At 47.9% G+C, this 72089-nt stretch overlaps 1 protein-coding gene across 1 annotated transcript; it reads right to left on the reverse strand.

The window, feature by feature from the left end:
• Positions 1-3549: 3549 nt before the first annotated feature.
• Positions 3550-34325, reverse strand: LOC122927331 (A-kinase anchor protein 8-like). Its single transcript, XM_044279062.1, has 12 exons — positions 34251-34325; positions 27661-27793; positions 27433-27541; positions 25907-25976; positions 23499-23530; positions 21887-21941; positions 21353-21413; positions 18875-19055; positions 18705-18786; positions 9565-9695; positions 7730-7825; positions 3550-6008 (listed from the first exon to the last, which is right to left on the reverse strand). Exons 1-12 carry the CDS (start codon positions 34312-34314, stop codon positions 5652-5654), a joined length of 1371 nt encoding a protein of 456 aa, XP_044134997.1. The 5' UTR covers positions 34315-34325; the 3' UTR covers positions 3550-5651.
• Positions 34326-72089: the final 37764 nt, after the last annotated feature.

Raw genomic sequence — 72089 nt, forward strand, 5'->3', positions numbered from 1 at the left:
CCAGTGACCAAGCCCTGATTCATGGAGTTTCCCTGAATCAGAGCTTGATCACTGATGTGGAGGTCATCTCAGAGTCTGACACCCTGCCTTGGAGCCAGGGGTCACAGCATTCCTCCTGCTCCTCTTCCTTTAAACCCCAAAGAAGTCTATTAGTTGCATCTTCTACATCTTCACTGCCCCTTCTTAGTGCACAGCCTTAAAATAAACCCCCACCACACAATAGAAGAAATTCAAGAGAGTCTCCTGTTGTGGTGTGTGTGGGAGAAGTCAGCAGTTGGAATGCCATAGGAGAAAGTTCAGGGGGAGGCGGGAGACCCTGCACATAGCTGCGTTGGTGGTAGTGGCACTTGTAGCCACGGTGGTGTCGGTAGGGGGCAGTCTGGGCAAATACAGAGCAGGGAATCAAGAGGGTGGCTAAGTTGCCCATAATGACATATCACAGTCTGATGAAAGTGCGGGGGGGTGGGGGGGGGGGGTACAGACTATGATGATGATGATTGTGAGGTGGACAGGAGCTAGATCAGGGTGCTGAGGAGGACGGTGGTGGCAGCAATGGCAATATAATGCAGAAGCAATGAACCTCCCAAAAAACTGTCAAGGCCACATGTGCTTCTATTATAGTCAGCTCAGGAACTGGTGATGCCGCAGATCCTGTAGTAGCAAGGTCAAAACTTGCCAGACCTAAACCAAGCTCAGCTGCAGCTAGCTCTGTGGGAGTATCTGCTGGGTGGCATTTTTTGTTCACAGTGCCAGCAGACAAAAGCATTGTGGTGTGCAAGATCTGCAGGATTAAAATAAGCAGTGGTTGTTTAAGCACAAACATAGGCACCACGGCTCTATTGAACCACATAAAGCAGCATCACCGGTTACTGTGGGAAAACAGAATTGGTTGCCAGCTAGTGCAACAAGTGTTCTCCTTCTGCCGTTCTCCTTTGTGGCAGTGTCTTTGTCATCCTCATCATTTCTTACTGCCTCTCCCACTCAGACTACTCCTCCTCCTACTCTGCTCCATAAGGACTGTGCAAGTGAAACCAGGGCAAATCCTAGAAAGAGAGGACTGGTAAGATATAGGCAGCACATACAATAGGAACTTCTGTGTGTATAGAATTCCCACTCAGCTTTATGGGCACAGAGACTTGTCCAGTGCACCACCCCCCCCATTCAGGGAGTTTCCTGAAGACAGAGTCCAGGAAGACCTGCACAGTAAACTGAATCTTACCGCAAGACAGAAACACTGGAAGTATTAATTTTGGAGACATCTTGTCTTCACCCGGGGCATCTCTCCAACCCACGCTAGGCTCTGGAGTTTTCTGGCTTCAGAGGACAGGTACGCACATAAGGGCTCATTTATAAAGACTGGCGATTTGCACGCCAGTCTTAAATGTCTCTGTGCTGCTGGAGTAAGTGCCAAAGTTATGGGGAAGCACAGGCCTCTACATAACTTTGGTGCTTCTTCCAGCAGGATGTGCAACAAGCTTAAATCTACACCAGCTTCCTTGCTGGTGTGGATTTAAAGGGCTTCTGTCACACCACTAAAGTCATATTTTTTTTTTGGGCTAGTTACATTCCTTATAGTGCGATATATGCAAATAGAATGTCGTTACTTACTTTCATTCAGCCGTTTCTTATAAAAACAAAGTTTTATAATATGTAAATCAGGTCTCTACCAGCAAGTGGGGCGTCTACTTGCTGGTAGCCGCCGCAAAAAACCGCCCCCTCATCATGTTGATTGACAGGGCCAGCCGCGATCTCCTCCTCCGGCCGGCCCCATCAGCATTTTAAAAATCACGTGCCTCTGTTCATTCGGCGCAGGCGCTCTGAGATGAGGAGGCTCGTCTCCTCAGAACTCCCTCAGTGCGCCTGCGCCGATGACATCACCGAAAGAGAAGACGTCATCAGCGCAGGCGCACTGAGGGAGTTCTGAGGAGATGAGCCTCCTCATTTCAGAGCGCCTGCGCCGAATGAACAGAGGCGCGCGATTTTTAAAATGCTGATAGGGCCGGCCGGCCCTATCAAATCGCCAGTCTTTATAAAGTAACACCATTCTATTTGCATATATCACACTATAAGGAATGTAACTAGCCCAAAAAAAAAAAAATATGACTTTAGTGGGGTGACAGAAGCCCTTTAAGTCATTTTGTATGCTTTTTCTAGACCTGGCGGAAAAGTGGTGTGAGCAGGGAAAAGTTGTAGATTTTGTCACAAAATGTCGTATATCAGCTCATACTATAGAGGACAGTGAAGAACCTGTACTCCACTTGTGTGGCTCCAATATAGGGGCATCGAGTGGGAATCCGGAGATTAAGGATTTTGAAACACCGGCTGTGTTTATTATTGCAGCGGAGCTGTGAGACTCTAGGACCAAGAAGACACGCTCTGCTTCCTGCCTCCGTCACGTGGGACGCCACGAGGAGACGGTTGGATCACGTGGGACACCGCATAGGTCCTGGCAGGAAATACTCCCGAGACGGTACAAGACCGAGCGCGAACGACCACGGCGTAGGGTGGTAAAGTAAAAACACTCACCCTGCAGTTTTATCTGATGCATGCAGCTAGATGACTGTAGATTGATATTGATGTGGTGAACGCATGGTCTGACACAGGATGAACTGAGGATCAGAGATTGTGGACACAGTATTTACTGATTATCAGTGATTATGGGAGATTGTGAACACAGGTTGAAATCTAAAGGAGAAGGATTCCAATTGAGACGGACAAGAGTGGAGTAATATACAGTACATTAAGTGGAACAGTGCCGGATTATAAATATGGATAAACATCGTACTTATCATTGACTGCCTAGCACCATTTATGGGTATGATTATTTACTACAATATCAGAGATAGGAATATAGCTGCTTACGTTTTTAGTATATTATATAAATATATATTTATATATTTTAAGTGTATGCTGATTAACATTAAAGGGTTTTAATTTTTATAGTGGTCCGTATAGTCTTGATATTGAGTGCCCCCAACTTTTTATATATTTAGGTGTGTTGTATACAGGCTTTGGGTGAGCCAGTGGGGTGTGCACCTATTCCGTCTTGGTAGGTGAGCCGCTTACAAATTCTATTTTGATAGCTTTATGGATTAGATTAATTTCATTGAAATGAGTGAAATCTGACACTGCATGGTCTGAAATCTTATTTCTGAACATAGGCGTTCTAGACTGTGGGAAAGATTTAGGAAATGGCCTAAAAGAAGACATCTTTATGACCAATCACGGCCCAGCTTTCATGTCGTATTCTGCTCTTCAAAAATGAAAGCTGTGCTGTGATTGGTTGGTATAAACAGTTTTACTTTCAGACAGTTTTCGTAAATCAGCATATGTTCTGCTTAGTGCAGGACATGAGGCAGCGCATGACACAAGGAAACAGACTGTGCAAAAATCGGCTTATAATAGCACAGCGAATAAAATAACTACATTTTCACCAGACAACTTATTTATTTACATTTCAGACTAAAAAAAAAAAACTAAACAGAAGAAAAAAAAAAAAAAAAAAACACCAAACGAAGCAACAGAAATGGGGAAGATTTTTGAAAACTGTTACCCAGAGCAACCAATCACAGGACAGCTTTTATTCTGGTTTGCTATGCTGATTGGCTGCTATGGGCAACAGACTGCTTTGCTTTTATACAGTTTACATAAACCTACGCCGAGACATCTAAAATGTATAAGAATATGTTGAAATTACAAACATCTGAACACAAAGCCACTAGATGCCACAACCCATTCACTGTACCCGATCCGATGTTCATGGCCGTGTCATAGATCTACTGCAAGCCCCACTGATGAAACTTATGACATTTCTCCTTAAAGGCGTAGCCTGGCCGATTACATATTTAGGACTCAGAATGATAAAATAATAATAAAGTAATCCATACCCATCTTTCTGACACTTCCCAGTCTATGCTTCCTCATCAAACTCAACACAAGAGGAAATAATCAATGACATTTCCTGTGAGAGGAATCAGGAAGCAGAGACCAACAGGGGATCAATTAGGTGGGCATGACGGAGCCATTAAAGGGGTTGTCCCACAAGAAATATTCTACCAGTTTTCACACCATTTGGATCTGAGTACTTTTGACATTGCATGTAATTAAACATTTTGTATAGCCATTGAGTTATTTATTAAAATGTATCTGCATAGCACCACCTGCTGTTTGTTTCTTATTTCTTTGTCCTGCTCACTGAGATGGCCGCACATGCTCAGTTTCATCCTTCAACTGCGTCCTGAGCTGAGCTCCTGCAGAAATGACACCCCTCCCGAGCTGCAGCAGAAAAGATGCTCCCCTTGAGCTGCCAGCTTGATATAAATCTATTAGAGCAATAGGGAGATCTCTGGATCCGTGCGCGGTACAGGGCTGGTTTGAAAGAGGTTGTCAATGTGCTGTATGATGTCAGATTTTCATTTTTTACATTAGTCATAGGATAAACCCTATAACACTGGGGGAAGTGACTTCAAAGCACTTGTCCCATCTGGTTAACCCCCACTAAGGTACATAAAAGGGAGACACGAGGAGAAGACCACTCCTTATAACGATTGTCAACTTTTTACTATTGATGAACTATCTTTAGGATAGGTCAATATCAGACTGGTGGGCGTCCGACTCCCAGCACCCCTACTGATCAGCTGTTTGAAGAGAAGAAAGTGCTCGTACGAGAACAGGGGTCCCACATTTGTGTCCTGATGGGTTGGCAGGCCGAGCATGTGCCCTGCCGATCCTTTCACTACCTATGGCAATGCCGGACATAGAGTACAGCTCTTGGCGATTTCTGGCAGTCCCATAAAGAATGAGTTAAACGGCAGGGTGCACATTTGGCCAGCAGCTCCATTGGGACGGGAACATGGGGACCCCCGTTCTTGGGATAGGTGGTGGTCCAAGCAGTCCCACCTCCACTGATCAGTTAGCTATCCCCTTATCCTGTTTATACTCGGCACAATCCCTTTAATTAGATACTGTAATTCCAACATTTAAAGGGGAAGGCGAGGATTAGAAAAAAAAAAAAAAAAAAAGTACTGTATCCCATGGGCTGTGCCTACTATTCCGGCCCAGCCTCAGTCGCTTTTGGGCTGAGGTGCAATACTAACACCTGACCCATGGACAAGAGTGCATTTAAAAAAAACAAAAACACTTTTTATTAAATTCTTGACAACACTTTTACAGGAAGGTTGGAGTGTCTCCAGTTTAAAGGAATGATCGGCCACCATCAATCTTTACAATTGTGAGCAGAATTTAGAAATGGTCTCTGAGTAGAAACTAACTAATTAAAGGGATTGTCTCAAAGCTGCAACCCTCAGGTCCTATGTAAAAGTGGCACTGATGGCAGCCCCGGCATGCCCATGCATTACGCAGCTGCCCACTCATAAAATGGCTACCATGTAACGCTACATGTTCCCGGGGACAAATAAAGAGTAATGTATGGCTGAAGGCAGCCATTAGATCACAGTCGGCTTCTGTTGAAATAGACAACCCACTTAAGTGACCCCGAAATACAGGGGCATGCAGCACATCTGTACTCACTGTTGGGGGCAATGGCTGAGGGGTTCAGACATTCGTGATCTACAGTAATGGGGCATTTCTTGCTTCAGATGACATTGGTATAAACTAACATAAGAATTCACATTAAGAGATAATAAGTGACATCATGGGGCCTCCGCAGCCTCCTCTTCCTCTCCCTCCCCTTTAACTTTGCCTTCAGTTTTCACAGTCATGGATGGGCTTCTCTCGATCATGGGATCAGTTTCAATCATCTCTTGCTCACTGAGAAGAAACATCAGATCAGTGTCTGTGTTCTCATCATCGTAAACAGGAAGCTCTTCACCATATCCAACATTGGCAATGGAGTCTTCATCATTAGTATCCTCAAGAATATCGTCAACGATATCATCATCGCCATCATTATCATCGTCGTTATCATTATCGTCTTCTTCAGGGACCAGGATTTCAGGCGAGCCGCTTACCTGCGATGAACAGGTTAAGTCCTTAAAGGGATTCTGTCCCTAGGAAGACAACACAAGCAACGTAAGTTTCCAGCTATCACCTGCAGTATAACTATTAGGCTACGTCCTCGTTGGACATAAATTCAGTGTATATGTAGATTTTTTTGTCGATTTTACCGCTTGCATAAAAAAAAAAAAAAAAAAAAAGCTCAAATCTGCACCGCAGGTCAATTGCTGCGATTTTACAAATGCAATCCTGTGTAAGAAAACCTGCCGCCTATCCGCTGTGTGTGAACATCCCATTAGGGTATATGCAGGTAAGTGGCGAGTAGGTCCATTTAAGGGCTCTTTCACACCTGCGTTCTTTTCTTCCGGCATAGAGTTCCGTCGTCGGGGCTCTATGCCGGAAGAATCCTGATCAGTTTTATCCTAATGCAGTCTGAATGGAGAGAAATCCGTTCAGGATGCATCAGGATGTCTTCAGTTCCGGACCGGAGCGCTTTTTGGCCGGAGAAAATACCGCAGCATGCTGCGCTTTTTGCTCCGGCCAAAAATCCTGAAGACTTGCCGCAAGGCCGGATCCGGAATTAATGCCCATTGAAAGGCCTCTATCCGGATCCGGCCTTAAGCTAAACGTTGTTTCGGCGCATTGCCGGATCCGACGTTTAGCTTTTTCTGAATGGTTACCATGGCTGCCAAGACGCTAAAGTCCTGGCAGCCATGGTAAAGTGTAGCGGGGAGCAGCATACTTACCGTCCGTGCGGCTCCCGGGGCGCTCCAGAGTGACGTCAGGGCGCCCCACGCGCATGGATGACGTGATCGCATGGCACGTCATCCATGCGCATGGGGCGCTCCGACGTCATTCTGGAGCACCCCGGGAGCCGCGCGGACTGTAAGTATACCGCTCCCCCGCTCCTACTATGGCAACCAGGACTTTAATAGAGTCCTGGCTGACATAGTAACACTGAAAGCATTTTGAAGAGCAAGTGGAGTACACGCCGGATCCGGACAACGCAAGTGTGAAAGAGGCCTAACCTGCTCCCCCTCTTACACTGTAGGACCTAACATGCCAGTAAATTATGGATAATAGGTAGTACAATGAGTGCCGGACACTGCCCTACTTTGTACAACTACAACCCCAGCATGTACCAAGCTGCTTTAAATGTATCTCGAGCCAAGCACAATATTAGTATTTAGTTTTTCATGAACTACTGCATAGGTTTTGGCCATATTTACAGGACATCTGTCAGCAGGTTTCTACCTATGAAGCTGGCTGACCCGTTACATGTGCGCTTGGCAGCTGAAGGCATCCATGTTGGTCCTATGTTCATATGTGCCCGCATTGCTGAGAAAAATGATGTTTTATTATATGCAAATGTGCCTCTAGGAGCAACGGGGGTGTTGCCGATACACCTAGAGGATCTGATCACTCTGCAACTGCTGCATCCTCTGAACTTTGATTGACAGGGCCAGACATGATCATTGCCTGACCCTGCAAGAGCTGAGCCTCTAGGAGTAACGATAACACCCCTGTTGCTCCTAGAGGCTCATTTGCATATTATAAAACATTTTTCTCAGCAATGCAGGCACATATGAACATGGGACCAACAGATGCCTTCAGCTGCCAAGCGCACATGTAACAGGTCAGCCAGTGTCAAAGGTACAAATCTTAAAGGTGTCCTTTAACCTTCTTAGATCTTTCCACTAACCAGGCTGCACTCCAGTCTACATACAGCAACAACTCCAGGAGTATATCAGAGCTGAACACATAAATCACTTACCTTTATGTATTTAACATGCATCTGCAAAATATCTTTATCCTGCAGAAGATTCTTGGCTGTTGCGAGGCTGCTGGCCTTTACAGTTTTGAATCTCACCTGGTGATGAGACAATGTTTAGGACATAGATGAGAAAATCTGGTGGAAATGATCAGGTGTAACATTCACAGTTAAAAGGCTATGTACATCTTTGGTGGCAATTTCATTTTGAGCTAAAAAATAATTTTTTCAATTGGTCTTTATTAAAAATGATGAGCTGTTTTCCCTGCACAGCTTCGAGTTTATCTACTAGCAGAATCTGCATTTTCTCTCGGCTTCATCAGAAAGGAAGCTGATGGGTTCCTTATCTCTGACATTATACAGACACTCATTAAAGCTCTGGCCAAAGCCTGTATTACAGAGGCCGACTGAGCAAGCGATTGTCGGGAGGGAAGCGTTACCTCCCAGCAATCACCTGCTTGCTAAAGGAGGAGACCGGTGCAACTACATGCAGCAATTTCCTCCAGCCCATGGGGAGGAGCGATAGTTATGCGATCGCCTATCCCCATGTTGTCTAGTGGTCTGCTGACAGCCGATCTGCTGCTGGCAAATGATGTTTAAGCGTGCTTAACATTCGTAATTTCCCAATGACATCCAAGCATGCTCTGTGACCTGTGCAGGGGTCATTGTGCAGGGAAAGGGAGGAGGTGAGCAGTGATATCACCTATTGTAAATCTTGGATCCTGTGTAATCTATGCACAGGTTTTACTTTTCACTTTAATCTTGTCTGAGATAAGATGGCTTCGATATAAAATACTTCCACCTAATCCACAGTCTGTAAAAATATGTTTGTCGAAAACAATCATTTAATTCATGCAAAAATAATGCTTCTCTACAATGACATAACACACTCCATTTATCCATTCCACTATATGTCTGGTTATACGAGACTAGTTAAAGTGAACCAGGGGCAGCATGACATCTCGACAGGCTCCCCCTGTTACAGATGGCTAGGTTTTAGTCTCATAGGTTAAAGCATTTTAGAGAACATATAAACTTAGAGACGACCTGGGAGTGGAAAGAAGAGTCAAGGGAGAGACCTGACAAACAAGCAGAATCAGGCGGGGAAATCCTGGCCACAAGCCGCCCCCCCCCCCCCATTACTCTTCTCAGCTTGTCTTTAACCCACGCTTTTTCTGTAACGTCACAATGTTTCAGAGTGACAAATACGTGTTTGTAACCAGGGAGTCTGTTGGTATTTCATGCAGCTCCTGGGGGGGTTCAATATTAAATGACATGTCCTCAATATTGGGACGGAGGAGCTGTAATTATACTGCCGCCACTCCTATACTGACGGCGAGCAGGTACACAGTGAACAGAACCCAGCGCTCGTGTTCTCTTCAAACAGCTTATCTTTGGGGGTGTCGGACCCTGACCATTTGATATGGAAGACCTATCCTGAGGATAGGTCATCAATATCTCTAACCAAACAAGCCATTTAAATTGGGAAGGGAAATTCCTCTTCATTGTTCCAGTATCTGTAACCTTCAAAACTAATTTTTTAAACTATTTGCTCTACCACATAATAACAGATCCAGTTGCTATCGATAATGTCACATCTTCTACATGTTTGGGCTTTATTTATCAGTGGGAACAGGTTATTCCGAATATATATCTGGTAGGGTATAGTCCCATGTGGCAAATTTATTGCAGACATTTTTGCAACTGTCCTATGCATCTGAATGGAGCTTGCAGAATCCATACACGTGCTGCATAAACAGCCCAATTCTCACTTTCAGAAATTTTTGCCACAAAATTGCCACATGTACACATTTTTATGTGTTCCAGTTAGTCTGTACCTTGCGATTCTGTTTGTGGACATCTGATTTGATGTGCGTTTTCAGAAGCTCTGTGGCATCAGGGATGAAAACATCACATGCTTGACAGTATGTGGCTTGGACACGAGACAAGTACTGGTCCTGGATTACTCCTGAAAGAGAGAAGACAATACAATAAATACATATAACAATACACAGAGATAAGGGATCTGAAAACATAAAAGTGAACATCTCCCACATACACTGAATGAGTACTTTATTAGAGACCTTCATCTACAAGCAAGTTGGACCTCTTATGGCCTTCAGAACTGCAGTGATTTGTCATGGCATAAATCCCACTAGATGTTCAAATCGTTCTGTAGGAATACTGGCCCATGAGGACAGGATAGCATCTCACAGTTGTCACAAATTACATGGAAGTACCAATATGTTCTGAACAGCCCTTTCTGCTTTGTTGCAGAGGTGCTTTACAGGATAAAGATCTCAGGACTGTGAAGGACAGGGAAGTGAAACTCTCATGTTCCTGAAAGCAATCAATGACTATACAACCCTTGTGACATGGTGCACCATCCTGCTGAAAGTGCCCTGCTGCCCATACAAAGTTGAAAATGGCCCAAAGACAATACTAGAGTAAGCCCTGCTGTCCAAATGTCCATCCACATGTATCAGAGGACTCCGGGTATATCAAGAACACATTCCCTAAACCATTATTCTACATCCACCAGTCTGAACTCAAGACACCAGCCAGGAAGAGAGGATTGATTCATGCTGCTGGTAACAGGTTCAACTGACTAGGAGATGTTTTTCCACTCAGTGATCCAGGATTTGTGCTCTCTTGCCCACTAGAGCCTTGTCTTTTGGTTTCTGGTTGTCAGCTGTGATAGCCTACATGTGCTGAGAAACAATTTCTGCAGTCGGACATGTTCGTTGGAGCACTAGTGTTGTAACTGGCTGCTATTTGCTTGACTGTGCACCTTGTTTGTCAGAACCCCTCTCGACTTCTTCCTCTTACCCTTTCATCGATAAGCTGCTGACCTCCACAGGATCCCCTTTTCCTCGATCTCAGTCTTAATGGTAATCACTCAGATCGCCAATTCTCCCATTCTAATGTGGTTTCACACAAACAGGTCCATGGAAAACTTGTGCGCATGAAATCATGCCGCACTCCAGAGTCACGTGTATAATTTCCATACAAGGAACCTCCAACTGTCCAAAGGCAGGGGTCTCTAATATGCACGAGTTACAGCTAATCCAAATAAGAGGTTGGGCAGTGGTTTTCGTAACGAGAATTCCTCTTTAAACACCCTTAAATGCGTTTTCGGAGATTACTATGGTTTTTAACAGATCTGCTCATGTAGTTGCCTACATCAAGTACATCTTGCCAATGCTTTTTCCTCATTCAAATGTTTATTAAGACCAGTATAGCAGGTACAAGAATATACAATATAGGGTATCAAACAGAAACATTGTCCAATGTATGCATGTTGCAGTATAAAAATACTTGTGATCCTTGTTATGTCAATGACCTGTCAATGACCTGTCAACCAGGTCTCATGAATAGGAGCGAAGAACCTCAGAGCAAGAGGACAATGAAAGAAAAGAAACTAAGAAATAAACTATGAAAAAATAACAAATTAGTAGCTCCTAGTCTCTCCAAAGCAGAGTCTAGAGATAAAACAAAGAGAGGATGAGTCTAGAGAGGCGAACCTCTCAAGGTAAGTACCACTTTAGCTCCATAGATAACATAGCAAGATGTGGTGTGCCTCCGCCCCATCATCATAGAGGTTTGTTCCCGAGAAAAGGTCAGACACCCACAGCTCCTGAATCAGGCTTCTGATAGGAAAGGTCCATCACCATGGGGGGAATGAGGGTCCCAGATTTTAAGTGTAAGAAAGATACTCCTCCAGTCCACAACACCAGCAGCGGTCTGAGACCGAGCGGAAAAGGCGATGCAGAAGGGCCAGGACCCTATACCATCTCGTTAGGACTTTATAGTTGATTTCTTAGGCCTTACATGAGACGGATACTTTATGACAGAGAGTGAAGGCCTTATGCCATGCTGTTGTTGGGAAAGATCGATGAAGTTCTTTCTCCCAGTCTAATGTAAAAGATGGGGGTTGCAACCCCCAATAGTCTTGGACCAGACCATATATAACAGAGATCACCCTCAGAGTTCTTAGCGACACAAAGTTCCTCGAAGGGTGTCAGAGGACTGTCGAGAGCAAGGGAAGACTTGTTTGATATATAGAAAATCTTCAGCTGATGGTATTCAAAAGACATTCTGGGAGATTGCTGATGTATGAGAGCCTGGTTCCAGAATCTCTGCAAAGAGGCTCCCCCCAGCATCTCCCAAATAGGAGCTGGTTTGCTCCTACTAAATGTAAGGAAGGATGGGGAGGACAGGGCCGGAATGAAATCAAAATTACCTAGGACAGGAGTCAATGGTCCATCCCTCGTAAACAGTGGGGAGGAGGGCAGAAAGCTTGCATATTTGTGACAAGTATTTGACAGACAAATGGAAGACTGTCTGCCCGAGATGGTGTCCAAACCGAGGTGCGGATCAATGGGACAGCCGTCAGCGGGGTAGGAGAAAGGGAGAGTTCCAATTTTACCTAGAGCTTATTCCCCGCATGGTGAAACCAATCCAGAATCCTAACCATTGTAAAAGCTATAAATTAAGAAAAGTCTGGAAGACCCAACCCCCCTCCTCCTTATGAGAGTGGATCTAGCCACTCTGGGAGAGCGGAATGCCCAAATATAAGAGAACAATCTGGACTAGGGCTGCAATGATTAATCGAAGTTATCGATAATATTCGATAACAGGATTCGTTGTCAACTAATCCAGTTATCGAATAATCGTCCGATTCGTTGCTATGCGGGCGGTTTACTTTAACTTTAAATTAGCGTAGAGCGGGCGGCGGCATAACGTCACTTACTCACATGACGCACCTGCTCCGCCTGCTTCATTCATAAAGTGATTTAAAGTTAAAGTTACTGCCGGGCCGGGGCTGTTATGGGGAGAAGGATCTGTGGATAGGATGGCGCTGTTATGGGTGGGGGGATCTGTGGATGGCACATATAGCATAAGATGCTATATAGTGTCATCCACAGATCCCCCTCCTCATAACAGCGCGTCATCCACAATTTGTTTTAATATGGCCTTTGAACATAATTTTTCCAGTAAAATCAAAATATACCCCTTTTTTTGTAATTCCCCCCCCCCCCCCCGATTAATTGATGAAATTATTGACAACTAATCGATTATTCAAATAGTTAGATGCAGCCCTAATCTGGACAGTGAGAAAAAGAAGGTCTTAGGTAAACAAATATGAATGGTATAGAAAAGGTACAGTAAATGTGGAAGGACACATTTTTAAGATGTCAATCCTACCCAGCCACGAAAAGTCCCGTCTATCCCATTTAGAGAGGTTGCCTTTAAGGCAGTTGAGAAGGGGTTCATAATTCAATTTAAAAATGTTGTGAGGGGACTTCGGGATGAATACCCCTAGATACTTGAGCGCTTGCTGTTTCCAAGAGAAATCAAACTGGGAGCGTAAGGCTTGGACTGTAGAGTCGTCTAGGGTAACATTCAGTGCCATGCTCTTAGATAAGTTAATTTTGTAATTGGAATAGGAACTGAACTCTTGGAGTATCGAAATAAGTGCTGGAAGGGACTGTCGTTACTGGGAGATATAAACCAAAAGATCATCTGCGAGAGCCGAGCATTTAAGATAGAGACCTGCATGACTTCATGTTGGCGTATAACCACAAGGAGATGTTCCATCGTGAGGACATACAGGAGAGGAGATAAAGGACAGCCCTGTCTGGTACCACTGCAAATAGTAAAAAGGTCTGATAAAGATCAATTAAGGCTACTTTCACATTAGCGTTTTTAGATCTGTCATGTATCTGCAAAATCGCTTCCGTTACAATAATACAACAGCATCCGTTTTGGACCGCTTCTGAGAGAACATGACCGATCTCAGAAACGGAAAGAGAAAACGCTAGTGTGAAAGTAGCCTAACCCGTATCCGAGCTCGGGGAGAGTGATACAATGTCTGTATTCTACTGAGCATATTCTGCCCCATCCCAAGTTGTTTCAGGGTGGCCCACAGGAAACCCCAGTCCACCCGGTCAAAACCTTCTCGGCATATAGAGACAGTAACATAAGAGGTTTGCGCCAGTTTTTGGCATGGTGGATAACTGAGAACGTTTTCAATGTATTCTCACGAGCCTCCCTGCCCAGAACGAAACCCACCTGATCCGGGTGGACCAAGGAACCCAGGAGACACCCCAAACGGCATGCCAGGACTTTGGCATATATCTTAGCATCGACATTGATAAGGTATATTGGTATATAACTGGAGCATAGTTGAGGATCCTTTCCCTCCTTGGGAATCGCTACCACGTGGACATGTAGGAAGGAAGGGAGGAAATTCTGAGTGGTTGAAACACTTAAAAGGTGTCTAGCATAACGGGTGGCAGTTCAGGCTGCATCATTTTGTAAAACCTGGCCGTATAGCCATCTGGGTCTGGGCTATTACCTCCCAGAAGAGAAAAAAAGGAGATTTTTGTATAACTTACCAGTTAAATCTCTTTCTCGCTCTTCCTTGGGGGACACAGACCTTGGGTATAGCTCAGCTCCCTAGGAGGCGTGACACTAAGTAAAACTGTTAAGCCCCTCCTCCATCAGCTATACCCTCAGCCTGGAGATAGAGGCTACCAGTTGCGTGTCCAAGTAGTGAAAGGATAACAACCAATAACGGAAACAACCAGCCAGCAACCCAACGGGGCGCCAGACCATAACCCTGTAACCAAACACAGAAGGGTGGGTGCTGTGTCCCCCAAGGAAGAGCGAGAAAGAGATTTAACTGGTAAGTTATACAAAAATCTCCTTTTCTCGCCCATTTTCCTTGGGGGACACAGACCTTGGGACGTTCAAGAGCAGTCCAAGAAGGGAGGGACCACAAACCCAAGGCGGAACACCACCAGAGCATCAGGAAACCGCTGCCTGCAAAACCAGGCGGCCCAACGCAGCATCCGCTGATGCATGCGTATGCACCCTATAGAACTTTGTGAAAGTGTGCAGAGAGGACCAAGTGGCTGCTTTGCACAACTGTTCAGCCGAGGCCCGATGCCTCTGCGCCCAGGAAGCTCCGCCTTCCTTCTTGGGAACCACAAAGAGGTTCGAGTAGAACCCCCTGAACCTTTCCGTCGGAGGCACGGGGGCGACGACACCCTTGTCCATTAGAGAGTGAATGGCCGCGAAGAAGGCGGCCACTCGTACGGGATCTCGCGGAGGACGGGATCGGAAGAAACGGTCTGGCGGAATGGACGCAAATTCGATTTTCTATCCGCAAGATACAATCTCGAGCGCCCATGCGTCTGAGATGTGGGCCCGCCATACGTTCCTGAATAGGAGAAGGCGGCCCCCCACCCGGGTGGGTGGGGGCGCACCTTCAGGCAGAGGGCTGCTGGCCTGTGGGAGCCCGTGCAGGCTGGGACTTGCGCCAGGTAGGTTGCGTCCGAAAAAAAACGGCTTCTTGCGTCTATCCTGGGCTGGGCCAGAGGAAGAAGAACTGGCCGCGGGTCTAGACCCGGTGGGCTTGCGAAAGGACCGAAAACGGGACGAACCAGCGCGACCACGGGGGGCGCCCATTGGCCTGGACTGGGGGAGGTGAGTACTCTTCCCACCCGTGGCCTCTGATATAAGTTCGTCCAGACGGGTTCCGAACAGGCGGGAACCCGTGAATGGTAGGCCGGCCAAAGAGCGTTTGGAAGCGGCGTCCGCCGCCCAAACCTTCAGCCAGAGTTCCCTCCTGACAGAAACTGCCAGGGCAGAGGAACGGGCAATGAGGGCACCCGCATCAAGGGAGGCCTCACAGACGAATTTTCCGGCCTGAACAATTAGTTGGGCTAAGGAACGGAGGTCCTGAACAGGGACGTCCGACCCTAACTCCCGTTCCAGTTGCAAACCCCATTCAGAGACCGCTTTGCCAACCCAGGCGGAGGCAAAGACCGGTCTAAGGGCCGAACCAGAGGCAGTAAATATGGCCTTGGAGAGGGATTCCGTACGACGGTCCTCAACAGACTGGAGGGAAGATCCGTCCTGTACAGGAATAGTAGTGCTTTTGGACAGGCGAGCCACGGGAGGATCAACCTTAGGCGGGGATGTCCACGTGGTCACAGAATCCGCTGGAAAGGGATAACAAATGTCCAGCTTTTTGGGTGTAATAAAGCGGACGTTAGGCCGAGTCCAAGCCTTGGATACCACAGAAGAAAAATCAGCGTGTATGGGAAAAACCTTGGAGGCCTGTTTGGGGCGGAGAAAGGACACGCCGGCCTGTTCAGAGCTGGGGGGGTCATCGTGTAGCTGAAAGGTATCACGGATGCTAGTGACAAGATGCCCCACCGCGGACGCCAATTTGGACGGAAGCTCTGAGTCCATGTCCACGTCCGAATCCGCCAGTTCTCCCTCAGAAAGCGTATCCCTTTGAGAGGATAGACTTGACTGAGCTCGCACGCATGGCGGAGAGAGCGAAGCATCTGGAGAAGATGTGCGCTCAACCCTTGAACGTTTCTGAGTATGCCGGGCCCTGGAAGATTCGCTGGGAGGCAGGGAACCAGTGGGGGCGGCAGAAACGGTAGTCCCAGCGGGTGCGACAGGGATTGTGGCAGCCTGCGGGAGAGGCGGTCTATCCACGAGACGGCCCACTACGTGTGTAAGGCTTTCCACCGCCTGAGACAGAGACCTAGCCCAGTCAGGGGGTTCAGAGGCACCGGGGGGCGCAGCGGGAAGCGGGCCCTGCACCGGGGCCTGACATGCAAGGCAATGCGGCTCAGATTGCCCACGCGGAAAAAGTTCCTTACAGGCGGTACAGGCATAGTACCAGGGTTTGGGGGCACCTGTGGGATCTGACATGCTGAAGTGTGGTTGTACTCTAATATAGAGACCACAAAGGGTTATAGCAGCTATGACCAGGAGGGTTAGGAGAGGGTTAACTGTCCTACCAGTGCCTCAGAAGAACGTCAGGAGATGGCCCAGATCAGCAGCAGCAGAGAAGCAGTGAACAGCAGTGAGCAGCAGAGAGCAGCAGAGAGCGCCCACAGAAGCCGAGCGATGTACACAGGAGGTTAGAGTCCCCCACCGTGTCCCAGCTTCCTGTCAGGAGTGAGGAAGCGCGGGAAACCTCAGCAGAAAGCACGGGGAACAAGCTCTGCCCCCTCCAGCGCTTGAAATGTCTCCTGTGAAGGAGAACGTAGCTCCGCCCCCAAAATGACGCGCGCGTAAGCCCCGCCCCCTGCCGGGACCGCTAAGCCCCGCCCCCCGTTCTCGGCGGGAAGGGGGAGAGAGAGAAGAGAAAAATGGAGTCAGCCCCGAATGAGGGGGAGGGGGGGGAGAAAGATAGCAGCGTGGGGGGGGAACGGCGTGGGGGTGCTGAGGATGCTGCTGTGCTGCATTGTCCTGCAGATGAGCGCTCAGAATGAGCGACCACGGGTGCCCCCCTTACCCAGAGGGGTAGATGCTGCAGATAGGGACGGGGTATGGGCTGGAATAGCCATCTCACCGTCCGACGTCTTCACCCTCAGTCCTTTCCAGCAGGGTCGCCCCTTCAGCCACTGGCACCGCAGTGGCAGGAAGCTGGAAGAGGGGCTTGGCGTGCGGGCGACCCCCTAGCTGGCGGGATGTAGGGGAGCCATTGCTGCCCAGATCCTCCTATTGCTTCTGTGGGGGAGGCAGCAGTGCAGATAAGTTGGCACTGGCGCAGCTCAACCCCGGGAGAGCAGAGAGGTCTAATGCGTCTCTGGTATCCCTAGGAAAAAATAAAATAACAAAATTAGAAGAAAAGTAAAAATAACAAGGAGAAAACAGCCCTGCAGTAGCAGGGAGTGTCTTGCCTCCTTGGACACTAAGCTAAAACTGGTAGCCTCTATCTCCAGGCTGAGGGTATAGCTGATGGAGGAGGGGCTTAACAGTTTTACTTAGTGTCACGCCTCCTAGGGAGCTGAGCTATACCCAAGGTCTGTGTCCCCCAAGGAAAATGGGCGAGAAAATAATATTACAGATTCTAGCTCTTTCAAAGTAATCTGAGTCTGTTCTTTCGATAGAGCAGGTAAAGCTGTATGGGAGATGTAGTGTTGGAGCGAGCTAGGGGTGTTATCTAGGTCAGACGTATCATTGGGTGGAGGTAGGTCGTAAAGGGACATATATGAGTGGAAGGAGGAAAGAATATCCTCTGTGTGATATGCCAGGGTACCTGATGGCTGACGTATAGTCGGTATAAACATAGAGGCTCTCTTATCACACAAGGCTAGTAAGCAGCTTTTCCAGTGCTTTTTCTTTTTCAATTTTGGACTCTCCTGATCCATTTTCATCATGTGAACCAATGCATTTGGTTTGTTTCCCTCCTGTATGTAGGACTTTCTGTTGCTGTATCCAACCAAACCCATGATGCTCTTCTCCCTCTACCACTGCGCCAGCACCACCCAGCTAGTTTATAGCTCCTCCTACCCAGCTAGTTACATAGCCACGCCCCTATCACTGCCCCCAAACAAGAACAGAACATCACTGGAAATAGGAAAGAGCTGCACGGACATGTTCATGTGACCAAAGCCCAGAATGGAAGATAGGAGCAATAAAAAGGTAAAATAAATGCATTACAAAAATACAGCTACCTTAATAAACGATTATTTTAAAGGATGGTAGGTATCCGATAAATGGGGGTGGGCCTGCTGCTGGAACCCCTCTGACAATCACGAGAATGGAAGTCTTTGAGTGTACCAGAGGAATGGAGTGGTGATGCCCATGTATGACCACCACTCCATTCACTTCTATAGGAATGTCAAGTATGGTGCTTGTGCTATCTCCACCAAGCACATAAAAGTCCGCCACCCAGAAACCTATATAGAAAATGGCTCCATGCCTGCGAGTTATTTTCTATATAGGTTCCTCATGACAACAGCTGCTCAGTAACTACTGAGGAACTTAAAGAACCACCCACCTGAAGACCTTGTGGATACAAATATACCTTGTATAGTATGGAAAATGTGGAATCTGACTGGTTGCTATGCAGTTTTAATAAATCTCTCCCCATAGAAGAAAACAAAAGCAAAGGAAAACTGTTCCTGTGCAGGAGTCCGTCAAGGATATCCTCTCATACCTTTAAATGTGTCTTTGACGGACTTCAGGTTGCTGTTCTTTTTCTGCAGGGCCATTTGGTTCTTCTTAAACATAAGGTATTCCTAAAAAAATACAAAAAAACATAATTAAAGCACCTCTTTAGAAGGATTGAGAAGCTTTGCAGGACTTATTCATAGGCTTCTTGCTCACATTAAGGAAGTTCACTCTTTTTTCCGGAAAGAAATTAGACAGATGTTTTATGATCTCCGTGTGCTGGCAGGAAAAAAAATGTATCTGGATTTGCTTCTCGTCCGGGGTATAATATTGACACAAGACACACGAGAACATTGTGCTGGTATCTCCTTGCCATCCATAACTGTTCACATTGGGTCTGATGATAAAAAAAAACAACAAGCAGCATTACAACTAGATAGGATGAGCAAGGGAGTCAATATGGAGACCTACTTTTGGCGTTATGGTCTGTGAAAGTGTAAGAAAATTAAATAAGCTTTACCCACTCCCACACCAAACATCTTTGAGGCATGAAAGGCTTAAAGGGAAGCTGTTACGTTAAATATGGTGTTTGAGCTGCAGGCAGCATGTTATGGAGCAGGAGGAGCTGAGCAGATTCATATTTTTTGGGAGAAAAGATTCAGTAAAACTTGTATTTCATTCATTTAAATTCCTGCACATTCTGGGCTTTGAAGTCCAGGAGGCGGTCCTATCAGTGATTGACAGCTATCTTTGTATACACAGAGAGAGAAGCCTGTCAGTCACAGATAGAACCTCACCCTGGACTTCAAACCCCAGAATGAGCAGGGATTTAAATGCATGAAATTCAAGTTTTACTGAATCTTTTCCCACAAACCTATATATCAATCTGCTCAGCTCCTCCTGCTCTATAACCTGCTGCCTACAGATTACATTGCATTTTCATGGTGACCGGTTCCCTTTAAAGGGTTCACTAGATCTGGAAACAGTTTAAGGGGTTCCACTACTGTAATAAGGTTGGAAATAAATACATTAAGTTAGGAGACCACGTTTCTTCAAAGCATAGTCCTATCTGGACCATCATTGTCTGTATGACTCTTTAGCACACATGGAGAGTTGGGTCCTTACTAGCCTGAGCAGACTGCAGCTCTTGCTTTAGCAGTCTTAGGCCTTCTGCACACGAACGCTGTGTGCCCGTTTTGCGGCCCGCATACGGCGGTTCCGCAATACACGGGCACCGGCCCGTGTGCACTCCGCATCATTAACTTGAATGGATTCGCAATCACGGAGATGCGGAACAGAAGCACGGATCGGAAACCCACGAAGCACTATGGAGTGCTTCCGTGGTCTGTCTGTCTGTGCCTCCGCACCGCAAAAAAATAGAACTTGTTCTATTTTTTTTGCGGTGCGGACGGATCACGGACCCATTTAAGTTGAATGGGTCTCGATCCGTCCCGGCCCGCCACATGGACGTCCCCAATGCAGGGAATGGATGCACAACGTTTGTGTGCAAGAGCCCTTAGTGCAAACATGTATTCCCCCCCCCCCAATCAACACATGCCGACTCGCCCCTTAATGATCACGCACAGCACTTCTGAATAGCTTTTCTAGATCATAAAGAGAACTGCGCTGCCATGCAGTTACAGCTGCACAGTGCTCTCTATTGCCTCTCTGCACTCATTATATCATCAATGCAAAGAGTAAGTTACAGCCAGAACAATGCTAGAGGCTGGAAAGCGATTCCTCCTAGACCAGGGATGGCAAACCTCCAGCTGTTGCAAAACTACAACTCCCAGCATGCCCAGACTGCCTACAGCTATCATCCTACAACAGGGCATGGTGGGAATGGTAGTTTTACAACAGCTGGAGAGCCACAGGTTGGCTATCCCTGTCCTAGACTGTCTTCCATAGGATCCTTAGAATAACCCCTTTACTGCCCTAGACCACCAGGGATACTGCAATAGATCACCAGCTATATAGACATTTACTGCTTTAATGCACTAGACCAGTGATGGCTAACCTTGGCACTCCAGCTGTGGTAAAACTACAACTCCCAAGATGCCCCCCTTGCTTGGCTGCTCTCAGAACTCTGTAGAAATAAATGGAACATGCTGGGAGTCGTAGTTTCACCACAGCTGGAGTGCCAAGGTTAGCCATCACTGCCCTAGACCATTCAGTATATGGACATTAGCCCCTTCACTGCCCTAGACCACCAGCTATAATGACATTAACCACCCACTCAATGGCTAGAGTGAACCCTGCCAGCAATGTAGATGAAAGTTATGTGCTCGTCACATTCATCCAGTGTGAACAGACGTTATGTGGGGGAAGGGGGAATGCCCAAGATAAAATCCCTTGGCTCCTAGTCAAAAAGTTAAACTACCACCCTGGTAACATTAACTAGATTGGTCGGCGTACAACAATACATTTATGGTTATGAATCTATCATAAAAGTAGGGTAACTGAATTAGAGCCCATTTACAAATATTCATAGGAGCATAACGGCCCTCAGTAAATATGTGGCTAAACACCCGACAAATGTTTGGTCGCCCTGTGTAAGCAGGGATGTGCTGCCGACACAACTAAACTGCATAGGAATAAACATATATACAACCAACATAGTAACGATCATCCATCCCCATACAGAGGTGATGGTTACTCTATGTTAATGACAGGGCTGTTATCTATGGTTCTTACTGCTCTGCCAGAAGGTGCGAATCTTCTGCCTTTTTGTGTTCTTGATTCGACGAATTGGCATCTAGGAATGGATACAAGACTTAAGTCATTAAATGATTAACATATTACAACAATGAAGATAGCCACACACATTAGGGTGCATTCACATGACTATGTATTTTGCCCACCGCAAAAAATACGGATGTCGTCTATGTTGCATCGTGGTTTTTTTGGCGGACCCATTGTAACAAAGTCTATTCTTGACAGCAAAATGGACAAGAAAAGGACATGTTCTATCTTTTTTGAGGGGCTGCGGAACGAATAAAAAGGATGCATATTTTGCAGCACCTTTGAAATGAATGGGTCCACATCCAATCGACAAACAATGCAGATCAGATGTGGATAAAAAAAATACGGTCGTGTGAATGGAGCCTTAGACGTATGTAGAACTGAGCACGCATGTGTATGGGGTCGGGAGAAAGCTGTCCACCAAACGAGTGATCGGTCAACAGGGTCTCTCGCATGTGGGCAACCTAATGCAAGTACGGTAGTTACCACTGGTCTCCCCAGCAGCCGTGTGTTCCTGCACATCTCCATTCTGGGTTTTGGCCTGTTGTGGAATAAAATGAACAAATGTCAACCCTTACTAACACTTCTGAAGAAGCTTCACACCTACATACACTCAGCAATAGAACAGTCTCCCCTCGATTATTGTCCAGTATCCTTCCCCAGCACATACAATTTTTTTGAGCAATTTTCCAGTCCAATATTCGCCAATAAATATAGGTTCTGAACTCTTAAAAGGGGTTGTCCGGGTCAGTGCTCCCCTGAATCGCGCAGGGCAAAGGCTTTATATGGAGATCCGGTGACAAGCAGGCTCTCCATCAGATAAGCTAGTTGGAGGCTTCTGCCTAGCAGTGAGCCCAGTGACGTCACCGGCACTGAAGGGCGGGCTTTAGCTAAAGCCCACCCATCAGTGCCGGTGATGTCACCAGCAACACTGCTAGGCGGACAATTTTTCTATACTTAAAATAAGCTATTTTTAATCCCCTTTTTCCCACCCACCACCCTTAGGGGGAGGAAGGGGGAGGCAAAAAAAATAAAAAATATCCAGCCGTAAAGTAACCATCTTTTCCATGGTTCATCAACATTTTGTAATCTTTTACTATGGCCCTCCATCACCCGTTCTTCTTTAATCAGATTGTCAACTGCTTTTCTCCACTGTCTTAAGTATAAGGAGTCAAGCTTGAAATAATACTTTGGTCAGGACCATTTGTGTATTTTTATTTAAATTGAATTCACAGACAACCCATTTAAAGACTAAGGATGCCTTTGATTTAAGTATTATAAAAAAAAAAAATGCACTAGCCCTTCTTGTAACTTTCTGCCCCCTCCACACTCTGAACCGCCATGTACAATATCCGCCCCCCCACTACTGCAATATCTAACAGAAGGGAGGGGGACAGCAGAGAGAGAATCTGACAGATTTATGTCATATCCAGCACCACCACAAGCTAGGTCAAGGGCATAAACAAACTCTGCAGAAGCAAAATGGTAGGACATTTTTACTGAAGACTATAGAAAGTTGATTAATTTAGCAGAACGCAGCTTTCATTTTCCCAAAGCAGTTTAAGAGATGAAAGTCGATCTCTGATGGACAAGAAAGTCAGTTTTACTATTAGGGCTCGTGCACAGGAACGTATTTTGTTTCCATGTCCATTCTGTTGGGTTTTTTTGCAGCCCATATTCAGAACCACTCACTTCAATTGGGCAGCAAAAAAATTAATAAATAAAATCGAACGTGTCCTATTATTGTCCACATTACGGACAAGGATAGGACTGTTCTATTTGGGGCCAGCTGTTCCGTTCCGCAAAATACAGAATGCACACAGAAGTCATCCGTTTTTTTTGCGGATGCGTTTTTTGTAGACTGTAAAATACAGGTGGTCGTGTGCATGAGGCCTTGGACCGTATAGTAGTGACGTATAAGTGTACATGTATAGCCCAGGATGGCCTTCCCTGAATACAAATGTGGCCAAACCTCAGCTGTGAGTAGTATTGAAACTAAACTTCCAAAATGGGACCCCATGTAGTCTGAGCAGTTCCATACATGCCTGAAATGTTTATTGCAAGAAGAGCCCAATAACACCCCATTCCAGCTACTTACTTGATAGACATAGGTCTGGCTGGCATATGTACCTGTATTGAGTAATGACAAAGTATACATTAGGAGAGGTTGTCACAGCCCCACCCCTGTCATTCACATCAATTGATAAAACTGTTCTCTGCCACATAAGAGGTGACCATAGACATGAGAAGTCTGCAGTCCTATAATAGAATACAGCAGTATTGTACAGGCACTCCAATACACATGTAACGTTCAGTCCTAGCACCTCGGACCTTTACCCCACAGGTTGGTCGCATGTATATTGCTCTTTCACACAAAATACGGATTGTGTCAGGATGCGTTCGGGGTGCATTCAGTGAAACTCGCACCATTTTGCAAGTTAGTTCAGTCAGTTTTGTCTGCGATTGTGTTCAGTTGTTTCCGTGTGGGTGCAATGCTTTTACATCCAGATGCAATGCATTCTTTACTGAATCCCCATTCACTTCTATGGGGCCAGGGGTGCGTGAAAAACGCAGAATATAGAACATGCGGCGATTCTCACACAACGCAGAACTGATGATTAATTAGGTCAGGATTCAGTGCAGGTGCTATGCATTCACTTCACACATCGCACCCTCGTGGAAAACTCACTCATGTGAAAGGGGCCTTAATGTTACACTGACAAGTAATCTCCTAAAGGGGTTATGCCATAATGGATTTAAAAAAAAAAAAAAAAGCTAGAACCAGCCCTGTACCTCACATGGATCCAGAGATATCCACATTCATTTCTCCTCTAGATTTATTTCAAACTGGCAGCTCAGGGGGCATGTCTGCTACAGCCCTCTCCGTAGCACAGCTCAGGTGGTGTGTCCTTTCTGCTACAGCTCTCTCCTTATAACAGCTCAGATGGTGTGTCCTTTCTGCTACAGCTCTCTCCCTATAACAGCTCAGGTGGTGTGTCCTTTCTGCTACAGCTCTCTCCATAGCACAGCTTCAGGTGCTTGTCCTATCTGCTGCATCTCTCCCCATAACACCTCAGGGGTGTCCTTTGCAGCACTTTCCCTGTAACTGCCACTGCTTCTAACAGAAGATATGGCTGGTGACATTTGAAGATTCAAACTCAGTGCACGCGACCACCTCAGTGAGGAGGACGGAGAAATAAGAACAACAACAAACAGCAGGTGGTGCTGTACAGTTACATTTTATCGAATAACTGAGTAGCTATACTTTTTATTTACATGCAATTACAAAAAGTGTTGAGATCCAGGTGTTGGTTTGAAAAATGTAGAATATTTCTTGTGGGACAACCCCTTTAAGCCAAGCCTCTAACATGGCCTAACAGATGCATGCCTATGGTAGACCTGGGCATCGATACGTCCCCTCCCTAGGCTATACAGTCACTATTTACTGTGGCTTCTAAAGAGTTAAACAGCCTGGCATTCCTAGCATGTCAAAAGTTTGTGGGTCCAATGTTTGGAGATCACCAATGAAAGAAAACAAAGGGACAGAAGCACTTAGCAGTTTTTACAGCTTTACCTCTGGTGAAATCTATGCCTTTCTGAAACAGCGCCACTTCTGTCAACAGGTTGTGTCTGGTATTGCACATATTTATTTGTACTGGCTCGAGCAATACCTTGTCTCTTAGGCTATGCTTCAGGTTTTGGCTCAAAAATACTGATGGAAATCACTAGAGATGGGCAAAGTGAGTTTCGGATGTTACATCTGAAGTTTCGAACATACAGGCTTCGGATTAATACTGTACAGAGATCAGTCACCATACAGTAATAAAATGTACGGGCTCAGATGTGCCGAAGTCCATAATTCGCAAAATTCAAAATCCAAGTTTTAAAGTGGTTTTACTGTAGTTGCTTTGCTCATCACTAGAAATCACCGATCCAGCACTGAATGTGTGAATAAGGCCTACCACTGTGTGGATCCTCACCTCCTGAATTTTGTGGCTGACTGGTGGCTTCCCGGTGCTGTGGATTATTAGCTGCACCTGTCAGTGAAATACTAGGAACCAGAAAATACCTAGTATTTGAAAACAATATTGGCTCCAGCACCGCTGCGGCCATGCCGTTTGTATACAAGACCACTGCAGCCAATCACTGACCAGTGGTAAATGGCACAAAACAGTGATTGGCTGCAGCAGTCACAAGTGATATACGGGCACATCACCCCTGTAGTCATACCAGGCAGTGGTGCTGGAGCACAGGCGGGCAGGACAGTCAGTATTACTTTTTTTTTATTATTTTAATACCTTCTGTTGCCTTGCAATAATTTTAGTTCGGCCAACCCCTTTAAACCACTTAGTTGCTATGAGCGGCTCCACTACTTGTAAGCTGCAGTCAAGATATTTGCTCCTGTCACATCATGCGTCTAATTAGTGCGAGTATTAACTTTTGGTTCTTTACTGGAGGCTGCTATCCTCTTCTGCTGCCCCCCCCCCCCCACCCCAAGACACGTACCTGTTTGCTCCATATTGGGAAACTGCCTGAGTGTGGAGAACTTCCTTTTCCGGTTAAGCATTGGTCTCCACTAAAAGATGGTAGAAAGACAAACACAGGGATAGGATTAGTAGACACCCCAACTTTTGAGGATTCATCCTGCCGTTTAACTCCTTGCAAAGCAGGTCATTTTTGGCAGAAGACAAACCACTTTTCAAATGGCTCCTGGAATCTGCATCGATAAAAATATTTCCTCGGCAGCACCTGCTACAAGTGAACGGCTGTCCATGTAATCACGGACGCGCAGGGTTCACCAGAGCCACCTTCCATACTGCTACACAAAGCAGGGGTACTTTATACCGTGTACTAGCCATATGCCATACCAGGTGATGGAAAAAACCCTTTAAGTGCCTCCTATGAACACTGTCAATACACAATCTCAATGGCTTCACCATTATTTCCACAGATGACTTGCTTTGGCCCCAGCTTCTAATGTGTGTATGGCATACTACTGCGCAGTTGGCACAGTCTCTTTAAACAAAGGCATCAATAACTGTAAAAACCAGAGTCAGGCAGCTGCTGCCAAGGCCAATAAGATAATGGGTTGCATCAGAAGGGGCATAGATGCCCGTGATGAGAACATAGTCCTACCATTTTACAAATCACCAGTCAGACCACACATGGAGTACTGTGTACAGTTCTGGGCTCCTGTGAACAAGGCAGACATAGCAGAGCTGGAGAGGGTTCAGAGGAGGGGAATGGGGGGGGACTACAGGACCCTGAAAGATTTTCAGCATTAGGGTTATTCACTTTAGAAAAAAGACGACTGAGGGGAGATCTAATTGCTATGTATAAATATATCAGGGGTCAGTACAGAGATCTCTACCATCACCTATTTATCCCCAGGACTGTGACGAGGGGACATCCTCTGCGTCTGGAGGAAAGAAGGTTGGTACACAAACATAGAGGAGGATTCTTTACAGTAAGAGCAGTGAGACTATGGAGCTCTCTGCCTGAGGAGGTGGTGATGGTGAGTACAATAAAGGAATTCAAGAGGGGCCTGGATGTATTTCTGGAGCGTAATAATATTACAGGCTATAGCTACTAGAGAGGGGTCGTTGTTCCAGGGAGTTATTCTGATGCCTGATTGGAGTCGGGAAGGAATTTTTTCCCCCTAACGTGTGGAAAATTGAATTCTACCACACAGGGGTCTTTGCCTTCTTCTGGAACAACTTGCAGGATGAGAGGCCAAACTGGATGGACAAATGTTTTTCTTCGGCCTTATAAACTATGTTACTATACTGAGACACCACGGTGCGATATGATGACTTCTACTGCACTGGCAGGGAGGTGCATAAAAGCGGTACACAGCCTGCTGGATCAACCCCATACACAATGTTGTCTCTGGCATCTTTTCAGCATGCTGGAAGTTGCTGGTGTGCACTAGTGCAGCAGTATACACTACCTACATGAATATAGCGGCCCTCATTAGTATAGGAACTGACAACTATACAACTACCGCAGGGCAGGAGGGAGCGCTGACTTACCTGCATTTGTGTCGGGTCAAACGGTGGCGGCCTAACACCAAAGGCATTTCCATGCATGTTGGGATTTTTGGGACGCTCCCAGGGAGGGGGGTTAAATCGGACAGGAGGTCTGAAGAGAAAAAGGACGACAACACGTCATACATATGCTGATGTCAGGGGCTTTTCCCCACAGACAATTTAACTTTACTCTAGGACTTCATGCCAAGCTGAGAAATTGTCATTCGCTACCTCATGTGCGGTGGAAACTTCCGAGGCTCCATCCCAGGTCCGTGCATGAATCTGGGGTCACCTAAAGGAGGACCATAGTTCACCACAGGTCCAGGGTAGTTCCAGGGACGGGGGAAATTAAAACCAGGACGACCTATGTATATGCAAAAAGATGGTTAAAGAGCGTGAGCAGATACACAATTACTTGTAAGTATATATTTGGATGTTTCATCCCTCTATGGGGGGTTAGGACCATCCATGCATTACATCGACGGCCACTCATGACGCAAACACTGAAGGGGCTGCAGCACTCGTCTCAGCACTGCCACCCTGATCTGCCAGGATGCTGGAAGTCGGCCCCTCCACTGATCGGACATTGAACCCATCAGGGTTGCGATTCTGGGTAACCCCTTTAACGCCTGTTTTGTAAATAAATGTCAATTGAGGGATGTCTCCTTTGAGGAACGATAATCGTTATCAATGAACTCTTCTGGTCGTATAGTTACCCACTTCATGTAACCAACAAAAGGCCGTGTTCACATTAGAGGCCTTGATCCCATTCTCCAGGCCATGGTGACACTGGGCATGGAGGGACACGTCTGCTGGCCAGAAGGGTAGCAGTAAGATGCCCAGAGAGGATTCATTAGAACTGGATCTGTGCATCACATTGTGGTCGCAACAATTATACCGCCTCAGCATACACTTGTGTCTCTCAGCGTCTGCTGTCGGATCAGACAGAACAGAATTGGAGGAACACTTTAAATGCTTCATGACGGATATGAGGTCAAGTGGTTTTTTTCTTCCTTACTGTCCGGTACAATAGCCGTCATGTATGCCCTGCCACGTGACCTGGGTACAAGTGCCAAGGGCTGATCCATTTCACACAATCTCGCACACCCCTACACCAAGGCCACAGACTGAGGCTTCTTGCACACAAACGTTGTGCGGCCGCTCCGTGCATTGGGGACCGCAATTTGCGGTCCCCAATGCACGGGCAATGTCCGTGCGGCGGCCGGGACGGATCGAGAACTAGTCAACTTGAATGGGTCCGTGATCCGCGATTTTTTTGCGATGCGGAGGCATGTACAAATACACCATGGAAGCACTCCGTAGTGCTTCCGTAGGGTTCCGATCCGTGCTTCTGTTTCGCATCTCCGTGCTTGCGGACCCCGTGTATTGCGGACCAGCCGTATGCGGGCCACAATACGGCCACGGGCCCACATTTGTGTGCAAGAGGCCTGAACATAAATCACACCCCGACACGGCCTTTCATGCACCCCAACACTCTGCCCCCATCTATGATATTTAAATGAATATACAAGTTAATTAGGGGCCCCACTCGCCAGCAAACGCACAGTAGCACACAACCCCCACAGATCAGCTGGTGGAAGAGAAGGCAGCGATCCATCTGAGCGCCACCTTCCCTTCATTGTTCACTTGCTCGCCGTCGACATCGCAGCAATGAGCCGGTGTAATTACAAGAAGCCATCCCATTCACTTCTATATGATGGCTCGTCCGATACACTTGAATAGGAAGGAGCTGTCCCACTGAAATGAATGGGACAGCTTGTAATTACACCTGCGCGGCCTACTCTTCAGCCAGCTGATCACCTGGGGTGCCGGGTATCAGACCCAAACCGATCTGATAATGTCAGTATAAAAATCTCGCAAAATTCCTTTAAGGCTCCATTCACACGTCCGCAATTCTGTTCCGCATTTTGCGGAATGGAATTGCGGAGCCATTCATTTCTATGGGGCTGCACGATGTGCTGTCAGGATCCGGAAATTAGGATCGGCACTTCCGGGTCCGCAATTCCGTTCCCGGAAAAAAAATAGAACATGTCCTATTCTTGTCTGCAATTGCGGACAAAATTAGGCATTTTCTATTAAGTGGCGGCGATGTGCTGTCCGCAAAAAATGGGAACACACATTGCCGGTGTCCATGTTTTGGGAATCTGCATAAAACAAATATACGGATGTGGGAATGGACCCTAATGTAGTAAAAATGTAGCGGCCATGTCTCAGGTGTTATGTACTTCCATGGGCTTTAGTGTAGAATCCAGGAAACCTCATTACCACTTCCAAAAAGTTTTTTAGCAGCCGGTGCTAATTTGATTTCTTCCTAAGGGGAATGTGTATTCCCCACACAGACTGAGCGGCAACGTGCAGTATTGCTCTATAAAAACAATATATTTATTTATTACATCTGATTTTCATCAGAACACAGATCAAACTATCATGCCACCATGATCAGACCGCCTGCCATCATGATCACACCCTCCCTTGCTGCAGTGCAATCAGAGCCAGACCCCCATGCTGTCCATTGCCATGTCCCCCACTCCCCGCAGTGCCATCAGATCAGCAGCCCCTATGATGGCACTGCCATCAGCCCCTCCATGCCATCCAGATTGCCATGATGTCCCCCTTCCCCTGTGCCTCCATGCCATCCACCATGTCCCCCACTCCCCCAGATCAGCCCCTCCATGCTAAATCACAGGTGCCCCCATCAACCCCTCTCCATCCCCCCACCTCCCTCTCATATCTCTTTATTTATGCCAAATCACAGCCTGGTGCCCCAATTAACTCGTCCCCCCGCCACCAATAACATGCCATTGCCAATTCACAGGTGCCCCCGTTTCCCCCCTAGCCTGCTGCTTACTTTATACTTACCTTTAATGGCAGTGTGGTGTGCGCTGGCATGTTGAGTCCACAGGAGACACGACTTGATCCCAGCAAGAACTGGGACCTGACGTCACACAAATCGTCAGCCAGCGCGCTGACAATGTGTGTACGCATGGGCGAGTTCGGACTATGAAGGCCACGGAGCGGTGAGTGAGAAGCTTCATTTCACCCCCGCTCCATGGTCGTGTGATTCAAACGATTCATCGTTGCAGGAAAACTGCATCGAGGATTTTTTTGCCTCGATTTCATCGATTAATCGTTTCAGCTCTACAGTACACAAAACCACAAGACATACACAAAATAATACGCAGAAGGTAGGACTCTAAGGACTCCATATCACAATACCCATAAGGAGCAAACCTAGAAGTGCTGAAAGCATAGATGTAATGTGGGACCATAATACTAAACCTGCTGTGCCTGCCCCCCCCCCCCCCGATACAGAATAATACTAAGCCTGCCCCCCCCCGATACAGAATAATACTAAGCCTGCCCCCCCCGATACAGAATAATACTAAGCCTGCCCCCCCCGATACAGAATAATACTAAGCCTGCCCCCCCCCGATACAGAATAATACTAAGCCTGCCCCCCCCGATACAGAATAATACTAAGCCTGCCCCCCCCCGATACAGAATAATACTAAGCCTGCCCCCCCCCCGATACAGAATAATACTAAGCCTGCCCCCCCCCGATACAGAATAATACTAAGCCTGCCCCCCCCCGATACAGAATAATACTAAGCCTGCCCCCCCCCCGATACAGAATAATACTAAGCCTGCCCCCCCCCCCGATACAGAATAATACTAAGCCTGCCCCCCCCCCGATACAGAATAATACTAAGCCTGCCCCCCCCCCCGATACAGAATAATACTAAGCCTGCCCCCCCCCGATACAGAATAATACTAAGCCTGCCCCCCCCCCGATACAGAATAATACTAAGCCTGCCCCCCCCCCGATACAGAATAATACTAAGCCTGCCCCCCCCCCGATACAGAATAATACTGTGCCTGCCCCCCCCGATACAGAATAATACTGTGCCTGCCCCCCCCCGATACAGAATAATACTAAGCCTGCCCCCCCGATACAGAATAATACTGTGCCTGCCCCCCCCCGATACAGAATAATACTGTGCCTGCCCCCCCCCGATACAGAATAATACTGTGCCTGCCCCCCCCGATACAGAATAATACTGTGCCTGCCCCCCCCGATACAGAATAATACTGTGCCTGCCCCCCCGATACAGAATAATACTGTGCCTGCCCCCCCCCCCGATACAGAATAATACTGTGCCTGCCCCCCCCCCGATACAGAATAATACTGTGCCTGCCCCCCCCCCGATACAGAATAATACTGTGCCTGCCCCCCCCCCGATACAGAATAATACTGTGCCTGCCCCCCCGATACAGAATAATACTGTGCCTGCCCCCCCGATACAGAATAATACTGTGCCTGCCCCCCCGATACAGAATAATACTGTGCCTGCCCCCCCGATACAGAATAATACTGTGCCTGCCCCCCCGATACAGAATAATACTGTGCCTGCCCCCCCCGATACAGAATAATACTGTGCCTGCCCCCCCCCCCGATACAGAATAATACTGTGCCTGCCCCCCCCCCGATACAGAATAATACTGTGCCTGCCCCCCCCCCGATACAGAATAATACTGTGCCTGCCCCCCCCGATACAGAATAATACTGTGCCTGCCCCCCCGATACAGAATAATACTGTGCCTGCCCCCCCCGATACAGAATAATACTGTGCCTGCCCCCCCCGATACAGAATAATACTGTGCCTGCCCCCCCGATACAGAATAATACTGTGCCTGCCCCCCCCGATACAGAATAATACTGTGCCTGCCCCCCCGATACAGAATAATACTGTACCTGCCGCCCCCCGATACAGAATAATACTGTACCTCCCCCCCCCCCCCGATACAGAATAATACTAAGCCTGCCCTCTGATGTAGAGCAAGGCTACTTTCACACCTGCGTTAGGTGCGGATCCATCTGGTATCTGCACAGACGGATTCACACCTATAAATGCAAACGCTGGTATCCGTTCAGTACAGATCCGTCTGCATAACTTATTAAAATAAAAATCTAAGTCTAAGTGTAAGTCAAACGGATCCGTCCCGACTTACATTGAAAGTCAATGGGGAACGGATCCATTTATAATTGCACCATATTTGTGTCAATGTAACTGGATCCGTCCCCGTTGACTTACATTGTAAGTAAGGACGGCTCCGTTTGGCTGCAAGCAGCGCTTTGGTGTCCGCCTCCAGAGCGGAATGGGGGCTGAACAGAGCCAAACTGATGCATTCTGAACGGTTCCGCATCCATTCAGAATGCATTGGGGCTGAACTGATCCGTTTTGAACCGCTTGTGAGAGCCCTGAAACGGATCTCACAGGCGGACCTAGAAACGGCAGTGTGAAAGTAGCCCAATACTAAAACCTGCTGAGCCTGCCCCCGATGTAGGATAACGCTGAGCCTGCCCCCGCTGTAGGATAACGCTGACCCTGCCCCCGCTGTAGGATAACGCTGACCCTGCCCCCGCTGTAGGATAACGCTGACCCTGCCCCCGCTGTAGGATAACGCTGACCCTGCCCCCGCTGTAGGATAACGCTGACCCTGCCCCCGCTGTAGAATAACGCTGACCCTGCCCCCGATGTAGAATAACGCTGACCCTGCCCCCGATGTAGAATAACGCTGACCCTGCCCCCGATGTAGAATAACGCTGACCCTGCCCCCGATGTAGGATAACGCTGCCCCTGCCCCCGATGTAGGATAACGCTGCCCCTGCCCCCGATGTAGGATAACGCTAACCCTGCCCCCGATGTAGGATAACGCTAACCCTGCCCCCGATGTAGGATAACGCTAACCCTGCCCCCGATGTAGGATAACTCTACCCTGCCCCGATGTAGGATAACGCTAACCCTGCCCCCGATGTAGGATAACGCTAACCCTGCCCCCGATGTAGGATAACGCTAACCCTGCCCCCGATGTAGGATAACGCTAACCCTGCCCCCGATGTAGGATAACGCTAACCCTGCCCCCGATGTAGGATAACGCTAACCCTGCCCCCGATGTAGGATAACGCTAACCCTGCCCCCGATGTAGGATAACACTAACCCTGCCCCCGATGTAGGATAACACTAACCCTGCCCCCGATGTAGGATAACACTAACCCTGCCCCCGATGTAGGATAACGCTAACCCTGCCCCCGATGTAGGATAACGCTAACCCTGCCCCCGATGTAGGATAACACTAACCCTGCCCCCGATGTAGGATAACACTAACCCTGCCCCCGATGTAGGATAACACTAACCCTGCCCCCGATGTAGGTTAACACTAACCCTGCCCCCGATGTAGGATAATACTAAACCTGCCCCCAATGTAGAATAATACTAACGCTGCCCCCGATGTAGAATAACACTAAGCCTGCCCCCGATGTAGGATAACACTAACCCTGCCCCCGATGTAGGATAACACTAACCCTGCCCCCGATGTAGAATAACACTAACCCTGCCCCCGATGTAGGATAACACTAACCCTGCCCCCGATGTAGAATAATACTAACGCTGCCCCCGATGTAGAATAACACTAAGCCACCCCCCACCCCATGTAGAATAATACTAAACCTGCTGCCCAACATTGTAGGCAATGTCCCCTCCCCCATTATACTAGAGTTACTGTGCCCCCCGCCAATGTGGCATCACAGTACCCCACCTCCCCAATTTTCAGCTGTAGATGGTGACAAGCACACTGTCATTACACTGTCGCACATATTCCGCTACATTAGCAATAGCACTACAAGTCCCAGCATGCCTTACCAACGGCAGGGAATTGTAGGTCCACTCTAACGCACGGTGCGTGTGCATTTACAACGTGGAAAGGACTCGTGTGACTACAAAACCCGGTTGCGTGCTCACCCCAAAATCTAGCATCCATTGCCTCAGCGTCTTCACACAGCTTCCGAATGTGAACACTGCGCATGCGCACATCGCCAGACCATATTCCGCTCAGTTCGGAGACTTCCGCCACCACGTAAAGCTCGAACGCTATTGGTTGGGTCCCGGATGTGACGTCACATGAGCCTCTGAAGCTCGTTTTGACTTTTTTAGTGTGGGAAGGTTTCCTTTTGTGTGAATGCACACTTACGTGAGGCGGTGTCATGGTTGCGGCCTCTAGAGTCAGTTTCATTCCAGATATACATTATGTGGGGAGAAATGGCCGCTGCTGATATTGGGGGCCATAAGGGGGGCACTTAATAGTGTTAGTAATACCACCAGCATATTATTATTATGACCTCAGACATTACTGTGATATAGGGGTTGTCCAGCCTAGGAGCCTGCCCCTGTGGTCCTGACATGTGGCACAAAAATAACCCATCTGTCTGCGGTCCTGCACCGTTTCCCCGTAGTGGCAAAGTTCTGGAGGGCGCACAGCCGCCCTCCGTTGATTCCTACGGGAGCGTCGAACATAGCCGAGTCAGTCCCATAGAAGTGAATGGAGAAGTGGCTGCGCATGCGCTGTGTGCATCCAGTTCATTTCAATGGCACTTCCAAAAATAGCCTATCGTGCCGTTCATAGGAATGAATGGAGGGTGGCCGCGCATGCACAGTGCGCCCTCCAGGACTTTGCTGGCTCTGTTCTAAGTGTAGGTGCAGGTTCCAGAGGTGGGACCCACACCTATCAGACATTGGGGGCATATCCCAGCGACATGCTGAAGTGCAAATATGAATATGTCTCTGATCATTTGGAATCCATTGGGTCTGATAAAATTATTCTCAGCTCTGAATGAATTGAAGACTGGCAATGTTTGTACTTGAATAGTTAAACTGTGTACTTGTTATTTGTCTTAAAGGGATTGTCGCATCATAGACAATGGGGGCATATCGCTAGGATATGCCCCCATTGTCTTATAGGTGCGGGTCCCACCTATATTGGGAACAGAGCCCCACAAAGTGGTGGCTGGAGGACTTCGGTCTGGCCACCACCAAGCCAGCTCCCCATATGAGAGCATATCGCGAATGACCGGCCACCGCTCCCATTCATTTCTATGGGGCTGACAGAAATAGCCGAGCCAGTGCTTGGCTATTTTCGCCGGCCCCATAGAAAATGAATGGGTGGCAGCTGTGCAGTACGCCCTCCTTCACTTGTGGGGCTCCGTTCTTGATATAGGTGCGGGTCCCAGCGGTGGGACCCCCACCTATAAGACAATGGGGGCATATCCTAGCGATATGCCCCCATTGTCCATGATGAGACAACCCCTTTAACTGTTTATTTGAGACCTTGTATATTTCTGTCAGATGAAATGAAACTGGTCTGGAAGGTTTCTTCATTTTAACTGATAGACTGAATAAAGAAGACAGGTCTGAAATGTGTACCAGGCATTGTCTCATTTAGTAGAAGACCTCTAAACGACCAAGGACTTGGTTGTAAATGTGTGTACTAGAGAGGAATCTCCTGCATAACGGAAACAGGACAGATCCGTTTTGCAGCCCATAGACTTCTATTATGACGGAATGCCTCTAAAGGCATTCCTCTATGTATTCCGTCATAGAATTGCGTTATGGTCCGTGTGAATGAATTAAAAATATGAAATTCGCTCATCTCTATTCATAATAACACCAGAAAACCGAGATCTGTACAGTGACCATTATGGATTGCGTAATCTAGCTACATCCCATTAGGGGGTGAAGCTCTTTGGTTAAAACAGTATAAAAGCTGGACTATTTCAGCAAGCCATTGGAGTTCATCTATGAGATAGACGTATCTGCGTAGAAAATGGTTGTTCCCAATCGAGTCTCTGATAGTCTCGCTCACCCGGGCTCCCCAGCTGATGTGTGTTGCTATTAGATAATGCTAACTCAATTGGTGATGTATGTACCTTCATTCTGGATGTAGTTAGGACTCTAGATGAAGTGTGGTTGTAAGTATGTGATTAGTAGTTGAGTTGTCCTTTGTCTAACCCCTTAGGCCCCTGTGAGGAATATGAATTATTGTTTAATGTCAGCCATGTTCTCATACCAGCCATCTGCTGTCTGATAGCAGAGGGAGGAGACCAAGCCAAGCAGGCCACTTGCGTACAATTTCACACCTCCATCCAGCCAGCCAGCCAGGAACCCAGCTAATGAAACAGGAAAAACCTCTCTGCAGGGAATCTAAGGCCTCTTTCACACTTGCGTTGTTTGGATCCGGCGTGTACTCCACTTGCCGGAATTACACGCCGGATCCGGAAAAACGCAAGTGAACTGAAAGCATTTGAAGACGCGAGATTTCCTGTGAACGCGCGCACACAGGCGCGCGCGCTCACAGGAACGGAAGGTAAGCGAGTGGATCGCTTATATTAGACGCTGTTTTCATAACAGCGTCTAATATACCTCCTACCTGGTCCTCTGGTGGTCCCTTTTGTTAGGATCGACCACCAGAGGACTCAGGTAGGTCAGTACAGTCGCACCAAACACCACACTACACTACACCCCCCCCCCCCGTCACTTATAAACCCCTGATCACCCATGATCACCCCATATAAACTCCCTAATCACCCCCCTGTCATTGATCACCGCCCTGTCATTGATCACCCCCCTGTCAGGCTCCGTTCAGACGTCCGTATGATTTTTACGGATCCACGGATACATGGATCGGATCCGCAAAACGCATACGGACGTCTAAATGGAGCCTTACAGGGGGGTGATCAATGACAGGCGGGTGATCACCCATATACACTCCCTGATCACCCCCTGTCATTGATCACCCCCCTGTCATTGATCACCCCCCTGTAAGGCTCCATTCAGACGTCCGCATGATTTTTACGGATACATGGATCGGATCCGCAAAACACATGCGGACGTCTGAATGGAGCCTTACAGGGGGGTGATCAATGACAGGCGGGTGATCACCCATATACACTCCCTGATCACCCCCTGTCATTGATCACCCCCCTGTCATTGATCACCCCCCTGTAAGGCTCCATTCAGACGTCCGCATGATTTTTACGGATCCATGGATACATGGATCGGATCCGCAAAACACATGCGGACGTCTGAATGGAGCCTTACAGGGGGTGATCAATGACAGGCGGGTGATCACCCATATACACTCCCTGATCACCCCCTGTCATTGATCACCCCCCTGTCATTGATCACCCCCCTGTAAGGCTCCATTCAGACGTCCGCATGATTTTTACGGATCCATGGATACATGGATCGGATCCGCAAAACACAGGTCGGACGTCTGAATGGAGCCTTACAGGGGGTGATCAATGACAGGCGGGTGATCACCCATATACACTCCCTGATCACCCCCCTGTCATTGATAAACCCCCTGTAAGGCTCCATTCAGACGTCCGCATGTGTTTTGTGGATCCATGGATCTGTAAAAATCATGCGGATGTCTGAATGGAGCCTTACAGGGGGGGTGATCAGTGACAGGGGGGTGATCACCCTGATCACCCCCTGTCATTGATAACCCCCCTGTAAGGCTCCATTCAGACGTCCGCATGTGTTTTGTGGATCCATGGATCCGTAAAAATCATGCGGATGTCTGAATGGAGCCTTACAGGGGGGGTGATCAGTGACAGGGGGGTGATCACCCTGATCACCCCCTGTCATTGATAACCCCCCTGTAAGGCTCCATTCAGACGTCCGCATGTGTTTTGTGGATCCGATCCATGTATCCATGGATCCGTAAAAAATCATGCGGATGTCTGAATGGAGCCTTACAGGGGGGTGATCAATGACAGGGGGGTGATCACCCTGATCACCCCCTGTCATTGATAACCCCCCTGTAAGGCTCCATTCAGACGTCCGCATGTGTTTTGTGGATCCGATCCATGTATCCGTAAAAAATCATGCGGATGTCTGAATGGAGCCTTACGGGGGGGGGTGATCAGTGACAGGGGGGTGATCCGGGAGTCTATATGGGTGATTACCCCCCTGTCATTGATCACCCCCCTGTCATTGATCACCCCCCCCCCCCCCCCCCTGTAAGGCTCCATTCAGACATTTTTTTTGGCACAAGTTAGCGGAAATTTTTTGTTTGTTTTTGTTTTTTCTTACAAAGTCTCATATTCTACTAACTTGTGTCAAAAAATAAAATCTCACATGGACGCACCATACCCCTCACGGATGCTGGATGAGAGAAATATCTTGGCAAAAGACAACTTTGCCCATTTTTTTATACAAAGTTGGCATTTGACCAAGATATTTTTCTCACCCAGCATGGGTATATGTAAAATGACACCCCAAAACACATTCCCCAACTTCTCCTGAGTACGGCGATACCAGATGTGTGACACTTTTTTGCTGCCAAGGTGGGCAAAGGGGCACATATTCCAAAGCGCACCTTTCGGATTTCACCGGTCATTTTTTACACATTTTGATTGCAAAGTTCTTCTCACACATTTGGGCCCCTAAATTGCCAGGGCAGTATAACTACGCCACAAGTGACCCCATTTTGGAAAGAAGACACCCCAAGGTATTCCGTAAGGGGCATGGCGAGTTCCTAGAATTTTTTATTTTTTGTCGCAAGTTAGTGGAATATGAGACTTTGTAAGAAAAAAAAATAATAAAAAATCATCATAATTTTCCGCTAACTTGTGACAAAAAATAAAAAGTTCTATGAACTCACTATGCCCATCAGCGAATACCTTAGGGTGTCTACTTTCCGAAATGGGGTCATTTGTGGGGTGTTTCTACTGTTTGGGCATTGTAGAACCTCAGGAAACATGACAGGTGCTCAGAAAGTCAGAGCTGTTTCAAAAAGCGGAAATTCACATTTTTGTACCATAGTTTGTAAATGCTATAACTTTTACCCAAACCATTTTTTTTTTTTGCCCAAACATTTTTTTTTAATCAAAGACATGTAGAACAATAAATTTGGCGAAAAATTTATATATGGATGTAGTTTTTTTTTGCAAAATTTTACAGCTGAAAGTGAAAAATGTCATTTTTTTGCAAAAAAATCGTTACATTTTGATTAATAACAAAAAAAGTAAAAATGTCAGCAGCAATAAAATACCACCAAATGAAAGCTCCATTAGTGAGAAGAAAAGGAGGTAAAATTCATTTGGGTGGTAAGTTGCATGACCGAGCGATAAACGGTGAAAGGAGTGTAGTGCCGAAGTGTAAAAAGTGCTCTGGTCATGAAGGGGGTTTCACCTAGCGGGGCTGAAGTGGTTAAAGTCCTGGTTGCCATAGTAGTAGTGGGGAGCGGGGGAGCGGTATACTTACCGTCCGTGTGGCTCTCGGGGCGCTCCAGAATGACGTCAGAGCGCCCCATGCGCATGGGGTGCCCTGACGTCGCTCTGAAGCGCCCCGGGAGCCGCACGGACGGTAAGTATGCTGCTCCCCCGCTCCCCACTACACTTTACCATGGCTGCCAGGACTTTAGCGTCCCGGCAGCCATGGTAACCATTCAGAAAAAGCTGAATTAATGCCCATTGAAAGGCATTGATCCGGATCCGGCCTTAAGCTAAACGTCGTTTCGGCGCATTACCGGATCCGGATCAATGCCTTTCAATGGGCATTATTTCCGGATCCGGCCTTGCGGCAAGTCTTCAGGATTTTTAGCCGGAGCAAAATGCGCAGCATGCTGCGGTATTTTCCCCCGGCCAAAAAACTTTCCGGTCCGGAACTGAAGACATCCTGATGCATCCTGAACGGATTTCTCTCCATTCAGAATGCATTAGGATAAAACTGATCAGGATTCTTCCGGCATAGAGCCCCGACGACGGAAATCTATGCCGGAAGAAAAGAACGCAGGTGTGAAAGAGCCCTAAGCCATTCACCACTTCAATCAAATTATCAGACCTCATGGAACCGGCGATTTATAAGGAATTATGAATCGCCCATGCATCACATACATGAGTCAGTTAGATATTTGCGATCCTGTGGCCAAGAAGGTCAGGCTCCTGCTCTTTTTTGGCAATAGGATGCCAGGGAGGGGAGATATACATATCTCCCCACAGAAACCAAATAACGGTACCAGGTTTGGACTCTACTTGAAGCCGGAACCCAGGCGGGTCAGTTGGTCCCAGAACCATCTCCCTGTGACCTTCTGGTCTGAAGCTATGAACCCTAAAGGGTTTTGTGGGTCGTTGGACTGCCCAGACCAGCAGGGAGGGAAGGGGACTTCCCAGAGGCGGGAAGTGGAGGGGCCAGCTACAGGTCAAAAAGCTAACGCAAGCCAGCGGGCGTGTCTTTTCTTCTGAAGGGGGGGGGGGGTCACGCTGCATACGTGTTTGGAAGGGACCTGTAAACGGCTGACATCACTGCCTCCCATGTAGTCACCAAGCCTTACAGAAACCCATTATTCATCACCACCCAAAAGACTCATCCAAACTGACTTTTGTTCTGCTTAACCCTGTTGTACCACGCCATCTGTATTTACCACTCAGATCACTGTATATATTCTCTGTGTATATTGTGTTATATCTAGTGTGCCCTTAAGGCAATTAAATATACAGTATAATTTAATCTTGTGCTGTTCTGGTATCTCGATCACGAATCCCCACGTCCGTGTTTCGGCCTCGTTATAAGCTACTGCGGGTTGGTTTCTCACCCTATATAATCCCGTTAGCGGACCGGGCTTATATCAAACGAGAAACTGGTAGCAGATACCCGGGCTGAGACAGTGCTGTTTCACTAGGTCAGTGAAAAGGCTCTCTCAGCTTGTGGCCTCTCTGTGCCCGTGTGGACAGGAAGTGTCTGTGTAAACGGTACCAAGCGTATCTTACGTACTCCCAGGAGGGCGTAACATCACGTCTTGGTAACCAGTGACCATAGCGTATCTCGTCAGCTCGACGTAGTTGTCGTCAGGGGACCATGAGATGCGGTATTCATCACATATCCTAGGGTCACTAGTGGGGTGACAGGAGGAGGGGGGAGCATGGTCACTAGTGGGGAGACAGGAGGAGGGGGAAAGAAGGCTCCATAGTTGGGTGACAAGAGGAGGGGGAGCAGGGTCACTAGCGGGGTGACAGGAGGAGGGGGAGCAGGGTCACTAGTGGGGAGACAGGAGGAGGGGGGAGCAGGGTGACAGGAGGAGGGGGAGGGGGAGCAGGGTCACTAGTGGGGTGACAGGAGGAGGGGGGAGCAGGGTGACAGGATGAGGGGGAGCAGGGTCACTAGTGGGGTGACAGGAGGAGGGGGAGCAGGGTCACTAGTGGGGAGACAGGAGGAGGGGGGAGCAGGGTGACAGGATGAGGGGGAGGGGGAGCAGGGTCACTAGTGGGGTGACAGGAGGAGGGGGGAGCAGGGTGACAGGATGAGGGGGAGCAGGGTCACTAGTAGGGTGACAGGAGGAGGGGGAGCAGGGTCACTAGTGGGGAGACAGGAGGAGGGGGGAGCAGGGTGACAGGATGAGGGGGAGCAGGGTCACTAGTAGGGTGACAGGAGGAGGGGGAGCAGGGTCACTAGTAGGGTGACAGGATGAGGGGGAGCAGGGTCACTAGTAGGGTGACAGGAGGAGGGGGAGCAGGGTCACTAGTAGGGTGACAGGAGGAGGGGGAGCAGGGTCACTAGTGGGGTGACAGGAGGAGGAGGGAGCAGGGTGACAGGAGGAGAGGGAGCAGGGTCACTAGTGGGGTGACAGGAGGAGGGGGAGCAGGGTCACTAGTGGGGTGACAGGAGGAGGGGGAGCAGGGTCACTAGTGGGGTGACAGGAGGAGAGGGAGCAGGGTCACTAGTGGGGTGACAGGAGGAGGGGGAGCAGGGTCACTAGTAGGGTGACAGGAGGAGGGGGAGCAGGGTCACTAGTGGGGTGACAGGAGGAGGAGGGAGCAGGGTGACAGGAGGAGAGGGAGCAGGGTCACTAGTGGGGTGACAGGAGGAGGGGGAGCAGGGTCACTGGTAGGGTGACAGGAGGAGGGGGGAGCAGGGTCACTAGTGAGGTGACAGGAGGAGGGGGAGCAGGGTCACTAGTGGGGTGATAGGAGGAGGGGGAGCAGGGTCACTAGTGGGGAGACAGGAGGAGGGGGAGCAGGGTGACAGGATGAGGGGGAGTAGGGTCACTAGTGAGGTGACAGGAGAAGGGGGGGGAGCAGGGTCACTAGTGAGGTGACAGGAGGAGGGGAAGCAGAGAACTGTGAGACTGGACAGAACCATGATTGGGGGAGGTGGGAATCACTTACTTGAAGACTGACAGGCCGGGCTCCCTAGCTCTCCAGCGGCGCTGTCATGTTTCCATGGGTCCTTGTGCAGCGCACCATGCTCTCCTTACTCTTCTTCCAACTCCCGCCGGCTTTCTCTGCTGCAGGGCCTGCTACTCGGACCAGTGTACTCGCAAACGTGCACATAGCGCACTGACGCTCCCCACTCTGCAGGCCTGGAGATCTTTTATGATGGCAGCAGTGCCGCGCCAGCAACAGTTTGTAAATTTTTTTAAAGGGACCGCGCAGAAACGAGTGGGCCCCCCCCCCCCCCAGAAGCAGTGGGCCCCGGCACTTGCCCGGGTTTGCCGGGTGCTGGCGCCGGCCCTGTCAGATCGGCTGGGGCGTGACTCCCCAAACCACCGCTAATGTGCTACTTTGCAGTAGGAATAGGCACCAGAACTACACAGATCCGTCTGTTGTGTAAATTCTGGGGTGGTTAATTCACAGTGAACTGAGCTGTGAAGTGCAGCATAGTCAGACCTCCTCCGATTGGACATTGTTGACCTCTCCCAATATAAAAGTACCGGAGAGAAGAGAACTTCTTTTGGAAACCTTTATGTTCAGGAGGGAAGTGTTTTTTAATAAGAACAATGAGGCATTCTGAAATCTGGAGGAAGATCAGACTTACTGTCAGAAAATATTTTTTCCAAAAGAGTAGTAGATACTTGGAACAAGCCTCCAGCGGATGTGGTTTAGGAATGTCTGGGATACATACAGTATGTATCTATGGCAGTAATATAAGGACATGTAAGAGGGTTGGAAAGACCGTATCATTAGTAAAATATGGAAATAAAAAATATTCCAGCACAGGATCATATCTTAGTCGCTTCGTCTTTATTATTCATGTTGCGCCAGGGGCGTAACTACCATAGCGGCAGACCATGCGACTGCTATGGGGCCCAGGGCAATAGGGGGCCCAGTTGGGATCATACCCTCTTCTACTGGGGGTGAAAACTTGGTCAGGACTCTACCCTTCAAAGGAACAACTTTTAGCAAATGATGCAGTGGAAAAATGGCCCAAGGGTCATTGAAAAGGGTTTAGGCAGAAACCCTTCTGTCTTGTGTGGGGGGCCTTGTTTGATCCTTGCTATGGGGCCCTTACTTCTCTATGTACGCCACTGTGTTGCGCATTACATGTTCAGGACATCACCTCCCACCAATCGTAACCTCGCGGTGTGTCTAGCCTCAGTGATTCAAATAGATCAACCAGTGACATTAGCTGCGCCACATCTCCTGTGTAAAGTGTGCGCATCCCAAAAAATAGCTGTGACATCCAGTGTACTTTTTCCATAGACGGTGTCTGCTGCGGACAGTGACATTACCAGTGCCACATCTGCAGTGTAACGTGTGTGCTTCAAAAATGTATCTGTGACATACAGTGTACTTTTTCCGTAGACAGTGTCCGCTGCAGACAGTGACATTAGCTGCGCCACATCTGCAGTGTAACGTGTGCGCTTCTAAAATTTATCTGACATACAGTGTACTTTTTTGAGTAGACGCTGCGTACAGTGACATTACCAGTGGTATATCTCCTGTATAACGTTTCCTCATCCCAAATACCTGTGACATTCCCTGTAATTTTTTATTAACCGCTGGTGACAGCATTGACATTATCTGCGGTATATCTCCTGTGTGACATTTCCACATCCCAAATATCTTTTTTAATGTGTTTGCGCATACACTTCCAAATCCTACGCTACTGGATGTGTGACGTACTTTCAAGCATATATAACATTTAATTTGAAGAAGACGAGAAGTAAGGGACGGGGCAGTGGCCATGATGCTGATGGTGCATGCAGAGGCTGTGGCCCTGGGCATGGTGAAACTGTGCCTGCTGCCAGAGCACAAGAAAAACAATCATCCACGATACCTAGCTTCATGTCCCAGTTTGCAGGGCGGTGCAGGACACCACTCTTGAAGTCAGACCAGTGCAACCAGGTGGTCGGTTGGATTGCAGCAGATAATGCAGAAGAGGAGGAGGAGATTGAGAGTGATCCTTCTGATGACGACAGCGAAGACTTGAATGTTGGTACTCTGGCACACATGGCTGACTTCATGTTGGGCTGCCTTTCTAGCGACCCGCGCATTATACACATTTTAGACAACACGGATTACTGGTTGTTCACCCTTCTTGACCCTCGCTACAAAGAGAACTTCTCATCTCTCATTCCTCTGGTGGAGAGGACGAGTGCAATACCAGAAGATCCTTGTTAAAAAATAGCTAAAAAAATTTCCATCTGACAACACTGGCGGCAGAGTCCGTAGTTCCTTGGCCAACCGAGGAGGGGAGACAAGGAGAACACACAGCAGTTCCAACAAAGGCATGGCAACACTCTAAAGCCTGGGACAGTCTTATGACACCCCGCCAGCACAAGGAGGGAAAAATTTTGGAAGACGGTGAAGGAGTACATAGCAGACCGTGTCAGCGTCCTCAATGATCCCTCAGTGCCAAGCTGGACACATGGCACGAACTGGCGCTCTACACCTTGGAGGTGCTGGCCTGCCCTGCGTCCAGCATTTTGTCTGAGCGGGTATTTAGTGCTGCTGGTGGTATTATAACAGATAAGCGTATCCGCCTGTCAACTGAAAATGCTGGCAGGTTGACTCTTATAAAAATTGACCATGACTTCTCGACTTCACCAGAGGAAAGGGGCTGAACATAAAGTCACTCTAAATGTGTTGTTTATAATTAGGGATGAGCGAACTCGAACTGTATAGTTCGGGTTCGTACCGAATTTTGGGGTGTCCGTGACACGGACCCGAACCCGGACATTTTCGTAAAAGTCCGGGTTCGGGTTCGGTGTTCGTCGCTTTCTTCGCGCTTTTGTGACGCTTTCTTGGCGCTTTTTGAAAGGCTGCAAAGCAGCCAATCAACAAGCGTCATACTACTTGCCCCAAGAGGCCATCACAGCCATGCCTACTATTGGCATGGCTGTGATTGGCCAGAGCACCATGTGACCCAGCCTCTATTTAAGCTGGAGTCACATAGCGCCGCCCGTCACTCTGCTCTGATTAGCGTAGGGAGAGGTTGCGGCTGCGACAGTAGGGCGAGATTAGGCAGATTAACTCCTCCAAAGGACTTGATTAACTGATCGATCTGCAGCTGTGGATCATTGAGCTGCTGATCCTCAATTGCTCACTGTTTTTAGGCTGCACAGACCGTTTGTCAGTCTCATTTTTCTGGGGTGATCGGCGGCCATTTTGTGTCTTGTGGTGCGCCAGCACAAGCTGCGACCAAGTGCATTTAACCCTCAATGGTGTGGTTGTTTTTTGGCTAAAGCCTACATCAGGGTGAAGCTGTCACACCAAGTGCATTTAACCAGCAATAGTCTGTTCATTTTTTGGCCATATACAAAATCAGGGGCAAGCTGCGCCTGTCACCAAGTGCATTTAACCCTCAATGGTGTGGTTGTTTTTTGGCTAAAGCCTACATCAGGGTGAAGCTGTCACACCAAGTGCATTTAACCAGCAATAGTCTGTTCATTTTTTGGCCATATACAAAATCAGGGGCAAGCTGCGCCTGTCACCAAGTGCATTTAACCCTCAATGGTGTGGTTGTTTTTTGGCTAAAGCCTACATCAGGGTGAAGCTGTCACACCAAGTGCATTTAACCAGCAATAGTCTGTTCATTTTTTGGCCATATACAAAATCAGGGGCAAGCTGCGCCTGTCACCAAGTGCATTTAACCCTCAATGGTGTGGTTGTTTTTTGGCTAAAGCCTACATCAGGGTGAAGCTGTCACACCAAGTGCATTTAACCAGCAATAGTCTGTTCATTTTTTGGCCATATCCCAGTCTAATTCTGTCACTAAATCCATACCGGTCACCCAGCGCCTAAATACTAGGCCTCAAATTTATATCCAGCTAAATCTGTCCCTAGTGCTGTAGCTGGGCGAGTTATTTAGTGTCCGTTCAAGCACATTTCTTGTTCTGGGTTGAAATACAATTCCCAATTTAGCAATTTCATAATTTAGTGGTTCCTGCTATATCAGAGCTATTTGAAATCTATCCCAAAAAGGGTATATAATATTGAAGGTGCACATTGGGTCATTCAGAATAACTTCACACACACCCGCTACTGTGTATTTCCAAGTCTAATTCTGTCACTAAACCCATACCTGTCACCCAGCGCCTAAATACTAGGCCTCAAATTTAAATCCCTCTAAATCTCTCGTTACCCACCGCTGTACTGTTGTTGCTGGGCAAGATATTTAGTGTCCGTCAAAGCACATTTTTTGTTCTGGGTTGAAGTACAATTCCCAATTTAGCAATTTCATAATTTAGTGGTTTCTGCTATATCAGAGCTATTTGAAATCTATCCCTAAAAGGGTATATAATATTGAAGGTGCACATAGGGTCATTCAGAATAACTTCACACACACGCTTCTGTGCATTTCCAAGTCTAATTCTGTCACTAAATCCATACCGGTGACCCAGCGCCTAAATACTAGGCCTCAAATTTAAATCCCTCTAAATCTCTCGTTACCCACCACTGTACTGTTGTTGCTGGGCAAGATATTTAGTGTCCGTCAAAGCACATTTTTTGTTCTGGGTTGAAGTACAATTCCCAATTTAGCAATTTCATAATTTAGTGGTTTCTGCTATATCAGAGCTATTTGAAATCTATCCCTAAAAGGGTATATAATATTGAAGGTGCACATAGGGTCATTCAGAATAACTTCACACACACGCTTCTGTGCATTTCCAAGTCTAATTCTGTCACTAAATCCATACCGGTGACCCAGCGCCTAAATACTAGGCCTCAAATTTAAATCCCTCTAAATCTCTCGTTACCCACCGCTGTACTGTTGTTGCTGGGCAAGATATTTAGTGTCCGTCAAAGCACATTTTTTGTTCTGGGTTGAAGTACAATTCCCAATTTAGCAATTTCATAATTTAGTGGTTTCTGCTATATCAGAGCTATTTGAAATCTATCCCTAAAAGGGTATATAATATTGAAGGTGCACATAGGGTCATTCAGAATAACTTCACACACACGCTTCTGTGCATTTCCAAGTCTAATTCTGTCACTAAATCCATACCGGTGACCCAGCGCCTAAATACTAGGCCTCAAATTTAAATCCCTCTAAATCTCTCGTTACCCACCGCTGTACTGTTGTTGCTGGGCAAGATATTTAGTGTCCGTCAAAGCACATTTTTTGTTCTGGGTTGAAGTACAATTCCCAATTTAGCAATTTCATAATTTAGTGGTTCCTGCTATATCAGAGCTATTTGAAATCTATCCCAAAAAGGGTATATAATATTGAAGGTGCACATTGGGTCATTCAGAATAACTTCACACACACCCGCTACTGTGTATTTCCAAGTCTAATTCTGTCACTAAACCCATACCTGTCACCCAGCGCCTAAATACTAGGCCTCAAATTTAAATCCCTCTAAAACTCTCGTTACCCACCGCTGTACTGTTGTTGCTGGGCAAGATATTTAGTGTCCGTCAAAGCACATTTTTTGTTCTGGGTTGAAGTACAATTCCCAATTTAGCAATTTCATAATTTAGTGGTTTCTGCTATATCAGAGCTATTTGAAATCTATCCCTAAAAGGGTATATAATATTGAAGGTGCACATAGGGTCATTCAGAATAACTTCACACACACGCTTCTGTGCATTTCCAAGTCTAATTCTGTCACTAAATCCATACCGGTGACCCAGCGCCTAAATACTAGGCCTCAAATTTAAATCCCTCTAAATCTCTCGTTACCCACCGCTGTACTGTTGTTGCTGGGCAAGATATTTAGTGTCCGTCAAAGCACATTTTTTGTTCTGGGTTGAAGTACAATTCCCAATTTAGCAATTTCATAATTTAGTGGTTTCTGCTATATCAGAGCTATTTGAAATCTATCCCTAAAAGGGTATATAATATTGAAGGTGCACATAGGGTCATTCAGAATAACTTCACACACACGCTTCTGTGCATTTCCAAGTCTAATTCTGTCACTAAATCCATACCGGTGACCCAGCGCCTAAATACTAGGCCTCAAATTTAAATCCCTCTAAATCTCTCGTTACCCACCACTGTACTGTTGTTGCTGGGCAAGATATTTAGTGTCCGTCAAAGCACATTTTTTGTTCTGGGTTGAAGTACAATTCCCAATTTAGCAATTTCATAATTTAGTGGTTCCTGCTATATCAGAGCTATTTGAAATCTATCCCAAAAAGGGTATATAATATTGAAGGTGCACATTGGGTCATTCAGAATAACTTCACACACACCCGCTACTGTGTATTTCCAAGTCTAATTCTGTCACTAAACCCATACCTGTCACCCAGCGCCTAAATACTAGGCCTCAAATTTAAATCCCTCTAAATCTCTCGTTACCCACCGCTGTACTGTTGTTGCTGGGCAAGATATTTAGTGTCCGTCAAAGCACATTTTTTGTTCTGGGTTGAAGTACAATTCCCAATTTAGCAATTTCATAATTTAGTGGTTTCTGCTATATCAGAGCTATTTGAAATCTATCCCTAAAAGGGTATATAATATTGAAGGTGCACATAGGGTCATTCAGAATAACTTCACACACACGCTTCTGTGCATTTCCAAGTCTAATTCTGTCACTAAATCCATACCGGTGACCCAGCGCCTAAATACTAGGCCTCAAATTTAAATCCCTCTAAATCTCTCGTTACCCACCGCTGTACTGTTGTTGCTGGGCAAGATATTTAGTGTCCGTCAAAGCACATTTTTTGTTCTGGGTTGAAGTACAATTCCCAATTTAGCAATTTCATAATTTAGTGGTTCCTGCTATATCAGAGCTATTTGAAATCTATCCCAAAAAGGGTATATAATATTGAAGGTGCACATTGGGTCATTCAGAATAACTTCACACACACCCGCTACTGTGTATTTCCAAGTCTAATTCTGTCACTAAACCCATACCTGTCACCCAGCGCCTAAATACTAGGCCTCAAATTTAAATCCCTCTAAATCTCTCGTTACCGCTGTACTGTTGTAGCTGGGAAAGTTATTTAGTGCCCGTCAAAGCACATTTTTTGTTCTGGGTTGAAGTACAATTCCCAATTTAGCAATTTCATAATTTAGTGGTTCCTGCTATATCAGAGCTATTTGAAATCTATCCCAAAAAGGGTATATAATATTCAAGGTGCACATTGGGTCATTCAGAATAACTTCACACACACGCTTCTGTGCATTTCCAAGTCTAATTCTGTCACTAAATCCATACCGGTCACCCAGCGCCTAAATACTAGGCCTCAAATTTATATCCCGCTGAATTTGAATACAATACATTGGGCCAAATAATATATTTGTTGTTGTGGTGAACCATAACAATGAGAAAAACATCTAGTAAGGGACGCGGACGTGGACATGGTCGTGGTGGTGTTAGTGGACCCTCTGGTGCTGGGAGAGGACGTGGCCGTTCTGCCACATCCACACGTCCTAGTGTACCAACTACCTCAGGTCCCAGTAGCCGCCAGAATTTACAGCGATATATGGTGGGGCCCAATGCCGTTCTAAGGATGGTAAGGCCTGAGCAGGTACAGGCATTAGTCAATTGGGTGGCCGACAGTGGATCCAGCACGTTCACATTATCTCCCACCCAGTCTTCTGCAGAAAGCGCACAGATGGCGCCTGAAAACCAACCCCATCAGTCTGTCACATCACCCCCATGCATACCAGGGAAACTGTCTCAGCCTCAAGTTATGCAGCAGTCTCTTATGCTGTTTGAAGACTCCGCTGGCAGGGTTTCCCAAGGGCATCCACCTAGCCCTTCCCCAGCGGTGAAAGACATAGAATGCACTGACGCACAACCACTTATGTTTCCTGATGATGAGGACATGGGAATACCACCTCAGCATGTCTCTGATGATGACGAAACACAGGTGCCAACTGCTGCGTCTTTCTGCAGTGTGCAGACTGAACAGGAGGTCAGGGATCAAGACTGGGTGGAAGACGATGCAGGGGACGATGAGGTCCTAGACCCCACATGGAATGAAGGTCGTGCCACTGACTTTCACAGTTCGGAGGAAGAGGCAGTGGTGAGACCGAGCCAACAGCGTAGCAAAAGAGGGAGCAGTGGGCAAAAGCAGAACACCCGCCGCCAAGAGACTCCGCCTGCTACTGACCGCCGCCATCTGGGACCGAGCACCCCAAAGGCAGCTTCAAGGAGTTCCCTGGCATGGCACTTCTTCAAACAATGTGCTGACGACAAGACCCGAGTGGTTTGCACGCTGTGCCATCAGAGCCTGAAGCGAGGCATTAACGTTCTGAACCTGAGCACAACCTGCATGACCAGGCACCTGCATGCAAAGCATGAACTGCAGTGGAGTAAACACCTTAAAACCAAGGAAGTCACTCAGGCTCCCCCTGCTACCTCTTCTGCTGCTGCCGCCTCGGCCTATTCTGCTGCTGCCGCCTCGGCCTCTTCCTCCGCCTCTGGAGGAACGTTGGCACCTGCCGCCCAGCAAACAGGGGATGTACCACCAACACCACCACCACCACCTCCGTCACCAAGCGTCTCAACCATGTCACACGCCAGCGTTCAGCTCTCCATCTCACAAACATTTGATAGAAAGCGTAAATTCCCACCTAGCCACCCTCGATCCCTGGCCCTGAATGCCAGCATTTCTAAACTACTGGCCTATGAAATGCTGTCATTTAGGCTGGTGGACACAGACAGCTTCAAACAGCTCATGTCGCTTGCTGTCCCACAGTATGTTGTTCCCAGCCGGCACTACTTCTCCAAGAGAGCCGTGCCTTCCCTGCACAACCAAGTATCCGATAAAATCAAGTGTGCACTGCGCAACGCCATCTGTAGCAAGGTCCACCTAACCACAGATACGTGGACCAGTAAGCACGGCCAGGGACGCTATATCTCCCTAACTGCACACTGGGTAAATGTAGTGGCAGCTGGGCCCCAGGCGGAGAGCTGTTTGGCGCACGTCCTGCCGCCGCCAAGGATCGCAGGGCAACATTCTTTGCCTCCTGTTGCCACCTCCTCCTTCTCGGCTTCCTCCTCCTCTTCTTCCACCTGCTCATCCAGTCAGCCACACACCTTCACCACCAACTTCAGCACAGCCCGGGGTAAACGTCAGCAGGCCATTCTGAAACTCATATGTTTGGGGGACAGGCCCCACACCGCACAGGAGTTGTGGCGGGGTATTGAACAACAGACCGACGAGTGGTTGCTGCCGGTGAGCCTCAAGCCCGGCCTGGTGGTGTGTGATAATGGGCGAAATCTCGTTGCAGCTCTGGGACTAGCCAATTTGACGCACATCCCTTGCTTGGCGCATGTGCTGAATTTGGTGGTGCAGAAGTTCATTCACAACTACCCCGACATGTCAGAGCTGCTGCATAAAGTGCGGGCCGTCTGTTCGCGCTTCCGGCGTTCACATCCTGCCGCTGCTCGCCTGTCTGCGCTACAGCGTAACTTCGGCCTTCCCGCTCACCGCCTCATATGCGACGTGCCCACCAGGTGGAACTCCACCTTGCACATGCTGGACAGACTGTGCGAGCAGCAGCAGGCCATAGTGGAGTTTCAGCTGCAGCACGCACGGGTCAGTCGCACTACAGAACAGCACCACTTCACCACCAATGACTGGGCCTCCATGCGAGACCTGTGTGCCCTGTTGCGCTGTTTCGAGTACTCCACCAACATGGCCAGTGGCGATGACACCGTTATCAGCGTTACAATACCACTTCTATGTCTCCTTGAGAAAACACTTAGGGCGATGATGGAACAGGAGGTGGCCCAGGAGGAGGAGGAGGAGGATGAGGAAGAGGGGTCATTTTTAGCACTTTCAGGCCAGTCTCTTCGAAGTGACTCAGAGGGAGGTTTTTTGCAACAGCAGAGGCCAGGTACAAATGTGGCCAGCCAGGGCCCACTACTGGAGGACGAGGAGGACGAGGATGAGGAGGAGGTGGAGGAGGATGAGGATGAAGCATGGTCACAGCGGGGTGGCACCCAACGCAGCTCGGGTCCATCACTGGTGCGTGGCTGGGGGGAAAGGCAGGACGATGACGATACGCCTCCCACAGAGGACAGCTTGTCCTTACCCCTGGGCAGCCTGGCACACATGAGCGACTACATGCTGCAGTGCCTGCGCAACGACAGCAGAGTTGCCCACATTTTAACCTGTGCGGACTACTGGGTTGCCACCCTGCTGGATCCACGCTACAAAGACAATGTGCCCACCTTACTTCCTGCACTGGAGCGTGATAGGAAGATGCGCGAGTACAAGCGCACGTTGGTAGACGCGCTACTGAGAGCATTCCCAAATGTCACAGGGGAACAAGTGGAAGCCCAAGGCCAAGGCAGAGGAGGAGCAAGAGGTCGCCAAGGCAGCTGTGTCACGGCCAGCTCCTCTGAGGGCAGGGTTAGCATGGCAGAGATGTGGAAAACTTTTGTCAACACGCCACAGCTAACTGCACCACCACCTGATACGCAACGTGTTAGCAGGAGGCAACATTTCACTAACATGGTGGAACAGTACGTGTGCACACCCCTCCACGTACTGACTGATGGTTCGGCCCCATTCAACTTCTGGGTCTCTAAATTGTCCACGTGGCCAGAGCTAGCCTTTTATGCCTTGGAGGTGCTGGCCTGCCCGGCAGCCAGCGTTTTGTCTGAACGTGTATTCAGCACGGCAGGGGGCGTCATTACAGACAAACGCAGCCGCCTGTCTACAGCCAATGTGGACAAGCTGACGTTCATAAAAATGAACCAGGCATGGATCCCACAGGACCTGTCCGTCCCTTGTCCAGATTAGACATTAACTACCTCCCCATAACCATATATTATTGGACTCCAGGGCACTTCCTCATTCAATCCTATTTTTATTTTCATTTTACCATTATATTGCGATGCTACCCAAAGTTGAATGAACCTCTCCTCTGCCTGTGTGCTAGGCCTAAATATATGCCAATGGACTGTTGCAGTGGTGGCTGACATGAAGCCTGATTCTCTGCTATGACATGCAGACTAATTCTCTGCTGACATGAAGCCAGATTGTCTGTTACGGGACCTCTCTCCTCTGCCTGGGTGCTGGGCCTAAATTTATGACAATGGACTGTTGCAGTGGTGGCTGACGTGAAGCCTGATTCTCTGCTATGACATGCAGACTGATTCTCTGCTGACATGAAGCCAGATCGTCTGTTACGGGACCTCTCTGCTCTGCCTGTGTGCTAGGCCTAAATATATGCCAATGGACTGTTGCAGTGGTGGGTGACGTGAAGCCTCATTCTCTGCTATGACATGCAGACTGATTCTCTGCTGACATGAAGCCAGATTGTCTGTTACGGGACCTCTCTGCTCTGCCTGTGTGCTAGGCCTAAATATATGCCAATGGACTGTTGCAGTGGTGGGTGACGTGAAGCCTCATTCTCTGCTATGACATGCAGACTGATTCTCTGCTGTCATGAAGCCAGATTGTCTGTTACGGGACCTCTCTGCTCTGCCTGTGTGCTAGGCCTAAATATATGCCAATGGACTGTTGCAGTGGTGGCTGACGTGAAGCCTCATTCTCTGCTATGACATGCAGACTGATTCTCTGCTGACATGAAGCCAGATTCTCTGTTACGGGACCTCTCTCCTCTGCCTGTGTGTGTGCTGGGCCTAAATATATGCCAATGGACTGTTGCAGTGGTGGCTGACGTGAAGCCTCATTCTCTGCTATGACATGCAGACTGATTCTCTGCTGACATGAAGCCAGATTCTCTGTTACGGGACCTCTCTCCTCTGCCTGTGTGTGTGCTGGGCCTAAATATATGCCAATGGACTGTTGCAGTGGTGGCTGACGTGAAGCCTCATTCTCTGCTATGACATGCAGACTGATTCTCTGCTGACATGAAGCCAGATTCTCTGTTACGGGACCTCTCTCCTCTGCCTGTGTGCTAGGCCTAAATATATGCCAATGGACTGTTGCAGTGGTGGCTGACGTGAAGCCTCATTCTCTGCTATGACATGCAGACTAATTCTCTGCTGACATGAAGACAGATTCTCTGTTACGGGACCTCTCTCCTCTGCCTGGGTGCCGGGGCCTAAATATCTGAGAATGGACTGTTCCAGTGGTGGGTGACGGGAAGCCAGATTCTCTGCTATGGAACCTCTCTCCAATTGATTTTGGTTAATTTTTATTTATTTAATTTTTATTTTAATTAATTTCCCTATCCACATTTGTTTGCAGGGGATTTACCTACATGTTGCTGCCTTTTGCAGCCCTCTAGCCCTTTCCTGGGCTGTTTTACAGCCGTTTTAGTGCCGAAAAGTTCGGGTCCCCATTGACTTCAATGGGGTTCGGGTTCGGGACGAAGTTCGGATCGGGTTCGGATCCCGAACCCGAACATTTCCGGGATGTTCGGCCGAACTTCTCGAACCCGAACATCCAGGTGTTCGCTCAACTCTATTTATAATGTATTGAATACACTGTATTCCCATGCACCCCTTCCACCACAAACAAGGGTATATGGCTGAATCTTCCTATTCTCCTCCTCTTTCATCATATCAACATGCTTATTCATCGCATATAATGCCCTCACATATATGCCCCTTGCATACAGTTTCATGAACAAAGGGAACCCTTTGGAATGATATGGATTTCTGCACAAATTGGTCATAAAATGTGATCTGATCTTCATCTAAGTCACAACAACAGACAATCACAGTCTGCTTAAACTAATAACAGACAAAGAATTAAATGTTACCATGTTTTTATTGAACACACCATGTAAACATTCACAGTGCAGGTGGAAAAAGTATGTGAACCCTAGACTAATGACATCTCCAAGAGCTAATTGGAGTGAGGAGTCAGCCAACTGGAGTCCAATCAATGAGATGAGATTGGAGGTGTTGGTTACAGCTGCCCTGCCCTATAAAAAACACACACCAGTTCTGGGTTTGCTTTTCACAAGAAGCATTGCCTGATGTGAATGATGCCTCGCACAAAAGAGCTCTCAGAAGACCTACGATTAAGGCCTCATGCACACGACCGTTGTGTGCATCCGTGGCCGTTGTGCCGTTTTCCGTTTTTTTTCACGGACCCATTGACTTTCAATGGGTCCGTGGAAAAATCGGAAAATGCACCGTTTGGCAGCCGCATCCGTGAGCCGTGTTTCCTGGCCGTGAAAAAAATATGACCTGTCCTATTTTTTTCACGGCCAACGGTTCACGGGCCCATTCAAGTCAATGGGTCCGTGAAAGAACACGGATGCACACAAGATTGGCATCCGTGTCCGTGATCCGTGGCCGTAGGTTAGTTTCATACAGACGGATCCGAAGATCCGTCTGCATAAAAGCTTTTTCAGAGCTGAGTTTTCACTTCGTGAAAACTCAGATCTGACAGTATATTCTAACACAGAGGCGTTCCCATGGTGATGGGACGCTTCTAGTTAGAATACACTGCAAACTGTGTACAAGACTGCCCCCTGCTGCCTGGCAGCACCCGATCTCTTACAGGGGGATATGATAGTACAATTAACCCCATCATATCCCCCTGTAAGAGATCAGGGCTGCCAGGCAGCAGGGGGCAGACCCCCCCCCCCCCCCTCCCCAGTTTGAATATCATTGTGCGGCCCCCCCCCCCTCCCCTGTTGTTAACTCGTTGGTGGCCAGTGTGCGCACCCCCCTCCCTCCCTCTATTGTTTTAATACATTGGGGCCAGTGTGCGCGCGCCCCCCCAACCCCCCCTCCCTCCCTCTATTGTTTTAATACATTGGGGCCAGTGTGCGCGCCCCCCCAACCCCCCCCCCCTCCCTCCCTCTATTGTTTTAATACATTGGGGCCAGTGTGCGCGCGCCCCCCCAACCCCCCCCCCCCCCCCTCTATTGTAATCATCATCGGTGGCAGCGGAGTGGAAGATTTTCATACTTACCTGGCTGCTGGCTGCTGCGATGTCTGCGTCCGGCCGGGAGCTCCTCCTACTGGTAAGTGACAGCAATGCGCCGCACAGACCTGTCACTTACCAGTAGGAGGAGCTCCCGGCCGGACACAGAGATCGCAGCAGCCAGCAGCCAGGTAAGTATGAATCTTCTACTCCGCTGCCACCGATGATGATTACAATAGAGGGAGGGAGGGGGGGGGGGGTGCGCACACTGGCCCCAATGTATTAAAACAATAGAGGGAGGGAGGGAGGGGGGGTTGGGGGGGCGCGCGCACACTGGCCCCAATGTATTAAAACAATAGAGGGAGGGAGGGGGGGTTGGGGGGGCGCGCGCACACGGGCCCCAATGTATTAAAACAATAGAGGGAGGGAGGGGGGTGCGCACACTGGCCACCAACGAGTTAACAACAGGGGAGGGGGGGCCCACTGGCCACCAATGAGTTAAAAACAGGGGGGGGGGGGGGTCTGCCCCCTGCTGCCTGGCAGCACCTGCCAGGCAGCAGGGGACAGTCATGTACACAGTTTTTTTGTATATTCTAACCTGAAGCGTCTCCATCACCATGGGAACGCCTCTGTGTTAGAATATACTGTCGGAAATGAGTTTCACGATGTAGCTCATATCCGACAGTATATTCTAACATAGAGGCGTTCCCATGGTGATGGGGACGCTACAAGTTAAAATATACCATCGGATTGGAGAAAACTCCAATCCGATGGTATAACAGAACTCCAGACTTTACATTGAAAGTCAATGGGGACGGATCCGTTTGAAATGGCACCATATTGTGTCAACATCAAACGGATCCGTCCCCATTGACTTGCATTGTAATTCAGGACGGATCCGTTTGGCTCCGCACGGCCAGGCGGACACCAAAATGACTTTTTTTTCATGTCCGTGGATCCTCCAAAAATCAAGGAAGACCCACGGACGGAAAAACGGTCACGGATCACGGACCAACGGAACCCCGTTTTGCGGACCGTGAAAAAAAACGTCCGTGTGCATGAGGCCTAAGAATTGTTGACTTGCATAAAGCTGGAAAGGATTATAAAAGTATCTCCAAAAGCCTTGGTGTTCATCAGTCTACGGTAAGACAAATTGTCTATAAATGGAGAAAGTTCAGCACTGCTGCTACTCTCCCTAGGAGTGGCCCTCCTGTAAAGGTGACTGCAAGAGCACAGCGCAGACTGCTCAATGAGGTGAAGAAGAATCCTAGAGTGTCAGCGAAAGACTTACTAATGCTAACATTCCTGTTAGCCAATCTACGATACATAAAACACTAAACAAGAATGGATTTCATGGGAGGATACCACAGAGGAAGCCACTGCTGTCCAAAAAAAACATTGCTGCACGTTTACAGTTTGCACAAGAGCACCTGGATGTTCCACAGCAGTACTGGCAAAATATTCTGTGGACAGATGAAACCAAAGTTGAGTTGTTTGGAAGAAACACAGAACACTATGTGTGGAGAAAAAGAGGCACAGCACACCAACATCAAAACCTCATCCCAACTATGAAGGAGTTGAGGAACCCCGTTTTACAGGGTCAGCTCAGCTGCAGGCCCTCGCATATAATGTTTTACAGGGTCAGCTCACAAGCAGGTTCTCGCATATAATGTTTTACAGGGTCAGCTCACCAGCAGGCCCTCGCATATAATGTTTTAAAGGTCAGCTCACCAGCAGGGCCGCACCTAAAATCTTTTACAGGGTCAGCTCAGCTGCAGGCCCTCACATATAATGTTTTTACAGGGTCAGCTCACAAGCAGACCCTTGCATCAAATTTTTTAGAGAGTCAGCTCACCAGCAGGCTCGCACCTACAATGTTTTACAGGGTCAGCTCACCAGCAGGCCCTTGCATATAATGATTTACAAAGTCAGCTCATCAGCAGGCCAGCACCTAAAATCTTTTACAGGGTCAGCTCACCAGCAGGCCCTCACCTTTAATGTTTTACAGGGTCAGCTCACCTGCAGGCCCACGCATATAATGTTTTACTGTCACCGCCAGTTCTGTGAGAAGGTCTGGCAGACATTCTTCTCTACCTCTTGCATGACGTTCTTTGTTTTGGGTTCACTTTGTCATCTTCTTTCCTTCTCCCAGGTGTCACCTATTTAGACTAATTGTCTCCCTTTATATTCCCTCCCATACTGCCTCACTTTGCGGTTTATACTACTTCCTGGATGAGGTGTTCACTGCTGGAGGCTGCTGCTGCTGTTTGCTAAGATAAGTCTTTTTCTTTATGCGTGTTTCCTTGCTGGCTTGAATCTAGGTGACCCTGACTCCGTCCGTATTAAGTGCAGGTTGCCGGTGGTCGTGTCCCCTCACTATTATAGGGTCTTCAGGTGTCACACAGTCTTAGGTACGTGGGCATGCAATCGTCTACCATTCAGACCCTTGCATGGGCATGGCAGTCAGGGAGAGCTGTTAGGGTTTTATAGGGCTCACCCAAATGCTCCTTAGTTTGGGATCAAGCCAGTCGGATGTTTATTTATAAGTTCCAGCTATCTGCAACATCATCCGTGAGATTTACAAGTTATCACGGAGGAGTCTCGTCTGTTATCGGAATTAACCAGACAAATCGCTCCACCAACTAAGAACGTCCATGCAGTAACTGCCGACATGAGCGGCCGCATCTGATCTGAGCTCCGGCTCCCGCTTAGCATCCTGACTAATCCTGAGCATTGACACGGTCTGCATACTCACAGAATTGTCGGGTGACATTACGAGACCCCACAGAGACCCTACAGAATTTCATTATGGGTCCCAGCAAAGCTCAAGCGGCGGCTGACCGCCTGAAAGAATATGCGCGCCAAGACTCCCAACATGGCGCCGCAACAACTAGTACGCCCCGCACTCAACATACTCGCGGCCAGGCGGCACAGCAGGCGATTGACGAGGAGCATGATACCCCAGAGCTCTCGCCGAAGGAGGCGCATGAACAGCTTTTGTCAGCGATTCTGGCCTGTCAAACCCTGTGATGTCACAGTACAGAGATAATGTACATAGTGATGTCACAGTACAGGGGTAATGCACACAGTGATGTCACTGTACAGGGGTAATGTACACAGTGATGTGACAGTACAGGAATAATATACACAGTGATGTCACAGTACAGGGGTAATATACACAGTGATGTCACAGTACAGGGATAATATACATAGAGATGTCACAGTACAGGGATAATATACATAGTGATGTCACAGTACAGGAATAATATACATAGTGATGTCACAGTACAGGGATAATATACAAAGTGATGTCAGAGGACAGTGATAATAAGCACAGTGATGTCACAGTACAGGGATATTATACACAGTGATGGCACAGTACTGGGATAATTTGCACTGTGATAGCACAGTAAAGAGACAATAAGCACAGTGATGTCACTGTACAGAGATAATATACACAGTGATGTCACAGCAAAAGTATAATGCACACAGTGATATCACAGTACATGGATAATGTGCACAGTGATGTCACTGTACAGGGATAATATACACAGTGATGTCACAGGACAGGGATAATTTGCACTGTGATATCATAGTAAAGAGATAAAGTGCACAGTTGATGTCACAGGACAGGGATAATGTACACAGTGATGTCACAGTACAGGGATAATGTACACAGTGATGTCACTGTACAGGATAATGCACACAGTGATGTCACAGGACAGGGATAATGTACACAGTGACAGAATACAGGGACAATTCATTGGTAAATCAGTAAAAATCAAATAACACAACCTGCTTTAAAGCACCAACAAGAGAAATAATAAAGGATAAAAACAACTGCTGCTAAAATATGCAGGACCACCCATTATATAACCCATATACGCACTATGGGAAGTGAGCTTCTGACACACTCTGTACACACGCTGATCCCTCTATGTCAGCTCCTGTGCCTGCTTGATCAAGGACAGTGGCGAGGCTGTTACAGATAGCCAGACATCTAATGTACCAGCCGGCATCGCTGAAAACATTATTGCTGGCAGATTTACCTCTTAGCTGCCACTGTCAATGCTGACCACCGCATCTAAGGGGTTTACAAAGGGAGGGAGCTCCCTCTTTGACCACTTTGGCTCCCTGTTATCGCAGGGTGCTGATGGTTACCATAGCACCCAGTATTGTTACAAAGGCCTGCCATGTACAGAAGCCTATAAGACCAAGCCCCCAGGCTGGGCCTCATGGGCAACTGTTACTGTGAAACTGACAGTTTCAATGTAGCACAATACAGCATATATTGTACTGCATTGAACCAGGGATCAGACCCTCAAAATCTGAAGTCCTATAATGGGACAAAAATAAAAAGTGAAAGAAAATTGTAAAAAGTGTTTTATAAAAAATAAAAGTTTCAAGTATAAAAAAGTCCCATTTCTTATCAAACCATTTTGAGAGAGAGAGAGAGAGAGAGAGAGAGAGAGAGAAAAAGAGAGCCCAGCATGCTACTCTGTGTTTCTTGACAATATGCACAGTATTGCAGGCCAAGCAATGCCCCTCTGAGTTTCTGGGAAAGATACCCAAATTAGCTTTCCTAAGCCTATCTGATGGCAGCAGTTGTTAGACATGATAATTTGCATATATTTTCCCAGAAATCAAGAGGAGTGTTGTCTAGCCTACAGTGGTTATCACGTATATTAACTGGTCTCCATCATAGAAATAGTACCCACCCAGAGGTCCATTCAATGTCTTGCAACCGGAAAAGCTGCCTCTCCCTCTTAAATATTTTCCTAGTTTTGCTACATAAGAATGTTTAAAAGGCTGACAGGCACCCCTGTCGATCAGCTGTGGGAATATAATATAGTTCTCATGTAATGCACAGTATTGCAGGCCAAGAAATGCAAAGAGTTTTAATGCAAGAGTTTAATAGAAACACCTCTGCACCACCGGTTTTACGTATTCAGGCTCTGGATGGAGTGATCAAAGACTCTGTGACAGACATAGTGGCGTGTTTTGCTGACTTCTATCGTGAGTTATATCAATCGCGAGTGTCTTACTCTGAGACCGAACTTGAGCATTACCTGGATGAGATATCTTGTCCATCACTCTCAATGGAAGACAGCAACCTACTGGAGGAGGACATAACTCTGGAGGAGATACAAGCCGCAATTGCTGGTTTGGCAAATGGGAAGTCTCCTGGCCCTGACGGGCTGCCTCTGGAGGTATACTCCAGGTATGTTGACATCCTTGGTCCTCAACTGAGAGAGATGTTAAAGGAAGCGTGGCGTCTTGGTAAACTTCCGGACTCTCTATATGAAGCATCCATAGTGGCGATTCTCAAACCGGACAAAGAGCCGACGGACTGTGCTTCCTATCGGCCGATATCTTTGCTGAATCTGGATTACAAAATTCTGACAAAGATCTTGGCCAATAGGTTGAACAAAGTGGTATCTAGCATAATCCACTGCGATCAAACTGGGTTCATACCAGGGAGGTCTACTTCTAGCAATATCCGCAGAGCGCAAATCATAGCCCAAATTGGAGCCTGCCAGGGGAGACAGTGGGCGATGGCCTCGCTAGACACAGCCAAGGCCTTCGATTCGCTGGAGTGGCCGTACCTGCTGAGGGTGTTGGGGAGTTTTGGCTTCGGTCCTAAGTTCTTACAATGGATTCGGATATTATACAATAATCCGAGAGCTAGTATCTTGGTCAATGGCACGGCCTCCCCTTGCTTCCCACTGCAGAGGGGTACGAGGCAGGGCTGTCCTCTCTCTCCCCTTTTATTTGCAATTGCCATTGAACACCTGGCCTTGCGTATCCGCCTTGACTCAACATTTAAAGGGGTTGGTTTGGGGGGGAGAGAGGACAGAGTGGACCTGTATGCAGACGACCTTATACTGTATATGAGTGATATGGATACCTCCTTACCTCAGGCGATCACGATTATAGAGCAATTCAGCCATTTCTCTGGGTTGCACATTAATTGGGCTAAGTCTGCCCTGATGCCTTTATGGCGTTCCGATTGGCCTGCAGTTCATCATAACCTTAGGGTAGTGGACCACTTTAAATATCTAGGGATTATCATTACCAGAGTACCAGGTGACTCTTACTCCAGGAATGTTGCCCCCCTGGAGGCCATATTCACTGAGAAGTTCAAGGTGTGGAAAACCCTCCCTCTGTCTGTTATGGGCAGGATTAATCTGATCAAAATGGTCTTGTTGCCTAAAGGGCTGTATATTTTGGAACATGCGTGCACCCCTATACCACGGAATCTATTGGACCGGCTCCACTCTTCAATGACTCAGTTCATATGGGGCAGAGCCAGGCACAAACTCGCCATGAATACATTACAGAGGCCCAAAGCGCAGGGGGGGGGGGGGGGGGGGCGTCGCTGCCGAACTTCCATTTGTACTTTCTGGCAGGACAGCTAAGGTTCTTGGCTGGGTGGGTCAATGGGAAGCCCTTGCAGAATATGGATTACTACCTGCAGCAGCACCTGGACATATCTAACTTGTGGCCAGTGCTGGAGAAGGCTGGCTCCTTGTCGAGACGGTTATTACCGATACACAGGTTGGCACAACAAGTCTGGAGGGATGCTAAACTGAGGCAGTATCAAGACTGGGCCGACACCATACCTTTATGGGATAACCCTTTATTCCCCCATCTGCAAGGGATTGTGGGTACACATGCTTGGGCAGAGGCCGGTATTATAGCTTTGCGGGATTTGTATAGTGGAGGCGTCCTACGCTCATTCTCTCAAATCCAAGAGCAATATGGTTTAGCACGCACCCAATTCTTTAAATATCTACAGATTAGGCATGCTCTGCAAGAACAATTTAGAGATAGAAACAGGGCCATCTCTTCTTACCCCCTCATAGGAGTTATTAAGTCTCAGGGACCCCGGGGCGTAGTATCTGTGCTCTACACCCATCTCCTAGAGCAGGGGTCCTCAAACTACGGCCCGCGGGCCACATGCGGCCCTCCGAAGACACTGATCCGGCCCGCCGGGTGTTTTAACCGTTTCAGCAATTCTGGCAGGGCACAGCAGGAGATGAGCGCTGCGCTTTCATTGCGTTCATCTCCATAGTGATCTGCATCGCCGTCCTCAGGACAGCGATACAGATTGCTGTGCTTTGGCAGGAGAGGGAGATGCGTCTCCCTTCCCTGTTCCTCTGATTGCGGGGCTTGTGCCGGCAGCCTATCAGAGGCCAGTGCAGGCGGCGCGATGACGTAATCGCGCCGCTCGAGCAGTACAGAGCGGGACACAGGCCAGAAGATGCCTGCATCGCACCGCATCGCAGATGGTAAGTATGAGTGTTTTATTTTATTTTATTAAATCGACCAATTTTTCTGCCACTCTTATTACTGGCACATGGGGGGGGGGGGGCAGCAATTGGCACTTATTACTGGCAAATGGGGGGCAGCAATTGGCACTTATTACTGGCACATGGGTGGCGGCAATTGGCACTTATTACTGGCACATGAGGGGCAGCAATTTACACTTATTACTGGCACATGGGGAGCAGCAATTGGCACTTATTACTGGCACATGGGGGAGGATGGCAGCAGAGAGGAGACTGGCATATGATGGGGAGGGGAATTGGCACGTATTACTGGCACATGGAAGGGGGTGGCAGCATAGAGGAGACTGGCACATGATAGGGGGGAATTTGCACTTATTACTGGCACATGGTGGTGGCAGCAGAGAGGAGACTAGCACATGATGGGGGAGAATTGGCACGCATTACTGGCACATGGGAGAGGGGTGGCAGCATAGAGGAGACTGGCATATGATGGGGGAGAATTGGCACTTATTACTGGCACATGGGGTGGTGGCAGCAGAGAGGAGACTGGCACATGATGGGTGGGGGGAGAATTGGCACTTTTTACTGGCAAATGGGGGGTGGCAGCATAGAGGAGACTGGCACATGATAGGGTGGAGAATTGGCACTTATTACTGGCACATGGGGGGGTGGAAGCAGAGAGGAGACTGGCACATGATGGGTGGGGGGAGAATTGGCACTTTTTACTGGCACATGGGGGGGTGGCAGCATAGAGGAGACTGGCACATGAGTGGGGGGGAGAGGAGAGTGGCACTTATTACTGGTACATGAGTGGCGGGGAGAGGCACTTTTTACTAGCACATGATTGGGGGCATCTATGGGGGCACCTCTTACTGGCACATTATTGGGGGGCACTATGGGGACATTTACTGAGGCCACAAAGAAGGGGTATTTTATATAGGGGGCTCTGTGTGGCACTAATATTATCAGTGGTATTATCTGTTTCTGCAGTATAGTATTGGGGAGCTCTGGATCTGCCACTGGTTCTATTCGTCTTGCCATGCAGGCGCACCTCCTTCCAGACCTGTGAACCTCATGTGCACCTGCGTCACAGGAAGTCCGGAGAAGAAGAAGAAAGGAGAAGGAGACGTTCAGGGGTAGGGAAATGTGTTTTTTCACTTCAAAATAAGATATGTGCAGTGTGCATAGGAATTTGTTCATAGTTAAAGGGGTTTTCCCATCTTGGACAATGGGGGCACCGCTGGGAACCGCACCTATATAGAGAACGGAGCCCCGAAAGTGAAGGAGGGCGCACTACGCATGCGCAGCTGCCCTCCATTCATTTCTATGGGGCTGCCGAAAATAGCCGAGCGCTGGCTCGGCTATTTCCGTCTGCCTCATAGAAATGAATGGGAGCATGGGCAGTGCATGCGCAGTATGCTCCCATTCACTTTCGGGGCTCCGTTCTCTATATAGGTGCGGGTCCAAGCGATGGAACCCGCACCTAACTATATGCCCCCATTGTCCAAGATGGGAATACCCCTTTAAACTATAGTCCGGCCCTCCAACGGTCTGAGAGACAGTGAACTGGCCCCCTGTTTAAAAAGTTTGAGGACCCCTGTCCTAGAGAATCACATGTCCGCGCAACCTATACTCGCTGAGGCGAAGTGGAAAGGGAATATCCCGCTTCTCTCGGCGGAGGATTGGTCAGAGGCGTTAGAGGCGGTAACTAGGGTATCTCCCTCAATCAATAATAGGTTGATCCAGTTATTTATGTTGCACCGCAGCTACTTAACCCCCACTAGATTGCACAGGATGGGGAGACTTCCCCATTCCAACTGTTTGAGGTGTTCTCATAATAACACGGATTTCTGGCATATGATGTGGGACTGCGTTCACATTAAGTCATATTGGCAGGCAGTATTGGGAGTGCTTTCATCATTGGGCCTAGGTCCTGTTCCGCTATGTCCCAAGGTGTGTCTGTTGGGTATCCTAGATAATGATGGCTGGACTCATTATAACAAGATATTCTTAAGTGAATCCCTGTTCTTGGCCCGAAAGGTTATTGCCCTTAAATGGATGGCGGATGATTTCCTGACTTTGGGGATATGGAAAAGGTTGGTTAACCAGGTGATTCCCTTTGAGAAAGTGATATTTGTTAATAGAAAGTGTCCAGATAAGTTCCAGAAAGTGTGGGGTCTATGGTGTGGCTCACACTCAACAACCTCAATGGGGTCTGCAGTCTCTATTGGTCCTGGATAGGATCGATATAAATTTTCTTTTTTCTGTTTTGCCCTACTCGGTTTATTGTATCTCTGATGTGTAAGCCCTGAAATGATGCACCCTCTCTTCATTTGATTGATTGTGTATGTATAATCACTGTCTTTCCATGTGACCAGATCTGTACTATGTTTTGGTATCCTCTCTATGCAACTGTACCACTGATGTGCCTTGTTACTCTTTTTTCAATAAAACGAGTTTAAAAAAAAAGAACGTCCATGCACCAGAATCGAGAAAGAGCTATCAATCTGTCAATCCTTTTCGTGTCCGGGCCCCGTGAGGTTTCCCGTGTTGAGTCAAATTAAGCTGCAGGCTCCACTCCTGGTGGTGCCCTTCCGTCAATTCCTTTAAGTTTCAGCTTTGCAACCATGCTCCCCCCGGAACCCAAAGACTTTGGTTTCCCGGAAGCTTCTCGGCAGGGTCATGGGGGTAACGACGCAGGATCGCCATTGTTTATGGTCGGAACTACGATGGTATCTGATCGGTTTCGAGCCTCCGACTTTCGTTTTCGGTTCTGCTTGCGCCGGTCCAAGAATTTCACCTCTAGCGGCCCAATACGGATGCCCCCGGCCATCTCTCTTAATCATGGCCCCAGTTCCGAAAACCTACAAAATAGGACCGGAGTCCTATTCCATTATTCCTAGCTGAAGTATTCAGGCAACCCAGCCTGCTTTGAACACTGTACATTTTTTCAATGGTCAGCTAAGCAGCAGGCCCTCAACCATAATATTTTAGAGGGTCAGCTCAGCAACAGGCCCTCGCATATCATTTTTTAGAGGGTCAGAAAACCTGCAGGCCCTCGCATATAATTTTTTAGAGGGTCAGCTCACCAGCAGGTGTCACGCCCTGTCCTGTGAGAGGCCTGAGAAGATATGACAGACTTGCTGCATGTGAGTCTATCTGACAGATTGTTCTGTTTCTCTTTGTTGTGGTTTTGGGCAGGATCCCACCTCCCCACAGGTTCTGCTCATTAGCTATTTTGTGGTGCTATTTATAAACCGCCAATACCGTCATTTTTTTCCCCTTGCTCTGTGCAAAATGGAAGCGGTTGATGCACTGGTGGATCGCATGCAGGAATTATCTAGGGAGGTAGCTGACCTCCATAATTCTGTTATACTGTATCAGAGATTCCTGGCGTCTGGCTCCGCTGGTGGGAACCAGGCCAGCCTTAAACCTAAGGTTGCTCTCCCAGATAGGTTTTCTTGGTTCAGGAAATCTTGTAGATTGTATTTTCGTCTAAGAGTGGGGATTATCATCTCTCTGCTGATCGGTTCTCAGTCCCTCTGATCGGTGGATGAATTTTTCCGAGCCCTGGGCCTGATTTATGATGAGCCATACCGGGTCTCTCTGGCTTAATCTAAGCTGCATAGCTTGAGTCAGGGAGAACATTCTTCTGAGTCATATTGTGCTGAATTTAGAAGATGGGCAACTGACTCAGAGTGGAATGACCCAGATCTCCGTAGTCAGTTCTGTCAGGGGCTGTCTGAGAGATTAAAAGACGCCCTTGCATTTCATGAAAACCCCAATTCTTTGGAGGCGGCCATGTCCCTAGCCGTATGGATTGCTAGACGCACGAGGGAGAGGTGCAAGGTTCCCCTCAACCAGGATGCACTATCATGTGAGGAAACTGTTCCTCCTGTCCCTCGGGGCACAGTGACACTTGAACCAGTGCTTGAGGATGAACCTATGCAGTTAGGTCAGGTCTCTTCTTGCCCTGGTAATAGAAACTCTAGAGGTCAGAAAAGATTCTGTTTCTTCTGTGGTAAAGAAGGACATTTCATTAATGTGTGTCCTTTTATGAAGCCTCAAAGTGGGAAAAAAAGGGGGGGGGGGGGGGTTCTTTCCAATAAAACGAGTTCCATTACCCTTGGTAGCGTGAATGAGGAGTCAGATAAGGTATATTTGTATTCTACCTGCAGTATCTGATTTCTCCTGCCTGTCATGGTGGCGCTAGACTCTGAAAATATTGAGTTAGAAGTATTTGTGGACAGTGGTGCAGGGGTTAACCCTGTTGATTATCAATTTGTTCAGATTCATGGTTTTATAACAAGCGCATAAAGCAAAGGGATATCAGTATTTGCTATTGATTCTGCTCCTTTCTCGCAAAAGTATCTAACTAATATTGTGCAGGATATTCATTTGAGGTTGGGTGATTCTCATGTTGAGTCCATTTCTTTCTGAAATGCTCCTCTGGTACTGGATTTACCATGGTTGATCAAACATAACCCTACCATTGATTGTCAAACTAGACAAATCAGTAATTGGAGTGATTTTTGTATGGACAACTGTCTCGGCGCGTCTATTTCTGTGGTTTCCACTAAGGTGTTACCTTAGTTTCTTTCTGATTTTGCTGACGTTTTCTCTGAGGGTGGAGATCAGGAGTTGCCCCCTCACCGAGAGTATGATTGTCCGATCAATCTTATTCCCGGAACTAAATTGCCAAAATCTCGACTATATAATCTTTTCCAACCCAAAAGAGTAGCTATGCGGGAGTATATTGCCGAGAGTTTGACAAAAGGGCATATTAGGCCATCTAAGTCACCTATGGCAGCTGTCTTCTTTTTTGTTAAAAAAAAAAGACGGGACCCTTAGACCATGTCTAGATTTCCAGGAACTGAATCTCATAACTGTCCGTGATCCTTATCCTCTTCCCTTGATCCTGGATTTATTTGATCAGATTGTCGGAGCCAAGGTGTTTTTCTGGATTTGAGAGGGGCTTATAATCTGATAAGAATCAGGGAAGGGGATGAATGGAAGACGGCCTTCAATACCCCTGAGGGCCATTTCGAGAGCCTGGTCATGCCCTTTGGTTTGACTAATGCCACGGCAGTCTTCCAGCACTTTATCAACTACATTTTTCATCATTTGGTGGGGAGGTTAGTTGTTATTTACCTCGATGACATATTAATTTACTCACCTGTTATGGAGACTCATCAGGATAATTTAAGACAAGTATTATCGATCCTTCGGTAGAATAAATTGTATGCTAAGTTGGAGAAATGTGTGTTTGCTGTCCAGGAGCTGCAGTTTCTGGGTTACTTACTTTCTGCCTCAGGTTTTTACATGGATCCTGAAAAGGCCCGTGCGGTACTGGAATGGGATCGGCTGGAGAATCAGAAAGCTCTGATGCGATTTTTGGGTTTTACTAATTACTACAGAAAATGTATCCTGAATAGAGTTGAGCGAACACCTGGATGTTCGGGTTCGAGAAGTTCGGCCGAACATCCCGGAAATGTTCGGGTTCGGGATCCGAACCCGATCCGAACTTCGTCCCGAACCCGAACCCCATTGAAGTCAATGGGGACCCGAACTTTTCGGCACTAAAAAGGCTGTAAAACAGCCCAGGAAAGAGCTAGAGGGCTGCAAAAGGCAGCAACATGTAGGTAAATCCCCTGCAAACAAATGTGGATAGGGAAATGAATTAAAATAAAAATTAAATAAATAAAAATTAACCAAAATCAATTGGAGAGAGGTTCCATAGCAGAGAATCTGGCTTCCCGTCACCCACCACTGGAACAGTCCATTCTCAGATATTTAGGCCCCGGCACCCAGGCAGAGGAGAGAGGTCCCGTAACAGAGAATCTGTCTTCATGTCAGCAGAGAATTAGTCTGCATGTCATAGCAGAGAATGAGGCTTCACGTCAGCCACCACTGCAACAGTCCATTGGCATATATTTAGGCCCAGCACACACACAGGCAGAGGAGAGAGGTCCCGTAACAGACAATCTGGCTTCATGTCAGCAGAGAATCAGTCTGCATGTCATAGCAGAGAATCAGGCTTCACGTCAGCCACCACTGCAACAGTCCATTGGCATATATTTAGGCCCAGCACACACACAGGCAGAGGAGAGAGGTCCCGTAACAGAGAATCTGGCTTCATGTCAGCAGAGAATCAGTCTGCATGTCAAAGCAGAGAATCAGGCTTCACGTCACCCACCACTGCAACAGTCCATTGGCATATATTTAGGCCTAGCACACAGGCAGAGCAGAGAGGTCCCGTAACAGACAATCTGGCTTCATGTCAGCAGAGAATCAGTCTGCATGTCATAGCAGAGAATGAGGCTTCACGTCAGCCACCACTGCAACAGTCCATTGGCATATATTTAGGCCTAGCACACAGGCAGAGCAGAGAGGTCCCGTAACAGACAATCTGGCTTCATGTCAGCAGAGAATCAGTCTGCATGTCAAAGCAGAGAATCAGGCTTCACGTCAGCCACCACTGCAACAGTCCATTGTCATAAATTTAGGCCCAGCACCCAGGCAGAGGAGAGAGGTCCCGTAACAGACAATCTGGCTTCATGTCAGCAGAGAATTAGTCTGCATGTCATAGCAGAGAATCAGGCTTCATGTCAGCCACCACTGCAACAGTCCATTGGCATATATTTAGGCCCAGCACCCAGGCAGAGGAGGGAGGTCCCGTAACAGAGAATCTGTCTTCATGTCAGCAGAGAATCAGTCTGCATGTCATAGCAGAGAATGAGGCTTCACGTCACCCACCACTGCAACAGTCCATTGGCATATATTTAGGCCTAGCACACAGGCAGAGCAGAGAGGTCCCGTAACAGACAATCTGGCTTCATGTCAGCAGAGAATCAGTCTGCATGTCATAGCAGAGAATGAGGCTTCACGTCAGCCACCACTGCAACAGTCCATTGGCATATATTTAGGCCTAGCACACAGGCAGAGCAGAGAGGTCCCGTAACAGACAATCTGGCTTCATGTCAGCAGAGAATCAGTCTGCATGTCATAGCAGAGAATCAGGCTTCACGTCAGCCACCACTGCAACAGTCCATTGTCATAAATTTAGGCCCAGCACCCAGGCAGAGGAGAGAGGTCCCGTAACAGACAATATGGCTTCATGTCAGCAGAGAATTAGTCTGCATGTCATAGCAGAGAATCAGGCTTCATGTCAGCCACCACTGCAACAGTCCATTGGCATATATTTAGGCCCAGCACCCAGGCAGAGGAGGGAGGTCCCGTAACAGAGAATCTGTCTTCATGTCAGCAGAGAATCAGTCTGCATGTCATAGCAGAGAATGAGGCTTCACGTCACCCACCACTGCAACAGTCCATTGGCATATATTTAGGCCTAGCACACAGGCAGAGCAGAGAGGTCCCGTAACAGACAATCTGGCTTCATGTCAGCAGAGAATCAGTCTGCATGTCATAGCAGAGAATCAGGCTTCACGTCAGCCACCACTGCAACAGTCCATTGGCATATATTTAGGCCTAGCACACAGGCAGAGCAGAGAGGTCCCGTAACAGACAATCTGGCTTCATGTCAGCAGAGAATCAGTCTGCATGTCATAGCAGAGAATGAGGCTTCACGTCAGCCACCACTGCAACAGTCCATTGGCATATATTTAGGCCTAGCACACAGGCAGAGCAGAGAGGTCCCGTAACAGAGAATCTGTCTTCATGTCAGCAGAGAATCAGTCTGCATGTCATAGCAGAGAATGAGGCTTCACGTCAGCCACCACTGCAACAGTCCATTGGCATATATTTAGGCCTAGCACACAGGCAGAGGAGAGGTTCATTCAACTTTGGGTAGCATCGCAATATAATGGTAAAATGAAAATAAAAATAGGATTGAATGAGGAAGTGCCCTGGAGTCCAATAATATATGGTTATGGGGAGGTAGTTAATGTCTAATCTGGACAAGGGACGGACAGGTCCTGTGGGATCCATGCCTGGTTCATTTTTATGAACGTCAGCTTGTCCACATTGGCTGTAGACAGGCGGCTGCGTTTGTCTGTAATGACGCCCCCTGCCGTGCTGAATACACGTTCAGACAAAACGCTGGCTGCCGGGCAGGCCAGCACCTCCAAGGCATAAAAGGCTAGCTCTGGCCACGTGGACAATTTAGAGACCCAGAAGTTGAATGGGGCCGAACCATCAGTCAGTACGTGGAGGGGTGTGCACACGTACTGTTCCACCATGTTAGTGAAATGTTGCCTCCTGCTAACACGTTGCGTATCAGGTGGTGGTGCAGTTAGCTGTGGCGTGTTGACAAAAGTTTTCCACATCTCTGCCATGCTAACCCTGCCCTCAGAGGAGCTGGCCGTGACACAGCTGCCTTGGCGACCTCTTGCTCCTCCTCTGCCTTGGCCTTGGGCTTCCACTTGTTCCCCTGTGACATTTGGGAATGCTCTCAGTAGCGCGTCTACCAACGTGCGCTTGTACTCGCGCATCTTCCTATCACGCTCCAGTGCAGGAAGTAAGGTGGGCACATTGTCTTTGTAGCGTGGATCCAGCAGGGTGGCAACCCA

The sequence above is a fragment of the Bufo gargarizans genome, chromosome 2, assembly GCF_014858855.1.
Source record: "Bufo gargarizans isolate SCDJY-AF-19 chromosome 2, ASM1485885v1, whole genome shotgun sequence".
Taxonomy (NCBI): domain Eukaryota; kingdom Metazoa; phylum Chordata; class Amphibia; order Anura; family Bufonidae; genus Bufo; species Bufo gargarizans.

Coding starts and splice junctions, on each gene's coding strand:
- LOC122927331 (XM_044279062.1), bottom strand. CDS start 34,314: ATGCGCAGTGTTCACATTCGGAAGCTGTGTGAAGACGCTGAGGCAATG. Junction 21,942..23,498: donor GCCAGACCTATGTCTATCAA/GTAAGTAGCTGG, acceptor ATTCCACAACAG/GCCAAAACCCAGAATGGAGA. Junction 6,009..7,729: donor TGCATGTTAAATACATAAAG/GTAAGTGATTTA, acceptor TTGTCTTCCTAG/GGACAGAATCCCTTTAAGGA.